The 69,310-nt window shown below is 39.7% G+C and overlaps 8 protein-coding genes across 11 annotated transcripts in view; 2 read left to right on the top strand and 6 right to left on the bottom strand.

Annotated features, from left to right (window-relative positions):
• Positions 1–1,366, top strand: part of LOC111694062 (tigger transposable element-derived protein 6-like) — a 4,153-nt gene extending 2,787 nt beyond the window's left edge. Inside the window, exon 2 of the mRNA XM_023460756.1 lies at positions 1,251–1,366. Coding sequence (XP_023316524.1) covers positions 1,251–1,366 — 116 coding nt within the window. The remainder of the gene's footprint in view (positions 1–1,250) is intronic.
• Positions 1,367–2,349: 983 nt separating this feature from the next.
• LOC106653970 (putative uncharacterized zinc finger protein 814) lies at positions 2,350–4,384 on the top strand. Its single transcript, XM_014373640.2, has 3 exons — positions 2,350–2,433; positions 2,506–2,617; positions 2,699–4,384. Exons 1-3 carry the CDS (start codon positions 2,399–2,401, stop codon positions 4,127–4,129), a joined length of 1,578 nt encoding a protein of 525 aa, XP_014229126.2. The 5' UTR covers positions 2,350–2,398; the 3' UTR covers positions 4,130–4,384.
• Positions 4,385–12,704: 8,320 nt separating this feature from the next.
• Positions 12,705–14,647, bottom strand: LOC106650690. 2 transcript variants are annotated; one of them, XM_023460746.1, is made up of 3 exons: positions 14,468–14,647; positions 14,099–14,231; positions 12,705–14,003 (listed from the first exon to the last, which is right to left on the bottom strand). In XM_023460746.1, exons 2-3 carry the CDS (start codon positions 14,192–14,194, stop codon positions 13,548–13,550), a joined length of 552 nt encoding a protein of 183 aa, XP_023316514.1. In that variant the 5' UTR covers positions 14,195–14,231; positions 14,468–14,647; the 3' UTR covers positions 12,705–13,547. The 2 variants fall into 2 exon arrangements, with proteins under 2 accessions (XP_023316514.1, XP_014224336.1); XM_014368850.2 differs by having other exon boundaries at positions 12,706–14,003; positions 14,464–14,647.
• Positions 14,648–14,963: 316 nt separating this feature from the next.
• LOC111694061 (zinc finger and BTB domain-containing protein 49-like) lies at positions 14,964–17,688 on the bottom strand. The gene is made up of 4 exons (XM_023460755.1): positions 17,551–17,688; positions 17,363–17,474; positions 16,773–17,282; positions 14,964–14,999 (listed from the first exon to the last, which is right to left on the bottom strand). Exons 1-4 carry the CDS (start codon positions 17,583–17,585, stop codon positions 14,964–14,966), a joined length of 693 nt encoding a protein of 230 aa, XP_023316523.1. The 5' UTR covers positions 17,586–17,688.
• Positions 17,689–24,081: 6,393 nt separating this feature from the next.
• LOC111694060 (zinc finger protein 540-like) lies at positions 24,082–28,688 on the bottom strand. The gene is made up of 4 exons (XM_023460754.1): positions 28,603–28,688; positions 28,415–28,529; positions 27,137–28,333; positions 24,082–24,096 (listed from the first exon to the last, which is right to left on the bottom strand). The coding sequence occupies exons 1-4, from the start codon at positions 28,635–28,637 to the stop codon at positions 24,082–24,084; spliced, it is 1,362 nt and encodes a 453-aa protein (XP_023316522.1). The 5' UTR covers positions 28,638–28,688.
• Positions 28,689–34,047: 5,359 nt separating this feature from the next.
• Positions 34,048–40,332, bottom strand: LOC106650674 (gastrula zinc finger protein XlCGF57.1-like). Of its 2 annotated transcripts, XM_023460734.1 has the most exons (5): positions 40,243–40,332; positions 40,092–40,169; positions 39,903–40,017; positions 38,646–39,835; positions 34,048–34,385 (listed from the first exon to the last, which is right to left on the bottom strand). In XM_023460734.1, the coding sequence occupies exons 1-5, from the start codon at positions 40,275–40,277 to the stop codon at positions 34,253–34,255; spliced, it is 1,551 nt and encodes a 516-aa protein (XP_023316502.1). In that variant the 5' UTR covers positions 40,278–40,332; the 3' UTR covers positions 34,048–34,252. The 2 variants fall into 2 exon arrangements, with proteins under 2 accessions (XP_023316502.1, XP_014224308.2); XM_014368822.2 differs by lacking the exon at positions 34,048–34,385 and having other exon boundaries at positions 38,360–39,835.
• Positions 40,333–51,419: 11,087 nt separating this feature from the next.
• LOC106650677 (neurogenin-2) lies at positions 51,420–54,382 on the bottom strand. Its single transcript, XM_014368832.2, has 3 exons — positions 53,873–54,382; positions 53,095–53,415; positions 51,420–52,825 (listed from the first exon to the last, which is right to left on the bottom strand). The coding sequence occupies exons 2-3, from the start codon at positions 53,344–53,346 to the stop codon at positions 52,079–52,081; spliced, it is 999 nt and encodes a 332-aa protein (XP_014224318.1). The 5' UTR covers positions 53,347–53,415; positions 53,873–54,382; the 3' UTR covers positions 51,420–52,078.
• Positions 54,383–65,983: 11,601 nt separating this feature from the next.
• On the bottom strand, positions 65,984–68,017 carry LOC106650683 (gastrula zinc finger protein XlCGF57.1-like). 2 transcript variants are annotated; one of them, XM_023460735.1, is made up of 4 exons: positions 67,931–68,017; positions 67,743–67,857; positions 66,805–67,675; positions 65,984–66,468 (listed from the first exon to the last, which is right to left on the bottom strand). In XM_023460735.1, exons 1-4 carry the CDS (start codon positions 67,963–67,965, stop codon positions 66,278–66,280), a joined length of 1,212 nt encoding a protein of 403 aa, XP_023316503.1. In that variant the 5' UTR covers positions 67,966–68,017; the 3' UTR covers positions 65,984–66,277. The 2 variants fall into 2 exon arrangements, with proteins under 2 accessions (XP_023316503.1, XP_014224328.2); XM_014368842.2 differs by having other exon boundaries at positions 65,984–67,675.
• Between the last annotated feature and the right edge of the window lie 1,293 nt (positions 68,018–69,310).

Below are 69,310 nucleotides of genomic sequence, written 5' to 3'. Positions count from 1 at the left end.
CACCGAATGCGCGTATTATAAGGGACGCTCGTCGCACTTTTCTCTCTCTCTCTCTCTCTCTACTCTCTGTCATTGTTCGCGCGCGTCCATCCGCAAGTGGTCCCGGAATCTCCTTTTCTCCGCGCGCCGTTGGCTCTCCAGGGGTGATTTTATACCGTACGCGCGCATATAAAACTGCGCCCTGCACGCAGAGACACATTTGCAGCCCGAGCTAGTTATATAATGCCTGTGTGCGCCCATTAAACGTTTTGCAGGTATACCGAAGGGTAGAGATCTAGGCGCACGGGGCATAGAAAGAAAAAAAAAGATACATGACGTACGTGCACCAGTTGCAGAGGGTTGCTCCGCGCATCGAGTTTCGATGCATCGCTCTCTCTCCTTGCTCCGCCTCGAATGTGTACTCTACGTATATGTACCAGAGTGGGTGGACGAAGAAAATCGTTTTTTCCGCTCCTACTCGTGTGTAGTGTGCATATGTATAGGAGAACTCGCGCGCATGCGGCCACGACCATTGTATGTATATAGGATGTCACCGCGTAGGTGGAGCTTAAGTGAATACAGTAGATGTGGGTGTGCGCGGGTGGGGGGATACATACACGTATATAGGCAGGGAAATACCAACGATGTCGCCCGCGTGTACGGGAATATCATTCTTCGAAGAAAATGGATGGCTCACGGTTTTTCCGAGAAAATCCGATCAGTAAGTGTGGGAGAAAGAGAAAGAAATTATTGCCATAAGGCGGTGTGAGTGGGTGTTCGTTTAGTGGAGATTTATGTATTTGAAACGAGCCACTCAGGTCTGTTTGCCTGTGTATATGCGTCTTTGTGTGTGTGAGAGAGTAAGATTGAGTCGACACCATCTTTAACGAGATGTCGTTGATTGTAAGGTGAATCGGTGGGCTTCGCGGTATAAATACGTATAGCTGCAACCCTCCACGAGACTATAACGTTGACGACTGGGAGCCACTCGAGGCACTTTTTCGAGAGATAAATTACATATCGTTTACGTCGTTTGAATATATATCTTTCGATATTACACAATTGTAATTGGGGTCCTCATTCGTGCGAGTCAAAACATTTTAATCGATCTTCGAAGCTGTGAATAATTAAGAAATACGTAATATTTTAAAATAAACTCAACGATGGTATCGGATTTGTGATAAGCCAAAATCGTTGTAACAAAAACTATACGTTTTTAAAATCTACAATCTACAATGAAAGGGTGCCACTCTCGACACTATTTTTTTCAGAAAACAAGAATTTGTTGTTTAACATGGAGATAGCGAAGATCGACATTAATGAATCAGTATTTTGTGGCTGTAGCGTTTCACATACTGTAAATGACAAATCTTGCTGTCTGCCATGAATTCTCAATTAACGCAGTGCTATTTTGGTTTACAATTATTTATTTAAATTATATGTTGTTATGTTACGGTTAAATAAATAATAATAACGGCTAGAATTAAGAGAGGAGAATACTCTATTTGAAGGAAATATGTAGAGAAGTTATTTGTACAGTATGCAGCTCTTACACGTTATACAGCACAGAGCGATCTTTCCTCGGTCTCGCCTGAGCTGCTTACTACACCAGCTGTATGACAAGCTCATTGCTGCTGTCGTGCATTTATGTATTATTATTATTACAGCAATACATTTTAGACGAAAAATATTAGTTAAGCATACAGTTATTAGACTTATGTATAAGTATTTTTGATTTTCCCCTTGCAGATTTACGAATAAGGTTACTCGCCATCTAGCGGCGAAGACTTAAAGTTTCATCGTATTTATAACGCTTGAAAGCTGGTCTAAATTTTTGAAAATGACTAAATTGTCATTTCCAGGGAATTTAAAATGAGTTTAATATTTAAAAAAAAACCCTTCGTTTACACGCCAAAGGCAAACTACTCAAAAATTAAATACAAATTGACATTGATTCAAATCGAGGGCCCTGTAATGGCAAAAAAAACGTCGATTTTCTTCACGTGTAAGCAAAGGAACATTTTTTAAAAATTGTTTGCTTTGCATGCAATGCTTGCATTGGTTCATTGAAGAGTAGCTTCTTCAATTAGTTTTTTTAGACATTTTAATCTATTGCCCTATGATGAATGAAAGTATAACTAGGACACATCATAAGCTTGATTCATGAAGTGTTCAATAATTTATAATTTCTTTGTAATAAGATACAATCCAAATAAAATTGCTAATTGTTTATTATGCCGGAGATCAGTAGTATAATTTCTCCAATAATAAATAGTCAGTTTAGAGTGTCTCTGTTGACATAAATTTTCTCAAACTTTCATTTTACAATTTGTAAATATTATTACACTTATGTTACCTAGTTTGATGTGTAACATCATTACGGAACAATTAGTCGTTGATCAAGTTCCGAGTGATAAACATGGACTTCAGTGATGTATATAACTCTGATGTCAGGTAATTTTTTTTTCGTGAGAATGAAATTTAAAAGAAATGGTATAATGCTTTATATTATTGGGAATATTGCAGAGTGAAGAAGGAACCAAATGATGTTTCCCCAATTGAAAATGATGATTATCAGATAATTGACAATGCTCACGATGCGAACACTGAAGAATCCTTGCGATGTCGAGAAAATTTTGTAAGTGTTCATATAGCACTGCTTATAGCTGATATTTTCAACAACAATTTTCCCTAATCTTAAATTCAAATTAATTTCTAGACTCGTGGCCCTGACGATGTCGAAGTAGAATTCGAATGTAAGGACGAGAAGTTCGGCATTAACTTATTAGTAGTCAAGAAAATCGAGGACGATTATCCAGATCATTTACAGCATATGAAAAATAGTTGCGATTATCAGACTCAAAAGAAAATGAAAGAAGAAATTGTCGATGAAATAAAAGAAGAATTGAATTTGGATGGTGAACTCAGTGATGCATTTGATGCAAATGAAAAAACATTTGCTCAGAATAGTCAATGCAAAACCCAAACTGATAAGGCACGCAATCGTGCCAAACATCCATGTAATATATGTGGTCAAAAATTTACACAAAAAAGTAGTCTCAAGGTCCACACCGATGGAGTACATAATGGTGTTAAACATGCGTGTAGTATATGTGAAAAGACATTCACACAAAAAGGACATCTCAAAATTCACATCAATGCGATGCATAATGGTATGGCACCTACTTGCGAAATATGCGGAAAGAAATTTCAAACGAAGGATAAACTCAAGATCCATATCGATGGAGTGCATAATGGTGTTAAACATGCGTGTGGTATGTGTGAAAAGACATTCACACGAAAAGGATATCTCAAGGTCCACATCGATGCAGTTCATAATGATGTTAAACATGCGTGTGGTATGTGTGAAAAGACATTCACACGAAAAGGATATCTCAAGGTCCACATCGATGCAGTTCATAATGATGTTAAACATGCGTGTGGTGTATGTGGAAAGACATTCACTCAAAAAGGAGATCTCAAAATTCACATCGATGCAATTCATAATGGTATTAAACATGAGTGTGGTATATGTGGAAAGACATTCACTCAAAAAGGAGATCTCAAAATTCACATCGATGCAATTCATAATGGTATTAAACATGAGTGTGGTATATGTGGAAAGACATTCACACATAAATGTACTCTCAAAATCCACATCGATGCGATGCATAATGGTATGGCACCTAAATGCAAAATATGTGAAAAGACATTCACACGAAAAGAAGATCTCAAGAGGCATATCGATGGAGTGCATAATGGTGTTAAACATACGTGTGGTATATGTGCAAAGATATTCGCACATAAAAGAAATCTCAAAATGCACATCGATGCGATGCATAAAGGTATGCAACCAACATGCGAAATATGCAGAAAGAAATTTCAAACGAAGAATAAACTTAAGATTCACATCGATTCAGTACATAATGGTGTTAGACATGCGTGTGGTATGTGTGAAAAGACATTCTTACACAAATATACTCTCAAAATGCACATCGATGCGATGCATAAAGGTACGGTACCTACTTGCGATGTGTGCGGAAAGAAATTCTCAACTAAGACTAAACTTAAAATCCACATCGATGCGATGCATAATGGTATGGCACCTACTTGCGAAGTGTGCAGAAAGACTTTTTTCACAAAAGGGTAATCTTAAAAAACACATGAATTTGATGCATAATAAGATAACTTACGCATGTAATACTTGCGGCAAGACATTTACTCTAAAGGACCGTCTTAAAACTCACATTAAAACGCATGAAGTCATTGCATGCGTTGTCTGCGGAGAAAAATTTAAACACAGGAAATATCTATACAGACACGTCAAAAGTGAGCACGAGGGCAATACCCAAGCACGAGATCAATGCAAAAGATCTTAAAACGTACCTATCAATACCGCGCAAAATGATCAAACATCGAGACAAATGAGTGGTTATAAAACTGTCATCGAGATAGCTCATCACTCACGCATTACCACCCAATAAGTGTATAAAATGTACATAGAAATTTTGTAAAAAAACAATTACTATTGTATTTTGGATCACTTCTATATTTTTCATCTCACTGCTTACTAAACGATCCAGTTATGAAAAAATCAATAAATTTTTTATAAAAAAACCATGATGTTTCATTTAAATCAATCTATCTATCATTTTTATCAATCTGTACAGTTTTGTTAAACATACAAATCATGAAATGAAGGTTTTTGCAGAAGATGTATCTTGCATAAAATATCAAGTTAATTATTTATAATCGCTAGTTTTTTTTAATAATAAATGAAGTATAACGCTGAGCACTCAAACACACACAGACACAGACACACACCTTACCAGTCCCATATAAATTCATATATGTTATATACTTAACTCTGTCCTAAAAAGCAAAAAGCTTCGTCCACCCCTCTCGCGAGCGCCGAGTTATTATTATACAACGGCGTGATATTGATTATTTTTAAAACATCGGCAGCGACGATCTATACGTACTATACGTCCCAAAGAGCAGGTATATACAATGTATGTATACATTAGGGTGGTCCACTTTTTCAAAATTTTTTTGTATCTCGGGGGATCCATCGGAATCAGAAAGTTTGAGGTTTAAAATGAATTTTCCCGTAAACTAGAACTCAAAAAAATGATTTTAGATGGTGTCGATGGATTTTTGAAGTTTAAAAACGAGCTCCAAAAAAGAAGCAAAATCGGGCTATCATTCGATTTATTTCAAACTCTGTTTAGAGTGTAAAAATAATCTTGACAATACATTTTCTTATGTGTTTTTGTCTGCAGAATCGAATGCCGTAGTCAGTTTTGACCTAGGAGCACAATTTCATTCAAAAAAATACACTTTTTCGATCGTTCTTTTTCGCAAATTCCGCAAAGTTCATTTTCGAGCGAGTGGCAAATGAACAGAAAAAATCTAGAAAATTTTTTGACACCACCAAAATTTAGGATTTTTTATGACGAATCCAATGGTATAAATTAGTATACACTTTGAAATTATTTTAATGCAGAAAAATACAACTTTATCCCAAAAAACGACATTACGAAAAATTGAAAAATCGAAAAGTGTATTAGTTTCTTCCAGGAAATGGCTAAGTAGAATCAACTATGGAAAAAATTGCATGAAACTATCTGATAGGTTTTTTTCTCACCTTTCCAACGCCGGTTTCAGAAGTTAAAAATTCGCAAGATTCGCTGAGATACAGCTATTTTTGTACGATGCATTTTTTAGCTTAAATTCTGCTTCGCTGGTTTTTTAATGAATAGAGCTAGCTCAGAATTATTGAATTTTAAGCCTAAAAAATGCATCGTACAAAAATAGCTGTATCTCAGCGAATCTTGCGAATTTTTAACTTCTGAAACCGGCGTTGGAAAGGTGAGAAAAAAACCTATCAGATAGTTTCATGCAATTTTTTCCATAGTTGATTCTACTTAGCCATTTCCTGGAAGAAACTAATACACTTTTCGATTTTTCAATTTTTCGTAATGTCGTTTTTTGGGATAAAGTTGTATTTTTCTGCATTAAAATAATTTCAAAGTGTATACTAATTTATACCATTGGATTCGTCATAAAAAATCCTACATTTTGGTGGTGTCAAAAAATTTTCTAGATTTTTTCTGTTCATTTGCCACTCGCTCGAAAATGAACTTTGCGGAATTTACGAAAAAGAACGATCGAAAAAGTGTATTTTTTTGAATGAAATTGTGCTCCTAGGTTAAAACTGACTACGGCATTCGATTCTGCAGACAAAAACACATAAGAAAATGTATTGTCAAGATTATTTTTACACTCTAAACAGAGTTTGAAATAAATCGAATAATAGCCCGATTTTGCTTCTTTTTTGGAGCACGTTTTTAAACTTCAAAAATCCATCGACACCATCTAAAATCATTTTTTTCAGTTCTAGTTTACGGGAAAATTCATTTTAAACCTCAAACTTTCTGATTCCGATGGATCCCCCGAGATACAAAAATTTTTTGAAAAAGTGGACCACCCTAGTATACATACATGTATACTCTTTTCTATTTATTACACTATTTATTACACTAGTGGCAACCATAGTTGCAAAATGCTGAGCGACTCAATGTTAAATAACAAAATAGCATATAACATCAGTGTAATATTTGTTTCAGCCATATGAAATTAATAATAGTAGCTTCAATGAGTATCACAATAAATCTATATTTCAATAAGTTTTTTGTGCATGAGTTATCGCAGTTAGAGTAAAACATTAAAAATTAGCAATATCGAATGTGTATTACTTTGCTGCGCTCAGCATCAATAAATAATACGTTATACTCACATAATTTTGTATGTTAAATTGTTACATCTTGAATGAATCATGACTCTATGTTTCATGATTATATCACACGATCTTTTAATCTCAGCGATTTAAAATCATTGTAAATGTGTAAATATGTACAAATCAAATAGGATCCGGATAATCGAGTTATTATTGAAAATTCATAAAAATACAATCGCATAAATTATTTTAATGCGAAAATTCTATAAATATTTCAAATTCATCAACGATTCGAATTTGAAAGTTTTTACTGAAAATCGCTATTTTAATTCTGATTCAATTTTTGGGTCGATTGCAATCACAATTAATGCCCAGCATCCACCGCTAGATGGCGAGTACTTTCATTTGTAAATCCGCAAGTGACAAAATAAAAATAAAATTGTATAAGTAATATCAAAGTTTTACGATTCATAATTTGCTCCACACTTTACGAGAGACCACGAGAGTCGATAAGTACCAACTCATGAAGTAAAATCAGTCTTTCGGCGTTCGAGCTAAGCACACGCCTCGATTCGGGCATTAATTATATATCCAACACAATATCCATCGACGTTGCATTAATCGGTGCCCTTTTTTTTGATATTATAATACAAAGTCTTCGCGCAACGAAGCATCATCGTCGTAATTTCGGCGCGCGTATAATACAACGATATTAAAATGCCGTGGTGGGCACTCGTATATGTATGAGATCGACTCGGGCGCGCGCATGTACGACCTTTCATGCGCTATTTCACTCCGACAAAAAAAAAAGCAAACCACTTGGCTTTCATGGCCCGGTATACGCACTGTATGTGTGCGCAGAGGCGCTCTTTGACCACTTGGCAAAAGTAACAATGAGGCTCCCTGAGCGCGCATTTAAAAGTACGCGCGCGCCCCGTACCTATGTGTGTATAATGTTTGTATTCGGCGGTTCTCTACACACACACACACACACTCACACACAGACTCGAACTCTATTGCAGTATAAAATGTATAACGCGTTGATTCTAGTATATATAGTAGTGCCGGCTCAGCGACGCGTGCCACACTCCAACTTTATACAAGTATGCAGTCATACACACACACACACACGTATACGCGTAATCGTTCGCCCACCCCCCTCACGCAGGTTTTTAAGTTTATACATACACATAATGCAGCGGAGTCGAGAATTGTTATTATAATTATTATTATTCAAGACGAGGACGCGACGCGCTTCACTTGACGCTCGAGAGCTGCCGAGATTCTGTTGGCAGTATAGTATAGTACGACCACCAGGTGTAGCAATGGCTTTTTACTATGTCTGTATTAGCCGAGCACATGCCTATATATATATTTATAAGAAGGGCGCGTGCAATCGACGCGATAATAAGAGCGGAATTTGTGCCCGGATAAGTGGCGAGATCGAGAGAGAGGAAAAAAGGAGCTCGAGTGCATATCCACGCGCGCGCATAAGCGCAAGCTGAGATTTTTCTACCGAGTACTTGATTGTTATGAGGAAATTCGGCCCTACTATATACTGTAATATTCAGGAAATCGACACAATTGTATGCTTCGATATTAGGCAGGCTTTGTAACTAAAATCCGTTGGAAATTAATTTCTTTGCTTCACTAACGTTTCGTATACTCATGAAAATATAAATTGATAAAATATCCAATCGATATTTATCAAAACAAAAAAGGCATACGCGTATGTATACATTAAATATGAATACATCGAGCACAGTGTCGCGTGTCAACACTCAACCCAGTCAAAGCCAACAATATACGCTACACACATATATACCGGCGATTACCGACACTTTGATCGCGACGCTCACCATAGGCGCAGCAGCAACAGCAGCAGCAAATATAAATGCGAGTCGTGATCGCATCCCTTTTTGCAGCGGCAGTGAGTCGTCGAATCCCGGTGAAATTTGCGCGCGCGCGCGGCACAACACACGAGAAGAAAAAGATAATGATCGGACTCTCGGGTCGGCTTGAAATGCAATACTTTACTCTCTCTCTCTTTCTCTCTTAGCACGTAGTAGTAGTAGTAGTAGTAGTAGCCAAGTCTCTCCCTCGGGAGATGCGTGTGTGCAACGAAAGAAGAAAAGGAGAGTGAGGTATATAGCACGCGTATATAACGTCGGGCTACAAAGGCCACGATCGACATTGTCGTATATATATATATATGTACGAACCAGCAACAAATCCCCCAACTCCTGTGATTACGTGTATATAAAGATTGGGGTGGAAGAGCTGCGGACTACTACTTCTACTACTACTGCGGAGCTTATAGAGAGAGAGGCACCCCCGAGGGCAACTGCACGCAGGGCTGCTGCTGCTGCTGCTGCACACGTATAAGCATCCACACGCAGTTATATATTATATAGGATAAAAGTGCGTACACAAGGATCGTGTTAGCAGCTCGATGCTGGTTATATATATAGCGCGTAAAATGGAAGAGCCCGAGCGAGAATTGGTTTTAACGGCGCGAGAATCAATGCGCCGACGATTCCCTCTCGTACCCTCTGGATCTCGACTTGATAGAGTAGCAATTGATATTGTAATTTTCAATTATGTCATGTATTTTAACAGCGTCGTAAAATTGAGACATTTACCTCGTTAGTTTGCTATGAAAAAATAAAAGAATGCAAAATGCATACGATAATGATTCGCAGGCAGAATCGAAGGCAAAAAAGTAAGGACCAACAATATGGATATACGCATCCATTAAAATTCAATAATTATTCCGTACATCAGATCTGCACCCTTACATGGACGAGCTTCGATGCACATTACGCGAAAAGAGAGAGACTCCATTTACATCTCTAATGGCCATATTTTGCGTTCGACAATGGCTAATGGGGCCTCGGTATAAGCAGCCACCAATATATACATTTTGAATATATCGTCGCGATAGCGATCGACCGACTCTGCCGCGCGGCTACGATCAGCTTCGTCATTCTTTTCCATTCATTCGTTCATATATTACATATCGTAACTACGCGCTTGAATGATCTCACCTGCTGCTGCTGTTGCTGCTCGTACACCCGAGTGTATATAACGATAATCTAATCGATGCCGCTATATATATAGTACAAAGAGAGCTGAAAATGGAGAGGAGAGCCTTATCGGCCCGCCGCATCGAGATTTTCTCGAAAAAGCAATCGTGATGTCTGCATGAGGGGGGGTTTCGGACTTTCGGGACTCGCGTGCGCGCCGGGTTGACAATACGTAAATGTACCCTTTTTTTTTGTTCTCGTTGTTATGCGTGTGTGTGCTCGGCGCAATCTCTCTCTCTCTCATTTGGCTTATCGGTATGGCGCATCGTCGCCTCACTTGCTCGGCACACGAACACGATGTATGTATGATGTTTGTTATATACGGGCATATATGCTGCATTCGAGTTGGCTTTTGTCCTTTTTTTGTTTTCGTCCTGCGCATTGGCTCGATCCTAGTCTGCACTCGGGCTTGAAGAGTACAGCAATTGCAGCACTATTGTATGTACCCACTGCGTTTTTTTTTATGTTGTATATTATAGAAATAAGATTGCGAGATGATAATTAGATATTATTTGGTACGTATTGTATGCACGCGGCTATTTAAAAGCAAGTAGCGAAGTAAAGTGCACGAACTAAAAGCTAATCTCCCCTTGGCAAAATCCAATTTCCCTCGTTCTTCAACTTTTTTTCTTTCTCTCTTTCATTTATCGGTGCCCAATGGCCATTGAATAATTGATTACGCGCATGTAGAATTAAATTAATGAAGTAGCTGCAAAACTTATGTATATTCGATTTACGAGAGAGAGAGCTCTAGACCCCATGCCTCTGTCAGACTCTCTTTTCTCTTTACACGCGGAGAGGCAGTCAGTCAAAAAATTCATCGGATATCGCTCCAGGCCGTACTTATAACTTACTCACAGAAACCATCTGAATAATTCAGTACCCCGACGACGAGGCCCAGTGGTAGTTCTCAAATGTGCAGCAGCAAAGCCCACACACTTTACAGCTCAAAGATTCACTGGAGAATTTACGTACTACGCGTCCTCGAGTTTTACACGCGCTATGCGACGGTAGGTTCCTTGGTCGGGGCGAAAGTAAAAAAAAAAAAAAAGAAAATCATCGGACGGTACAAGTACCTATGACATGTCTCGTGCGCGCGGGGGTTGATCGAACCCACTGAACAGTATGCTCGAAAAAAAAATCTGATTTAGCTCGAGCCCTATTCTGGTGGCATTCTTTTCGTGCATATCAGTCGGTGATGATCGACTATGGATGAGTTGACCCGTAGTTGCACCGGACGCTATATTCCGATGATTCTCTTTGATCAGCGCGTGATCGCGGACGATGCGCTGCGAGTCATCGGAGCTCCATTAATTTTTGGGTTACGGTGAAGAAATTAATATTTATGAGTTTATTTTGAAGAAGTAAGCGCGTTTGAATAGCCAAATTTATGGTGATATTGAGATTTCATTTCAAATAAGTAATAATAGGATTTATTCTATTTTGATCTTTTATCGTAGCTTTTTATCGATTTAATTTGACATTTTTTTTAAAGATAACACGATTCGCTTCCCTCGTATCAGAAAAATGTTCGAAAAATAATCTCGACTCTTTCGAAAACGCGTCAAAAATTGATCAACATTCATTGTATCCAGTTATCGCACCCAACGTCCACCATTCCCTTTTGCTTTGATTTATATACCCTCACCCACAGCCGTATGTAACCGACAAATCTCGCACAAACGAAATCGTTTCGATCGGTACGACGTAATCCACAACGATTTTAATTACTTGGGCAGACACGTAGACGCGACCGCATTTATATTCGCGCCTCGAGGCGAATCACGTGGTATATATCTGAGCGATTATTTAACGGTAGCCGCGCACCATAACAAAACAAACAAAAAAAAGAAAAGATTACCAACGTCGATGTAATAACCCGCGGCCAATTGCGCCCGTAATACATACATATACGTCCGAGTGTATATAATGCCCGTGTGTGTGTGTGTGTGTGTGTGTGTGTGTGTGTGCGGAGAGCAATAAGTAAACCAAGCCTCGGGAAATATATGTAGGATTGTTATGTATGCTTTATATTATACAGCGGTTGAATAAACCTTTCAAACTCGCGTCATCGTCGTCCACGTCGTGATAAACCTGTATAGTCGTCGTCGACGTCGTCGGATAAATCATTTCTCATTATTATTGCAAAACTCCCTGAAGAAGTGATAAAGAGAGAAAACTTGAAAAATTAATTTAATTTAGATCGAGCTATTGAAATATGTTTTAAAATTTTTAATCGATACTTTTTTTTTAGTTCGAGTCGAATACTTGAAATATTTGCAGGGTACTTTGATTAAATATCTGCCAAGATAATATTTGAAATGATTATAATTATTCGTGCATTGATTTTTTGGACGATTACAAATTTTGATTCTATTTTTATACGATAACAAAAAAATTAATAGCATACGATAAGAGTGTTCATGGTAAAAGAGATAATCCAGGTATTAATTGATTTATGGTAATCGATATGGAAGTCGATATATACATAATTGATCAATTGCAGGTACTCGTCCTCAGCGCCTCTACGTTCATTGGCCAGATTTTGATTGGCGGCGCTTCTTTCCAACAGAAAATCAACCAAATTATCGTGGCCGTTTTTCCTAGCCAAGTCCAGCGGCGTCTAGCCCTTATGGTCTCGAACGTCGACCCGCAAAAACGGCCGATACCTTTGGTCGCAGAGCTCGAACAGCGTCTCCGCCAAGCGACGATCGTCGCCGTATCCACTGCAAATCAGGTGCAGAGTCGTCGATCCCTCCTTGTTGCGGCCAAGTCGGGATTCGCGCCGGCAGCGGAAGAAGCCTGCCCGACTCCTCGTGCCAGCTCCTCGCGTAGTCGTCGTCGCACTTCTTCCGGCAGAGCAAAATAAATTCAAATTTTTATCGTAAACATTTTGACATTATTTATTTCATTTTTTTAATACCGTGTTAGAGCGACGAAGGCTGAAATGTTTCTTTTTACATACATGGTCAACTATCCAGCGAATGATGGTTTCAAAGAGTACAAGGTAAATCACGTATTATAAAAACCACAATAATTTATTTCATTTCTGATGCAGTTGATTTTCACTGACTTTAATGCTCTAATCTCAACAAAGTTTAAGTTATCAATTCAACAATAATTGTTTAATTTACGATCAATTTATGCGTAATTAACATTATTTAAAAACGTATTTAAACGAGATTATTCTAATACGGCTGAAAAAACAGACGCATCCGTAGTACACAGGCGTCGGCACGCGCGTCAAAGTATACATAATCCAATGAAACGAATAGCCGCCGACTCTCGGCAGATCTTCGCAAAAAACGTTTTAACGCCTCGGCCGGCACGCTCTCCTCTTTTCTTTGGGACACGTGTCGTCGCCGCCGTCGTCGTCGATGCAGCGCACGAGCCCACACGTGCCGTAAGCGATCACGCCCGCAACGAGGAGTTGCACTTATATAGGCGAGTATTTACGTTATCCGAGGCCGCATCTCCGAGTGCGGACAAATTAGCTTAAACGATAGGATATTAATGCGCGTGTATTTGATATCTGGTAATTTTGTGGGCGCGACACGTGCCGGTCATCGAGCTCGAGATATATAGACGATGATCGACGCGATTATATATTATAGGTTTGATGTATATGGGTAATCGAGTGCTCGCGAGTGCAGAATAATCGTCGCTTTGTATAGTTTTTATTTACGAAAAAAAAAAAATATTATCATTATTTACAAAAGTGTCGTTTGATATTTTTTTCTCATTTATTTATCGAGATGGTACTGCACGGCGTCCTCGTCCTCGGCCATCTGGCTCTGTATGTACTCGTACTCGTACTCGAGCCTCTGCACGATGGCCTTGAGGGCCAGCGCCACGTCGATGGCCTTGAGCTTCCTCATCGGGTCCTTCGACCTTACGATGCTGTACTGCCTCATGTTGCCGTAGAGCCTCTTGGCCCTGTCGCCGATGGCATTGATGTGAGCCAGCCAGGCCATGCGAAACTCGTCGGCGGTCTCGAGGTAGTTGCGACGCAGCTCGAGCTTGCGGCCCTCGTCGAGCGGCTCCTGGGCGTTCAGCACCCCGAGGTAGAACTTTTTGCGCAGCTGGCGCGCCTCGGCGACGACCCGGTGAAAGTCGTCGGTCGTCTGGGACTGCTGCGCCTCGGCGATCACCCGCTCCGCCGCCTCCATCCAGTTGTGCAGCTTCGATTTCCAGTGGTGCTAAAGATATTATATATGAAAAGAAAAAAAAAAGAAAAGAAGTTTCAGTTTCTGCGACTATTTTTTTGAACAACAACGATGAGATGGTTCAATACCGAGGGTATGGGTAGTAGACTCGGCTCCGTCGTGGTGTCGGCGAGGCCTGCGCACGCTTGACAGATAAGCAGCAGAGCGACGATTGCTACGTACATGTTGACGCTTGTTTTGGACTGTTGACGTTCTTTGTTGCTACGATCAAAGATAATGGGATTCAATAAAATTCATAAAATAAATTTTATAAAAAATGTTCCTCCACCAAGATAATGAGTTCAATATAATATAAAAAAGAGTTCAAAACAATGCTCTTTTATGAACTGATATCAAATGCGCAGCATAGTATTATTAAAATTAAAACATACAACGATCAAGAGTAAAGTAGGTTGCAAGACGAAGTATCATAAATAATATAAATAATAATTACCTACTGCTCTTCTTTGCAGCTCGATCGAAATCGTCCTCCACCTACTCGATTCGTTAAAAAACGAAGCTACTTCACCCGCGATCACGATTCACTCGTCCAATAAATGACACTCTCGAGTCTCTATGCGTACCAAAAAGCTCAACTTCGACTATATAGCACGAATGGCCAAACGAAACTGCGCGACGTTCTGGCGATCGAGTGGCACTCAGTACATTCGGGACGCGCTGCCGCTGCTGGCTTATCGCTGCGCCGCGACCCTGCAGGTCACGCGCGCGTCGTATTTTAGAGAAAAGCAGCGTATTTTGTATGTATACGAATGTTGTATGTATCGCACGGCATGTATCGATCGGCTTCCGGAATCGAGTCTTTAAATCGGAGTTTTAATCAGAGGAGAGCGTCACGGTCCGTTGGTATAATGGGTATAATATATTATAATGTACGCGAGTGTGTATGTATGAGAAAGCTCGATAACCACATGCTACACGAGAATCGTGGCCAAATTATGTCTCGTTTAGGATTGATCGCTGAATTAATCTCTGTCGAAAAATTTCGAGCATTACGATCTTAATTATAACTCACATGCCGAACGATACGACCAAGAAAGCTCGGTTTGTCGGGCGTATTATATGTTTAGGAGCGATTTACAAAGTTCAGTGGCGCGTGCTATGTGTAGGCTCAAAATTACAGACTCAAATTTATATTTCAGAAATATCGGAGGTCTCGAGCTTTGACGATAATTGAATAAATCAAAAAATTTACTTGTCAGTAGGATTAGTTCGGGGGAAATCTCTTTATTATAAAAATATTATATTGACGCGATTGCGAGAACAATGAGGATGCATAAGATTTTACATTTTTGGATCTCGTTTAACAGCGTCGTTTAAAAAATTCAGGAACTAAATAGCGTAAACAGTCGCATAAAAGTATGTCGTGTATTGCTGAATTGCAGAATCAAGGGCCAGCGAAGAGCGCTGAAAAGTGACTAGAATTTAAACTTGTCGGTCAACAATGTGCTTCATTTTTTTTGTCAAATAGTTTATTAGTTTTATCAAATCTTAAACATCGTTTTTACATAATGAGATATAGCATTGGAGTATTAATTAAGTTGTAACACGTGAGTGATGCACCGAAGCAGTGTTGAATTTGAGTTGTTGAGAATTTCTTGACGCATGTCGCTTGCCGAAACGCCATCGTGCATGTCCGACTCGTTTGCGCACCATATATATCCCTGTGGAGTTTGAGACTGCTTTTATATGAGAATGTCTTGTTACACACACGACAAGAGTAAGTGATATGACGATGCGACGCTTCGATGTCTTTTTGAGAGTATCTTCTAGCATAAATTTTTCGCCTTATGTATCACATTCACTAGAGATTTCATTATGCACTGAATCCATGTGGATTTTGAGATTATCCTTTCGTGAAAATGACTTGCCACACATATCACATGCGTGAGTGATCGTATTATGTACCGAATCCATGTGGCTCTTCAGTTTATTCTTTTGTGAAAATATCTTTCCGCAAACTTTTCATTCATGGGTAATATCATTATGAACTGAATCGATGTGAATCTTGAGTTTATCCTTCCTTTGAAATTTCTTTCCGCATATTTTGCATGTAGGTGCCGTACCTTTATGCATCGCATCGATGTGCATTTTGAGATGTCCTTTTTGTGTGAATGTCTTTCCACATATACCACACGCATGCTTAACAACATTATGAACTGCATCGATGTGAATTTTGAGCGTTCCTTTTTGTGTGAATGTCTTTCCACATATAACACACTCATGTTTAACACCATTATGCACTGAATCCATGTGTCTTTTAAGACCACGCTTGAATGCGAATGTATTACCACATACTTTGCATGTATTTGCCATACCATTATGCATCGCATCAATGTGCATTTTGAGATATCCTTTTGAGAATGTCTTTCCACACATACCACACGCATGTTTAACACCATTATGTACTCCATCGATGTGAATTTTGAGTTTAGTTTTCGTTTGAAATTTCTTTCCGCATATTTCGCAAGTATTTGCCATACCATTATGCATCGCATCAATGTGCATTTTGAGATCTCCTTTTTGAGTGAATGTCTTTCCACACACACCACACGCATGTTTAACACCATTATGTACTCCATCGATGTGAATCTTGAGTTTAGTTTTCGTTTGAAATTTCTTTCCGCATATTTCGCAAGTAGGTGCCGTACCATTATGCATCGCTTCGATGTGGATTTTGAGATCTTTTTTTTGTGCGTATGTCTTTCCACATATACTACACACATGTTTAACGCCATTATGTACTGAATCGATGTGAATCTTAAGTTTATTCTTCGTTTGAAATTTCTTTCCGCATATTTCGCATGTTGGTGCCATACCATTATGAATCGCATCAATGTGAATTTTGAGATTTCCTTTTTGTGTGAATTTTTTTCCACATATACCGCATACATGATCGATACCATTATTCACTGAATTGATGTGGATTTTGAGGTTATGGTTGTTTTTAACCTTTTTTGCGATTCTTTTCATGTTATTTTTTTCACTGCGTTCACAATTGTAATTCAAATTCAATTTTTCTGCATCGTTGCCAAAAGTGTCTCTTTCCACTTCCACCGCAGGTTCTATTTTAATCGTGTCTTGAGTTTTATCATTATCACTGTAATTCATATATTGCAAATGATTTTGAGAATAGTCGTCAATTTGTTTAACTATTGACAAATCTATATTGGGCTTTACATCTTCGCATTCAAAAACTATCTTCACTTCGTTGTTCAGTTTACTTTCATGATTTTCGTCACATTTTCGAATGATCTGTCGAAAAGTCAAAGCTGTATTGAAATTTTCATTTAAACAACTATAAATACGAGTAAAGTATGAACAACAATCCTTACCGAATTGTCTTCCAGTAATGGTAACAGTTGGAAATTTTTTAGATCGGGTTTCTCGTCGACCGTGTCCCAATAATTTTCAGTGAACGACATATCGCTAGGCTCCTCCTTGACTCTAAAGTAAGTCCGGTAAACTCGAGTATTAGGTTATGATATTTTAATCATTTAATTCTCAAGAAAATAAAAATTACCTGACGGCACAATCAAGTGTATCACTCGACTCCATATCTATCGCTCGGAACTTCTTCAAACGTTAACACATTTTCTGACGGTATTACTCATCAAACAAAGTAAATACGGAAAAAATTGCTGGAGATGGCTGCGAAGTGCTGGCTGGATCTTGCAAAACTGCGTCTGTGCGAGGGTTATGTGCGACCCAGCTCCGCGGCACAACTTATGCGAATAGCAAGACAATGGCATGAGGCATCTCACCGCGTGCCGGTCGACACACGGAGAGGTCATGCACGACGTAAACAACGGAATGAGCATGGCTTTGCATCTTCGCCAGTTTTTTCGTAAATAACTAAAATTCAATTCACATGAAATTTTGAAATCATCAATAAGTAAATGGAGAAAAATTAGGTCATTAGGTAATTATGACATCGAAGGAAATAGATTGAAATTCTCACGTCTAATAAATGATAAACATTTTTCCATCAAACATATATATCTACCGAAAAGGTAGAAATTAAAAAAAAATGTATTCCTTCTAGTAAACGCTAAGACATCTTTTCGGACACGCGGAAAGTGCAGACAGCATATAGTTATAAGCGTGATCGCACACTGCGCACGCGAATGCAGAAGCGTCACAGTGGGCGCAATTATGTATTATCTGCGCTATTATACCACGTGCGCGTGCCGCATAATACGATATTATAGTACAAGTCTTGGATGTGTGTGTGTGTGTGTGTTATAATCGTCACCGATGTTCGGCGCATCTGTCGCTGCTGCACGACGATCGGTAGATATGTATAAGCGACACCGCAGCCTTAAGAGAAAAGTATAATGTATACATAGGATCGGTCGTGTCTAGTCTCTCTTAGAAATTTTGGTAGCGGTAGCAGAAAAAAATAAGATAAAAAAACAAACGAACGAACGAACGAACGAACGTTGAAAGCTCGAGCGAGAAAGAGAGCCAATGGTCTTTTCTCGCCTGATGTCATTATCATCTCGTTCCTTTTTCTCTATTCTTTTGTCGCGCTTATATTTATATGCTTCTCGCCTCGTGTCTATACACTTGGCCCAAAGTGTGACTGCATCTATATACATCCAGAAGCAGTGGTCGAAGAAAAAGCCGGTGGCTCGCTATAATAGCTTTAGACGCGCGATCGAGGCCCAGACGAATTACACGTATACGTATATAATATTTGCGGGCGTTTGCATTTTGGGTATAGCTAGCCATATTATATACACGACGGCCACGTGTCGGTCACGTGCAGTTGTAACGCATCGCGCGCGCCTCTTTTCACACCTCGTGCATATATAGAGCAACGCGTGCGGAGAATCGGCCTCGACGCTGGTTATATAGTAATAATAATAGGAGCAGTCACCGCAACAAGTACCTATATATATACTAGTCGAGACTGCTGCTGTTATACTATTATATGCTATACTAACCCTTCGCGTGTCTCTGCTGCTGCTGCTGCTGCTGCACTATAGTGTGCGATGTTTTTCCTACGAATTCAGCCCTATACACACGTTGTGCGTAGTGTAGTGTACCTACGCGGTTGAATTCGGCGAATTTTATGGTCCATCGTCGTCGACCGCGACGATCTCGAGTGCCTAGAGAATAGGCGACATTGTATTGTATAGCTATTATTTTGTATGTATAGATGCGCTTCGAGAGAACGATTACGCGGATCGCTGCACGATACGATGCTTCAAGAATTATATTACGACGCGATCATCGCTTATTATACAATGTCGAAGGTGATTTCTCACGATACTCAGCGACCAAGGATCGCTTGTATCAATTCGATAACGATAATAATTATATTACAGTGTAATACGGGAGCTTTATGTGCACAAATATCTCGTAAAGTGTCCAAACAGTCGCACGCGTGCGTGATATTATATACCCACACCCTCGTTGCGGCTCCGATCCGCAAATTAGAAGTGTAAGAAAAAATTAGAAAAAGAAAATTGCCGCGATTCGTCGCGTATGTATTTGTATCGCGCGTCATCTACACCACACGCACAAGCTGTAAATACATAAATTCGTATTACGTACGAGGGGCGCGCGAATCTCTTCTCTCTCTCTGTGTCGCTTCGATAAGTATAGGCAAAAGTGGCGCGACGAATCGATTTATTCACGCTACTTGCTAACCATACATATGAAACACCGGTGGCGTTATAATACACAAAGTCGGCTACTATATATAAAAGCGTTAAATGTCCTCGGGAGAGACCCGCGCTTGCAAGAAACTTTGAGATTTTCTCTATAGCTCCCTCCTTCTTATTTGACACTGACGATATTTTACACTTTTTTCTCCCCTCTTCTTGCTTCATTTTTCTCTCGAAAACGTCGAATAAATATCTTAGGCTCGTTAAACGCCCTTTGCCCTTTAATTTTCAACTCGCGAGGGAGTGGGTAGTAATCCATAACGAGCTATTCGTCGATGTTTACTTCACACCGAGTGTGCGATACGCTCCGCCGAGATCGCGCTTCTCGACTCTCGATCGGCTGTGCCGCACAGATGGGCCGCGCTCTCCGATTTTTTTCGGGCCGTGGGTGTGGAATTTTTTCTCCTCCTTCGCGGAAATTCGTAGGAACATTTTTTTTTTCTTCGCTTCGATCGCGTGAGAAATTCACGGCATCTTCTCACGATGTCTCGTGTGCATTCATTATATAATTCGTTTATAATGCGCGGTAACATTACGCAGACGACAAAACGCCGTGTCTCGTTGTATAAGCGTATTATCACGCGTATAATGTCGCATCCCCTTTAAAGCCGCTCTCATCTCGAGTACACATTGTATAGTGACTTATAAACGAACGCGACCGTATTATAAGCTCACGAATCTTAGCCCTTTCTCTTCTTTATGCTTTCGCACGCAGGCGCCGAATTGATATCCGCGACGCGTGCGAGGAATTATGCATCGTATTGAAAGAAAAAAAATAAAAAAAAAAGAAAAGAAAAGGAAACGATAATGACGTCGGGCTGTCGCTCGTTCGCGTGCCACATCTCTCCTTCTCCTTTTGAATATATACATAACGTAATTTCGGACGTCCACTCGTGCGTCTGTGCCTGTTAATTCATCCGGAGCGCGAGCCGAGCCAAGCGCTCATGAACATCTGGGAGCTCGCAGACGAAGTTTTTGCCGCGAGTATGTATTGTATGCATGGCTCGACGAAAATCTTCGGCTGCATATACGACGGCCGCAAGTATCGAATTAAAGGACACGAGAGAGGAGAGAAAATGAACTGTTATAACAGCATAATTCGTATGATCGGAGGGTATGTATTGGCTTGCTACCGCGCATATGGCATTGAATTGTGGTCGCAGTAAGGGCACGAGTCCTAAAAAAATTTATAAATAAATAAAACTCAAAGGAAGGGATGATAACTATGATAGAATTGTTCCCCACCAGTTGACCGGATTAGGAAAAGTGTCACTCGTGCGAAAATTATCATTGGCTTTTCAGTTGAGGTAGTCAAAAGAAAATACGTAAAGGAAAATTGAAGGATTAGCATGAAATTTTGATGTAGTTAAAAGTACTGAGGAAGAGAATTTATCAAGTACGATAGCTTTTAATAATAGGAAACAGTTATTGGTTTAAATTAGATAAATGATTGTTTCTTACGTTGCTTTTTTCAGTAAAGTATTATTGTTACTACCGATCACGCCATTCTTGGCTGAAATAACCAGTATCCGTCAGCAAAAGCATAGCGTAAGGTTCATTAAAAGTCCAGTATACAGCTGGACGCTTGTCCTCCAATTCATAATTCTAAACACGAAGTATGAAAAATTCTCGGCTCATCGCTGTGAGTCAAAAATGCACGAATACTCGTAATTAGCGATCATCTTTTTGAAAAATAAATAACCAACCGCGATAATAAGTAAATCTGTAATGATAGTTAATATTAAGGTTGGACGAAATCAAATTGACGTAATTTTCATTGAAATTATAGAAAAGCTTGTATTTGAACATTTACATAAGTTACAATTGTAAATTATAAAAAAATCAGCATTTTGTAATATTTTACTGACGAAATACAGTCTATTCTCAGAAGAACTATGACTCAAATGAGTCATGAATGAGTCTGAAATTTTTTCTATAACTTTAAGACTCGATGTCTCTTAACAGATTTCGCTTAATGACTTTCGTGAACAGTCGATTGGTGTCTTACCAGATGGCTTTTTTGTCCATATTTCTTCCTGCATTTGTCGCATGCGTAATCTTTGCAGCCTTCGTGGACTGTCCTTTGGTGTATAAGCAAACTATTTTTATGTCCGAATTTCTTTTCGCATTTGTCGCATGCGAAATCTTTCCGACCTTCATGTACTATCTTTTGATGCTTTAACAAATCTGATTTACTCCTAAATTTTTTTTCGCAATTTTTGCACGCAAAATCTTTGCGACCTTCATGTACCGTGTTTTGGTGAGAAATCATTTGCGATTTCAGTCCAAATTTCTTTTCGCATTTGTCGCATGTAAAATCTTTACGTTTTTCATGTACTGTCATGTAGTGTTTTATCAAGTTGCTTCGAACCCCAAATGTCTTCTCGCACTTGTCGCATTCGTAATCTTTGCGACCTTCGTGGACTGTTTTTTTGTGTAAGAGCAAATGCGGGCTTTGTCCAAATTTCTTTTCGCACTTGTCGCATGCGTAATCTTTGCGACCTTCGTGGATTGTTTTTTGGTGCATTATCAAAGCTGATTTGAATCCAAATTTCTTTTCACACCTGTCACATCCGTAATCTTTGCAACCTTCGTGGATTGATTTTTGGTGCCTCGACAAATCTAATTTACTTCCATATTTCCTTTCGCATTTGTCGCATGCGAAATCTTTGCGATTTTCATGGACTGTTTTTTTGTGTAAGAGCAAATGCGGCTTTTGTCCAAATTTCTTCTCGCACTTGTCGCATGCGTAATCTTTGCGACCTTCGTGGATTGTTTTTTGATGCATTATCAAAGCTGATTTGAATCCAAATTTCTTTTCACACCTGTCACATCCGTAATCTTTGCAACCTTCGTGGACTGATTTTTGGTGCCTCGACAAATCTAATTTACTTCCATATTTCCTTTCGCACTTGTCGCATTCGAAATCTTTGCGACCTTCGTGGATTGTCTTTTGATGATAGAGTAAACTCGGTTTTTGTGTAAATTTCTTCTCGCATTTGTCGCATGCGTAATCTTTGCGACCTTCGTGGATTGTTTTTTGGTGCAAAACTAAACTAGATTTTTGTTCAAATTTCTTTTCGCACCTGTTACATCCGTAGTCTTTGCAAGCTTCGTGGACTGATTTTTGGTGCCTCGACAAATCTAATTTACTTCCATATTTCCTTTCGCACTTGTCACATGCGAAATCTTTGTGGACTCTGTGTTCTGATATTTGGTGCCTACTCAAATGACTTCGGAACTCAAATTTCTTTTCGCACTTGTCGCATGCGAAATCTTTGCGACCTTCGTGGAATGTCTTTTGATGATAGAGTAAACTCGGTTTTTGTGTAAATTTTTTCTCGCATTTGTCGCATGCATAATCTTTGCTACCTTTGTGGACTGATGTAGTAACAAACAAATTTGGTACTTTTCCAAATTCCTTTTCGGACTTGTCGCATGGGAAATATTTGCGACTGGCATGTACCGTCTTTATGTGCAAAAGCAAAATATTTTTAGTATCAAATCTTTTCGCGCACACTTCACATAAGTAATTCTTGAAAACTTCGTGGAATATTTTTTTGTGCTTGAGTAAACTTGATTTATTTTCAAATTTTCTGTCGCACTTGTTGCACGTGAAATCCTCGTGATCTTTGTGTACTAATTTTTGGTGCGTAGACAAACTCGATTTTTTCACAAATTTCTTTTCGCACTGGTCGCATACAAAATCTTTGTGGACTCTGTGTTCTGATATTTGGTGCCTACTCAAATGACTTCGAAACTCGAATTTTTTTTCGCACTTGTCGCATGCAAAAATGTTTCGTTCATTGTGAATGTTGTCTCGATGTGTCATCATGTTTGATTCAAGTGTAAATGCCTCCTGACAAATATCACAAACATATTTTTTGTCGTCTGAAACAACAATGTCATGTTCACTCAAATTATTTTCCGAGAAAACTGTTTTGGTTTTCTTCTCACTTTTATCCATTTTAGGACATAAATTAAACGATGAATCCCTCAATTTAGTGCCACAGAATTTGAATGAGTAAAACTTATCTATTGATGTTATGGCTTGTTTCGTCAAGAAAGGCAACATTCAAACTAATTTGTTTTTACTATAAACACGATCAGTGTTCGAGGGACTACTACAAAATCGTTTATTATCATATTTTGTTTGCAATCAAGGTACCGACTTATCTGATTATACATTATCCTTACGATATTCGAAACAATTCGAAATTCCAATTTGCTGAAGATTTCTTCGAGGATTTGTTTTATGGTTGACTAAAATTAAGTAATTACAAAATATTTCTTGTAATATCCATTTAATCTATCTGTTGCCAGCCCGACACCTTGGCGTGGTTGACTCCAGTCAATTTGCCACTGCTTATCATCAATAATCACCTGATAACAACCTGTAATTATATTCGAAAATATTAAGCGCATTTCAAACAACCCGAAAATGACTATTCAACTGTGTCAAAACAGTCAAGATCAGTTTTCTACCTCTTCAAATACGATGATATCACTTTGAACCTTCACCACTAGATGGCGAGTATCATTATCTGTAAATCTTCAAGTGGTAAAGTAATTGTATTTGTATATATTGTATAAAATAATATTGTACATAGTTTTTTTACTATTTCTGATTGTTGAAAAAGCGAAATAATCGTGGCACATTACAAGGCTATAAAATGTTTAATAAAAATGTTACCTTTTTAGTCAGTAAAAGTCTATATGTAATAGCCCTTTCAAATTCTAGAAACTTTTTCGTACGTCAAAAAACATCCATAAAATTGTGTGCACTTATACGAAAGAAAATTGAAATAATTCTAATCTGAAGATTCGCGGATACGATAGTACGAGAATTTTGAATGACAAATCTGCCCGCGTCAAGCTAATAACACGACATGTTATCTATATAATTAACATCGACCAGGATCGATCGCCCCGAAAAATCTTAATTAATTTGTACAATAATCGATCGCTCCTTATTATTAAGCCATTGACTCGTTATCAATCGCTCAGAGCGCATTATTGGACTGTTGTTTCTTTTTTTCGTCAGCCGGACCGCTCAATACCGACACCAATTACATGGAAAATTGGCCTAAAAGAGTGGCCCACAGAGCGTGTACGCACGCGGCAAACCCAGAGATTAGATTCGACGTATTCGACATCCGACGTCCGCCACGTGCCATCTTCGCTATATTTCTCTCCTCTATAATATAGATATATAAACGCCGCAAACAAGCACACATTACTCGGTGCGATACTTCTCGATGGTCGCTGTAACACCATAGATACACAAAATAACAGCTACGGTCATTATTGCTTTGAGGAAATAACACACAATCTGTCATAGTTTGATAGGAGAAGCGTGCATCAAATTATACAATTATTTTTACTTTACTACATTGCATATTTACATATAACGATACTCGCTATCTAGTGGTGAAGGTTCAAAGTGGTATCATCGTATTTGAAGAGGTATACTATACGCTTCGATCGATTGTTTCGAATGCGCGAGTTTGTTTCTCTCGATTAATTAATTTTTTTTCTTTTCTAGCACCCGATTTATCGTGAGAAAAGTGTCCCCGAATCGAGCGTGTGAACGATCGACATTACTCAATTATGCCGAAAAAATTCCTCAATTCGTACCATATGATCGAAAGAAAAAAAAATTACAAGTTCTTGCTTCTCTCTCGTGCAGCGTGTACCTTTTTTTCACACAAATAAATAAAGCAAAGTCGAATCAGAAGGGGGAGACCAATTAGGCCAACTGTTTGTTTTTATTTACTACGAGTGCAGCGCCGTAAAATACACGCAGGCACGAGCATAATCGTTCGTATATAAAAAAAAAAAGAAGAAGAACGATCGATCAAAATCTCGAGTGCGCGCGCGACAAGTGTCCAGATCGATTCTCGAGAAAGCCGCCGCTGCACGCGCCCACTTATACGAACGTATATATCTATATGTCTATATGTAGGTATATATAGAGGCGAGAGCATAGCTCCACCCACGCGATGCGTTACGCATCATCGAGTGACATACATGTACTTGTATACATCAACAGAGTGACAGGAGCTAACGAGAGGCGCGCGACTTTTTTTTTTTTTGAGAGAGAAATAGCGTCAACCCGCGCGCGAGCAAGCTTATGTCTCGTTATTGATTTCGGTCTGTATACAAGATGCCCAGAATCGATGTATCCTTGCGGTAATCGTGTATTTATAAACACTATGGGAAAAAAATAAGTACGAGACATCTACTTGTGTACATGCTGCATACGGCTCGTAGTTGTGTGCGCCGATGATTATGCCACTCGTTACACCGTATTGTAGTGCATGGATCACAGACGCACGAGATATTACACACAGCACTTATAGCTATAAGGCCCTGTAATAGGCGCTAATCGACGACGAGTCACTTACTTTTTTCTTATCTGTGGGAAAATGCGACGATAGGTATGTTGTGTGTAGAGCATGGGCGACGAGATTGGAACACATTTTCGACGAAGAAGCGCGTGCGAGGGAGAGATCTTGTAATTCTTTTGGATTCACGCGAGGCGGGTCGTGAAAAATTGTGCGACAAATCGTAAAGTCAGCGATGTCGTGACGTCGATTGTGAATAATTAATTTGACATTTTATGAAAGATTCACCTTCTGCGAAAATCTTCGATTCATAATTTGTATGTTTAACAAAATCGTACAGATTGGTAAAAATTATAGATATAGATTGATTCAAATGAAACATCATGTTTTTTTTGTAATAAAAAGTTTATTAATTTATTTAAATTTGATCGTTTCTTAAGCAGTCAGATGGAAAACATAAAAGTGATCCAAAATATAATAGTAATTGTTTTTTACAACATTTCAATATACATTTTATACATTTATTGGGTGATAATGCGTGAGTGATGCGCTATCTCAATGACAGTTTTATAACCACTCATTTGTCTCGATGTTTAATCATTTTGCGCGGTATTGATAGGTATGATTTAGATCTTTTGCATTAATCTCGTGCTTGGGTGTTGCCCTCATGCTCACTTTTGATGTGTCTGTATAGATATTTTCTATGCTTAAATTTTTCTCCGCAGATAACGCATGCAATGTCTTCATGCGTTTTAATGTGAGTTTTAAGACGATCCTTTCGAGTAAATGTCTTGCCACACGTATTACAAACGTAAGTTATCTTATTATGCATCGAATTCATGTGTTTTTTAAGATTACCCTTCCATGTGAATGTCTTTCCACATATTTCGCATGTAGGCTCCATACCGTTATGAATCGCATCGATGTGGATTTTGAGATCTCCTTTTTGTGTGTATGTCTTCCCACATACACTACACACATGTCTAACACCATTATGTACTCCATCGGTGTGAATCTTAAGTTTATACGTCGTTTGAAATTTCTTTCCGCATATTTCGCAAGTAGGTGCCATACCTTTATGCATCGCATCGATGTGAATTTTGAGATGACCTTTTTGTGCGTATGTCTTTCCACATATACCACACTCATGTTTAATACCATTATGTACTGAATCGATGTGAATCTTGAGTTTAGTCTTTGTTTGAAATATCTTTCCGCATATTTCGCAAGTAGGTGTCATACCATTATGCATCGCATCAATGTGCATCTTGAGAGTATGTTTGAGTATGAATGTCTTTCCACATGTAACACACGCATGTTTAACACCATTATGTATTGAATCGATGTGAATTTTGAGATATCTTTTTTGCATGAATGTCTTTCCGCATACATCACACGCGTGTTTAACACCATTATGTACTGAATTGATGTGAATCTTGAGATCTCCTATTCGTGTGAATGTCTTTTCACATATTTCGCATTTAGGTGCCATACCATTATGCATCGCATCGATGTGGATTTTGAGAGTACTTTTGAGTGTAAATGTTTTTCGACATGTAACGCACGTATGCTTGACACCATTATGAACTGCATCGATATGCCTCTTGAGATCTCCTTTTTGTGTGAATGTCTTTTCACATATTTCGCATTTAGGTGCCATACCATTATGCATCGCATCGATGTGGATTTTGAGAGTACTTTTGAGTGTAAATGTTTGTCGACATGTAACGCACGTATGCTTGACACCATTATGAACTGCATCGATATGCCTCTTGAGATCTCTTTTTCGTGTGAATGTCTTTTCACATATTTCGCATTTAGCTGCCATACCATTATGCATCGCATCGATGTGGATTTTGAGAGTTCTTTTGAGTGTGAATGTTTTTCGACATGTAACGCACGTATGCTTGACACCATTATGAACTGCATCGATGTGGATCTTGAGACTACCTTTTCGTGTAAATTTTGTACCGCATACATTACATGGATATTTGGCACGATTGCGTGTCTCATCAGTTTGGGTTTCGCATAAACTTTTTTGAGCAAATGTTTTTTCATTTGCATCAAATGCATCACTTAGTTCACCATCCGAATTCAATTCTTCTTTTATTTCGTCGACAATTTCTTCTTTAATTTTCTTTTGAGTCTGATCATCGCAACTATTTTTCATATGTTGCAACTGATCTGGATAATCATCTTCGATTTTCTTGACTACTAATAAGTTAATGCCGAGCTTCTCGTCCTTACATTCGAATTCTACTTTGACATCGTCAGGGCCACGAGTCTAGAAAATAATTTGAATTTAAGATTAGGGAAAATTGTAGTTGAAAATGTCAGCTACAAGCAGTGCTATATGAACACTTACAAAATTTTCTAGACATCGCAAGGATTGATCATCAGTGTCAGCATCGTGTGCATTGTCAATTATCTGATAATCTTCATTTTCAATTGGGAAAACATCATTTGGTTCCTCCTTCACTCTGCAATATTTCCAATAATATAAAGTATTATGCCATTTTTTTTAAATTTCATTCGCCAGCAAATATAAATTACCTGCCATCAGAGTTGTATACATCACTGAAGTCCATGTTTATCACTCGGAACTTGATCAACGACTAATTGTTCTGTAATGATGTTACACATCGAGCTAGGTAACATAAATGTGACAATATTTACAAATCGTGAAATACAAGTTTGAGAAAATTTATGTCAACAGAGAGACACTCTAAGCTTACTATTTATTATATTGGAGAAATCATACTATAGATCTCCGGTGTAATAAACAATTAGCAATTTTCTCTGAATCTTATTACAAAGAAATTATAAATAGAAAAATACGTTTTCATCACAGCATGCGGGAAAATCTTAAAATCGACTTCATGCACTCGATGATGAAAAATAATATACGTAACTGAGGCGGTTGTCAATCTTGTACTCGTGTCAATGTACCCCTGGCCTCAGTTACGTAATGTTAGGCGCGTGTAGTCTATCTAACTTATAAAAAAGAGATGGACCTAAAAGTGAAGCCAATCTATTCGGCCTCTGATTGGTCGACTGACTTTTGACTCGAGTCGAAACGTATCTAACTTATAAAAAAGAGATGGACCTAAAAGTGAAGCCAATCTATTCGGCCTCTGATTGGTCGACTGACTTTTGACTCGAGTCGAAACGTGTACGCGCGCGAAGCGCGCCTGAAAGTTGCTAACCTCAAAACACAAATAAAAAAATTGATACGCGCGGAGCGCGTCTTAAACGTCTAGTTAAGTAAAGCGGCATATTTGTTGTAGCGATCTCGATTTTTCATTTCCCATTTATCAACGTTTTTAATTCGTTTAAATGATTTTCAGATCAATTTCTGCATGGCTTCGATATCAAATTTCGATATCTTTTTGTAGTAACGTAAGCAATGTACGCCATGAAAGCTGTCAAACTATTAAGTTTTTCTGTTTTCAAAGTTCATTCAGTAGTATCAAAAATGAATTTTCTCTTAGTTTTTTCATTTTCTGCACGCACGATCGTATCTTTTCCAATGGTCAGTTAAGCGCGAAAGTGGATCGCGTTTGCAAATGCCATCGCAATCGTCCAAGGATGAATCCAATATCAGAATGATTAATTGTAAAATAAAAATCGTTTCCAAAAACTATCATGATAAATTCGATAATTCATATTTTAACAATATCAATACACATAGCGATCGATTTTCCACTGAAACAATCGCACGTGTAGGCGAGTGGACGTATCGCGTTGTTACATCGAATTTCAAATTTTTTCTGCGCACTCGTCGATTAATTAACGCTATGTTTACTTCTTCGGTGTGCAATTAATCATGCAACGACGGCTGCGTGACTCGTGTCCAAGTGTGCTCGCATACGTATATAAAACATCGACGCGGCGCTCGCGAAATGTATCAGCATCGAGAGTAACCGAATCGAAATTTCTTCTGCTTTTTATTCATTTTTTCTATCACGATGAAGGTCGCTTTTCTGCCGATTTTTCTGCTTCTCGTCGCGTCGATGTTTTGCGCCACATCGACGATTGCAGCAGCTGTGAACGAGCCCGAGACCGACTTTATTCGTAAGTTTTATTGTAAAAAATATGATAATTTCGTCTAATCCCAATCAGGTGTCTGCGAGTACCCGAAAAAAAAATCGAGTCGTGTATTTGATTTTTTTTTACTGTTACCACTATTTTTGAGTTTTGATTGACATTGTTTGATAAAGTCTTACATTACCAAAGATCGAAAAAAAAGAAAAATTCGCTCACAAAAATGTTTGATGACACTTGATTAACTAATTCAAACCAACTATGTCATATTTCATGTATAAGTATTCACTCAGATGACAAGAGTCGATTTGAAGTTTCGTGTAACATCTCTTCATCTCTCTCTCTCTCTCTTTCTCTCTCTCTCTCGATCTCTTGCGCATGTGTGTTCGTATGTAATAGGTTTCTCGCCATCAAACTATACATAGATACAGTCCAAGTTTCATAATTCGGTTACGATTAGAAATTGTGCAGCGAAGTAGGGGCCGTTGCCTATACCCAGCCGTGTGTTGTTGTTATTATTATCGCGTATCGGTCGGCCCCTACTATACTAGATTTACGATTCCTATACACGTAGTAACTGTACGCAGCGACACACGCCACTCGTATCTCGTATATTGCATCACCGACTTCTTTTTTTAACTTTCTTTTACTCCATAGATCGTACATGTGCGCGTGTCTATATGCCAGTACGCGTTGGCGTTGCCACATGCCGAAGTGTAGGCAGCACAGTAATGATCTCGTAGACTTCTGCCGCGACTGATTTTTTAAAGTAAAAAAAAATTAAATTTCGATTATTAAAAAGTGACTGTGCGTCGTGCGAAAAAAGTGTGCAAGTGACAAACAGATGTCCGACTCGTCCGACAACGAATCAGTCGAATTCGACGAAAGTTTCTGGGACGACAAGATGTTCAGCAGCGCTCGCAGCCGCTCGAAGAATCGCAGCGTCGACGAAGCAGTAGCGAGGTTGATCTCGTTACGAGACGAGATCGATTGGAAGTTCGAAGTGCAGCGGCTACGACTTCACGAGGTATTGAACTTCTTGGTAAGCAGACGGTGGAGGGGCGAGAGTCTCCGTGAAATTTTCACGACCAGACAGATCGAGCTTCTCATCTGGGACTCGGCGGTGCGCATGCTCGACAAAAATTGCGCCCTGGAAACGGCGTTTTATCGAGGTGCCTGTTCTATCGACTTCTTCGTCGACACCGCGCGCTACAGGCACGAGCCCGAGCTCGTCGACGAAGGCGCGGGCAGCAGGCCTACGTCGCGCGGCCTCACGCTGCTGCACCAAATGGCCAGACTGCTCGCGACCAATCAAATTGATCACAAATTCAAGATCGTCGCTCCGTTCTTCCGGCTTTACGACAGATACGACGTGAATTACACGGACGAGGATGGATTGACGCATTTCCATGTGGCCTGCATGGCCGGCCTCGACAACTACGTGAAGAAATTTCTGCCGTACGGGCCGGATCTCGATTGCGTCTGGCGCGAGACTGGAGAGACGCCGCTGCACTTGGCCTTGAGACGCGATCACAGAGAGGTGTCGGAGCTGCTGCTGAGGACAGGCGCCGACCCAAATTTGCCCGACGAGAAAGGAGAGACGGCTCTGCATATCGTTTGTTGGAAGAAGCACATCGACCTGGCGAAGGTATTATTCGAGGTCAGCGCAGAGAAGAATCGACCGGTGCGGCTCGATGCCCGGGACGAAGAGGGCCGCACAGCCCTGGAACTAGCCGTGGCTAATCTCTCGCTGGACCTGGTGGATCTTCTCCTGGATCACGGCGCCGATCTGTCCAGCTTCGTTTTTCCGACCCTGGAAAATTTCAACGAGGCGTTGACGAGGCATTTGACGCCTTTATTGGCACGAGCCGCCGGTATCATGGCGGTCGTCGAGCGTCTCGAGAGCCGAGGACACGAGCTCGACTTGAGCCACGCCATGGTCGTGGTGCAATTTTTCGTCAAGCACGAACTGTTCTCGAGAGGATCGGAATCAACGTGCAACGGCGAGAAGTTCGCGAGCGACGCGAAAAGGTTCACGGTCTTACCGAGGACCAAGTACGGCTCTGGACCGTGGCAGATCAAGAATAACGAGACGAGGACGACTCCGCGTCTGTCGCTCGACGATCTGATCCGGCTGCCACCGGAGGAGGCCGAGCAAGTGGTCAAGTACAAGGACTACGTAGTGCTCTCGCGCTCGGACTTGTTGATTATTTTAAACCAAACCGCGATCGTTGGACGCCACTGGAGGGCTTGCCAAAGGCTTCTATGCGAAAAATTGGCGAGAAAATTTTTCCTGTCTTGGGCACTGTATCCTTTCTGGGAGCTGATACGCTACCGGCTGCCGATCGAGCTCTGTAAATACATAATCGACGAGCTGGAGAACGAGGATTTATGTAATATTTTATTGGCGAATGAGTCGATGAATAATGAGAACAAGATACAGGCAATTTAAATAAAGAAGATTAAAAAAATATGTTTCAATTTTTTTTATTTATATAAGCGCACGATCGTTTGAAGTAAAACCCAGACACCTCACCCAGAACTAATTCGTTTTTTCCGTACATAAATAATATAAATTTGCAAATAAAACATTATTGTAGCGATACTTAAAATTTCCCAAATCGTGGGTACTCGCACACCCCGATCCAAACTCGCGCCATAAATAATAATATCATTCGATATTTTATATTTCATGAGTAAATATATGTGGATGATTTTTCAGCCTTCCGCTGCGACGTCTTTCAATGCAACGTCGAGTGCGTGCACACCACCGGCCGCTTCGGTAGATGCTTGGACGGCCAGTGCCAATGTTACTGAGAGACAAAGTGATTATGCTATTATAATTATGTACCACAATTATGTACTTTGTTTTTTATTACGTTCGAGCATAATATATATTTTGAAATGAATACATTTTATATTACCGCAATACAATCAAGGATTATTAATCAAGGATCACTTCATTTCCTGTGTTGTATTATAACCATATGAGCCAACCCCGTCGTTCGCGCGTGCGGGGGCAACTACATAGCTGGCACAATTCATAATCAAAATCGAATTAGCGCGGCGCGCGAGTCCATTGTGAAAATCCGCGCAGCTGAAAATATACGCAAGCCACTGCACCCGTCACCTTTTTTTCATTCCACCCGCATAATATAGCCACACACAGTAGTTCTATAAGAGAGAGAGAGAGAGTGACTTTTCAATCGGCTAGGCAATACATCGAATACAATGTAATGCGTAAGTATACAAGTATAAACGCGAGGCTAGCGGCAGTCGAGCAGCACTCAAGTCAGCCGAGCGTAACCGATCTGAATGCACGCTCGGCACGAAGCTCAAAAAAGAAAAGTAAAGCACGATCCTTCCTGCCACCCTCGCGCCTGTCATATTGTCACGCCGCGTCGAATGTTGCGTTATAGCCATCATTACGTATGTATATTGTATATACCTGCTCTTTGGGACGTATAGTACGTATAGATATCGATGTTTTAATAATGATCAATATCACGCCGTTATATGACATAAGTCGGTGCTCACTAGGGGTGGACGCAGCTCTTTGCTTTTTAGGCCAGAGTTAAGTATACAACAACAGGTAAGGTGTGCGTCTCTGTGTGTGCATTTGAGTGCTCCGCGTTATACTTCATTTATTATAAAAAAAAGCTGGCGATTATGAAGAATTAATTTGACATTTTATGCAAGATATACCTTCTGCAAAAATTCTCATTTCAAGTGTGTGCTCAACAAAATCGTACGGATTGGTAAAAATTATAGATATAGATTGATTCAAATGAAACATCATGTTTTTTTTGTAATAAAAAGTTTATTAATTTATTTAAAACTGAATCGTTTAGTAAGCAGTGAGATGGAAAATATAGAAGTGATCCAAAATACAATAGTAATTGTTTTTTTACAAAATTTCTATGTAAATTTTATACACTTATTAGGTGGTAATGCGTGAGTGATGCGCTATCTCGATGACAGTTTTACGGCCACTCGCTTGTCTCGATGTTTCATCATTTTGCGCGGTATTGATAGGTACGTTTTAAGATCTTTTGCATTGATCTCGTGCTTGGGTGTTGCCCTTATGCTCACTTTTAATGTGTCTGTATAGATATTTCCTGTGTTTAAATTTTTCTCCGCACATAACGCATGCAATGTCTTAATGTTGCGTTTTAATGTGAGTTTTAAGACGATCCTTTCGAGTAAATGTCTTGCCGCACGTATTACATACGTAAGTTAACTTTTTATGCACTATATCCATGTGGACTTTGAGACTACTCTTGAATGCGAATTTCTTTCCGCACACTTCGCAACTAGGTGTCATACAATTATGAATCGCATCGATGTGTTTCTTGAGATCTCCTTTTTGTGTGTATGTCTTCCCACATACACTACACGCATGTCTAACACCATTATGTACTGAATCGATGTGCATCTTGAGTTGAGTCTTCGTTTGAAATTTCTTTCCGCATATTTCGCAAGTAGGTGCCATACCATTATGCATCGCATCGATGTGCATTTTGAGAGTATATTTGTGTGTGAATGTCTTTCCACACATACCACACGCATGTTTAACACCATTATGTACTGAATTGATGTGAATCGTGAGCTGACCTTTTTGTGCGTATGTCTTTTCACATACACCACACGCATGTTTAACACCATTATGTACTCCATCGGTGTGGACTTTTAGTTTAGTCTTCGTTTGAAATTTCTTTCCGCATATTTCGCAAGTAGGGGCCGTACCATTATGCATCGCATCGATGTGCATTTTGAGAGTATATTTGTGTGTGAATGTCTTTCCACACATACCACACGCATGTTTAACACCATTATGTACTGAATTGATGTGAATCGTGAGCTGACCTTTTTGTGTGAATGTCTTTCCACATACACCACAAACATGTTTAACACCATTATGACCAGTATCGATGTGGACCTTGAGACAACTTTTTCGTGAAAATTTTTTACCGCATATATTACATGGATATTTGGCACGATTGCGTGCCTTATCAGTTTGGGTTTCGCATAGACTTTTTTGAGTAAATGGTTTTTGATTTGCATCAAATGCATCACTGAGTTCACCATCCAAATTTAATTCTTCTTTTACTTCGTCGACAATTTCTTCTTTAATTTTTTTTGGACTTTGATAATCGTGATTATTTTTCATATGCTGCAAATTATCTGGATAATCGTCTTCCATCTTTTTGACTACTAATAAGTTGATGCCGAGCTTCTCGTCCTTACCTTCGAATTCTATTTCCAAATCGTTATTAGGTCCAGAATTTTCATCATGTTCTCGAAGGCCATGAATCTGTAATTTATATAAGTAAAAATACTTGATAAAAATATTGACTAAACAGTCCCACATCAACACTTACTAAATTATCTCGAAAAAAAATCGAGAATTCGTCGGTTTTAGCATCGTGTGCATTGTCACTTATCTTATAATCTTCGTTTTCAATTGGGAAAACATCATTTGGCTTCTCCTTCACGCTGCAATATTCACATCAAAATTAAGTATAATACTAACAGCAAGTATAATACTAACAGTATTATACTTGAAGTATAATACTAACTTTTTATAAAATATTAGTCTCACGAAACAAAAATTACCTGACATCGTGTGCATTGTCCATGATCTTATAATTTTCATTTTTAATTGGAAAAAGATCATTTGGTTCCTCCTTCACTCTGCAATATTCCCAATAATATAAAGTATTGTGCCGATTTTTTTTAATTTTATTCGTCAGCAAATAAAAATTACCTGACATGAGAGTTATATACATCATTGAAGTCCATGTTTCTCATTTGGAGCTTGGTCAACGACTAATTGTTCTGTAATGATGTCACACATCGAAGTAGGTAACTTATACATGTAATCATATTTACAAAACGTGAAATGAAAGTTTGAGAAAATTTATGTCAACAGAGACACTCTAAACTTACTATTTATTATTGGAGAAATTATACTATTGATCTCCGGCGTAATAAACAATTAGCCATTTCATTTGAATTTTATCTAATTATTACAAAGAAATTCACCCACCCAGTGATTGAAAGTATACCAGTAAACGAATGCACTTTTTAAAATAAAAATTATGAATTGATAACAACATTATTCATGAACGACGAATTTTTATGCTATTCTTGGGTATTATTGCTAACTATTCGAATGGTTATCAGGTCTAGAATCAATATAGTTTAAAAATAGGAGTTAATTTACGAACGCATCGTTCGCTGAGCCGTAAAATACGGTCATTTGGTACATAATAGCTGGAAATCGTTAAAATTTGGAAGATCCACTGTATAAGAATGAGTAGCTCAAACCTTTTATAACGGACTAGTTACCTTTAAAACTGTCATTTATATGTTAAACAATTGCATTTTCAGTGAAAAATTAAATTTTCATTAGAAAATTTCACTCTTTTTCAACTTTCATTTACTGGTGTGGCAAATAGTTCACACTTGCTCGGTAAATGAAAGTACAAATATTTAAGCATATTTTGATTGGAGTTTTGAACCAATCCTCATCTATGAGGTCTTAAAATGTTTGTAAAATGGATCTTCTCCACTCAAATGAAACAGATTTTTAAAAAAGATCCTTGAAAAATTACCAAAACTTGTCCTACAATATGAAAAATCATAACATGACCTTGAAATACTTTAATTATGACATTTAACCCATTTGTCCTTATGTTGGTTTGGATGATAAATTTATGTTTTAGTTTCTTATTTAATAAAAACGGTGATATATTACAGTCTATGAGCCATCATGTCCGGACGGCATCGATATCAAAGTTCGATAACGTAAATGACGTTACTCAATCAAAGCTGCGAAACTATTAATTTTCTATGTTTTCCGAGCTGAAGATTAAGTAATATTGAAAAATCATTTTCCTTTAATTTTTTCATTTTCTGCACATACGCATCGCATTTTTCTGAATGATCAGTAGGCGCGAAGGTTTGCGCGCTTCCATCCACCCTCGCTAGAGTTCGAGCTTCCCTATCATATTGTCACGCCGTCAAATGTTGCATTAGCCATAATTACGTATGTATATATACCTGCTTTTTGGGACGTATAGTACGTATAGATCGTCGCTGCCGATGTTTTAATAATAATCAATATCACGTCGTTATATAATAACTCGGCGTTCACGAGGGGGGGTTGGACGAAGCTTTTTGCTTTTCAGGACAGAGTTATAAGTATATAACATACATGAAATTATACGGGACAGCTTAGGTGTGTGTCTGTGTCTGTGCGTGTTTAAGTGCTCCGCGCTATACATCATTCATTACAAAAAAGCTGGCGATTATCCTTAAGTTAGCGATTTCGTAACTTTGATTATGAATAATTAATTTAACATTTTATGCAAGACGCACCTTCTGCAAAAGTCCTAACTTTAATTGTATGCTCAACAGAAACTTAAAGATTTATAAAAATTATAGATAGGGTAAACCGCCCATATTCTAAACAAAGTCCAATAATTGACCGCTTGATCAATAATAATACTTATAAATTGAATACACGAATGTTAATATTATCTATAATAATTTCCCAACATTAAGTAATGTTATTCATATGTTTTCAATTGACTTTCAACCCATATAAATTGTATTAACTATATATTAAAAAATATCGAAATTTTTTTTGCAGTCAATAATTGGACGAAACGTTGATTGTGATACACGACCGATTATTGACCACTTCTTAGTGCTTGCAATAGTATACAGGTCAGGTTCGCTATAAATCTGATGGTACTGATTTTTGCATAAAACTAATTTAAACAGTACTGATCCGACCAGCACTGAATGTAATAACAATGATTCAAGATTAGATTTGATTATACAAACAAAGGGAAGTGTTTAATTTGATAAAACCTTACATGATGTCATATTGGTCATTTATTGGACGAAGCCCGGTCAATTATTGGAGATATTTTTTAGAGATGGTCAATAATAAGTACTTTTGATGTACCTCGTTAAATCATCATTTTTAATAACATTAATGATGCTAAAATAATTTTTCAATACTTTCAATTGATTGAACATGTAATGAGCTATGCGACGAACTATTTAGTTTTCTTTTAGTCGCAATCATTAAATTTTCCTAGATATTCAAAAGTTGAAAAACAACAATTCGGTCAATAAATGGAAGGTTTACCCTAGTTTGATTCAAATGAAACATTATGTTTTTCTTTTGCAAAAAATTTTTTATTAATTTATTATTAATTTATTTAAAACTCTTGTTTTAAATTTGTCTCGATATTTAATCATTTTGCGTGGTATCGATAGTCATGTTTTAAGATCTTTTGCATTGATCTCGTGCTTGGGTATTGACATCATGCGTACATTTGACATGCATATGTAGATATTTCCTATGTTTAAATTTTTCTCCGCAGATAACGCATGCAATGTCTTCGTGCTGCGTATTAATGTGAGTTTTAAGATGAACCTTTCGAGTAAATGTATTGCCGCACGTATTACATACGTAAGTTAACTTTTTATGCACTATATCCATGTGGACTTTGAGACTACTCTTGAATGCGAATTTCTTTCCGCACACTTTACATTCATGGGTAATATCATTATGAACTGAATCGATGTGAATCTTCAAATTATATTTCAGCGTAAATATTTTGCCACATGTATCACATGCGTGAGTTATCTTATTATGCACTGCATCCACATGGAGTTTGAGTTTAGTCTTAGTTGAGAATTTCTTTCCGCATATTTCGCAAGTAGGGCCCATACCTTTATGCATCGCATCGATGTGTTTCTTAAGATTACCTTTCAGCGTAAATATTTTGCCACATGTATCACATGCGTGAGTTATCTTATTATGCACTGCATCCATGTGGAGTTTGAGTGTAGTCTTCGTTTGAAATTTCTTTCCGCACACTTCGCAACTAGGTGCCATACCTTTATGCATAGCATCGATGTGACTTTTGAGAATACTTTTTTGTGCAAATGTCTTTCCACATACACCACAATCATGTTTAACACCATTATGTACTGAATCGATGTGAAGCTTGAGTTTAGTCTTCGTTTGAAATTTCTTTCCGCATATTTCGCAAGTAGGTGCAATACCACTATGCATCACATCGATGTGTTTCTTAAGAGTATCTTTCAGCGTAAATATTTTGCCACATGTATCACATGCATGAGTTATTTTATTATGCACTGCATCCATGTGAAGTTTGAGACCACTCTTCAAAGCGAATTTCTTGCCACAAACTTCGCAAGTAGGTGCCATACCATTATGCATAACATCTATGTGTATTTTGAGATTTATTTTTCGTGTGAATGTCTTTCCACATGTCACACACGTATGCTTGACGTCATTATGAATCGAATCGATGTGAATCTTTAGATGACCTTTTTGTGAAAATTGTTTACCGCATACATTACATGGATATTTGGTACGATTGCGTGACTTATCAGTGCGGGTTTCGCATAGACTTTTTTGAGCAAATGTTTTTTCATTTGCGTCAAGTGCATCACTGAGTTCACCATCCAAATTCAATTCCTTTTTTACTTCGTCGACAATTTCTTCTTTAATTTTCTTTTGAGTCTGATAATCGCAACTATTTTTCATATACTGCAAATGATCTGGATAATCGTCCTCGATCTTTTTGACTACTAATAAGCTAATGCCGAGCTTCTCGTCCTTACATTCGAATTCTATTTCCAAATCGTCATTAGGTCCAGAATTTTCATCATATTCTCGAAGCCCATGAATCTGGAAATGAGATTAGTAAAAATACTCGATAAAAATATTGACTTAACAGTCCCACATCAACACTTACTAAATTTTCTCGACAAAAACTCGAGAATTCGTCGGTTTTAGCATCACGTGCATTGTCAATTATCTTATAATCTTTATTTTCAATTGGGAAAATATCATTTGGTTCCTCCTTCACTCTGCAATATTCCCAATAATATAAAGTATTATATCATTTTTTTTTTAATTTCATTCTTCAGAAAATAAAAATTACCTGACATCGTGCGCATTGCCGATTATCTCATAACGATCATTTTCAATTGGGGAAACATCATTTGGTTCCTCCTTCACTCTGCAATATTCCCAATAATATAAAGTATTATGTCATTTTTGTTTAAATTTCATTCTCACGAAACAAAAATTACCTGACATCAGAGTTATATACATCACTGAAGTCCATGTTTATCACTCGGAACTTGATCAACGACTAATTGTTCTGTAATGATGTTACACATCGAGCTAGGTAACATAAGTGTAATAATATTTACAAATCGTGAAATGAAAGTTTGAGAAAATTTATGTCAACAGAGACACTCTAAACTTACTATTTAATTTTAGAAATTCTACAATTGATCTCCGGCGTAATAACCAATTAGCCATTTTCTTTGAATTGTATCTTATTACAAAGAAATTATAAATTATTGAACACTTCACGAAGCGAGCTGATGATGACCTATGACAGTAAATGGGCAAGGATTGTTAGAAATTTTTATTGATTAAGATGGGACCACGTGCGAAATGTATATTGCCGTGACGCGGGCAATTATCTTCGATGTATTGAGGATACCTACTGATCTGCGAGTTGACGAAACTATAGCGAAGCGTAGCGTGACTATGTTTACCTGTGTCAGGGGCGAGTTAAATAAATCAGCCTATTTTTTATATAGATCTCGAGCAATTTTTCAATTTTCCATTTATCAAAGTTTTTAATATGTTTAATTGATTTTGATCAATTTCTCATTTAATGAACGATTATGTCCGGACGGCATCGATATCAAACTTCGATAACGTAAATGACGTATGCAATCAAAACTGCGAAACTATTAATTCTTTCTGCTTTCTGAGCTGAAGATTCAGTAATATTGAAATATCATTTTCTCGATCGCATTTTTTCTAAATGATCCGTAGGCGCGACGGTTCGCGCGCTTATACCATCCACTCTCGCTCGAGTTCGAGCTCTTCTGTCATATTGTCACGCCGTCAAATATTGCATTAGCCATAATTACGTATGCCTGCTCTTTGGGACATATAATATTTGGGACATATAGATCGTCGCTGCCGATGTTTTAATAATAATCAATATCACGCCGTTATATAATATAAGTCGGTGCTCACCAGGGGTGGACGCAGCTCTTTGCTTTTTAGGCCAGAGTTAAGTATCCAACAACAGGTAAGGTGTGCGTCTGTGTGTGTGTGTGTGCTTGAGTGCTCCGCGTTATACTTCATTTATTATTAAAAAAAAAAAGCTGTCGAGGAAGGAAGGATGGATACGGATGGATACGGATGCATGCGCACCATTAACGTGTGTATATATCTATAATGTACGCGCACGTGGGCAGGTAAGCATGACTAATTCGAGCGATGCGTGACTTTTTGGACTCTGTATACATGTGTGCAGTGTATATGTAATAAAATAAACGCGCGTAACACGCGACGCAGCACGAGTAGAGCATTATCATCATCGATGCGCACTTTGTCCGTGCCTCGAAACTTACTATACGTGCGTGTGATCGACAAGTGCGTGTTTCAGAGAGAGTATCATGGATTTTGCGAGGCGCGCATATGTTGATCGATGCGCTGCACAAAATGCGTATAAATATATAGCCGAAATGGCATTCACCTTTCGAGGCAGCGATGATTATAACGTTGTATATATTATAATATTCCACCGATGCGGCCGAAATCCTTTTAGTCGAATATACACTTAGCCGCACACGCGTGTCCTGCGTTTCGTCGCATCATCCCGACGCTATTCATACGAATATATATCGGCTGCGAAATTTATACGATGAAAAATACTACAAACGCCGTAGCTTTAGGTCTATAATATTTAGCCAGCGCGACGCCGATAAACCCGCATAAAAGTACATTTACGGGCGCCGAAAGAAGTACGCACACACACAGCGCCATGGCATACGAGTCTTATATATATCGGACACGTCCACCCCCTTGTATTCCAGCATCCGAATTAATTATCGCGCGGCTCCAATCTCTCTCTCTTCTAACCCTCCCCCCGCATCGTCGACTCTCTCTATTCCGTACGCACATAATAATAATGACAAAGAGTCCGCAAAATAGAGTATATATAGTTGCATTTCCATTTCTTCTCTCTCTCTGTTAAGCGAGAGCTATATACGTACAGCCGAATTCTCATTTTCCGCCTGCGGCAGCTTAGAACCGCGCGCACATATCTAATGCCTAGTGCTAGTCCTAGTAGGTGCACTGTGCACAGCAGCATCGAATGCCGTACAGATGGCCTCGGCTACGCGCGCGCACCATCGCCACCACCGCCGTCACTGCTGCTACACCCCCGTATATATACGTATATACCGAAACTCGCTGCACACAGGGGGGTATAGAGAGAGAGGCGGTTTTTCTCTTTCTAGCCCCGATAGCTTGCTACGATGTGCCAGTCAGTCAAGTCGACGCGACTCGTACTACTACTACTGCTACTATATATATGTACTAGCTCGATGTAGGGCGACACTTGACTGCCTCTGTACACACATACACGTAGACATTTCCGAAGCAAACGCAAACTTAAATGTATGTGTGCACACGCAATGCCAGAGAGTAAAAAGTATATCGTGCAGCGACGAAGCAAGGGTCGTGTTCTACTGCTGCTGCTGCTGCTGCTGTGTAGCAGCGAGTAGATATATAGCGTGGGCGGTTCGCTGGAGCCCGAGCTATATACATTGGTTGATGCAAGCGCGCACCCGAGTTATAGCTTTTTTCTTCTTTCCTTTTTTTTTTATGCGCTCTGCATGCGTTGATGGATTTCGAAGATTGGGTTACAAGCGATTGTATACGTATGAGTGTGTATGTGCACTGATGACGAGGGACGAGGCTCTCTCTCTCTCTCTCTCTCTCTGTGTCGGCGACAACGAGCTTTTACTTTGTAATCTTTCTCCCTCCCTCTCTCTTTCTCTCTGTAGTTTTTTTTCACTTTTCGCCCGGCCGATGTAACTCGTTATAATGTCGTACGTTTGATCGCTATACGTATATATATCGACGCCCGTTTCGTTGGACCGATATCGAATGTTTCAAGTTTACAAATCGATGTTTGTAATTATCACAAAGCTCCCTGAAAGCTCCTATATTATGCATATGGTGAATTTTATAATTAAATCTAGAGATCCGATCTACTTGCGAGAAAAAAGCTCCCGATTTCATAACGATACATTTTCTCTTCGCATCCAGTCTCGACCGGAATAGGAGCACGCGAAAACTCGTGTTCGCTCTATACATGTATTTATTTATTTCGTTCGCTAATAAGGGCGGCACGTCGCCGAGTGCAAAATCCTTTCCTACATCCACCAGTAGTAATAAGGCGTAAGCAGTCTTGTAATCCGACTGTTATACAGGCCGTAATAAAGCTGCTGCGCGCGCGAGCATACGTGCACGTAAGCCGTCCATTCACGCCGATCTATACTACTCGTCGTGTCGTACCGTTTACGTATGCATATACGCATGTATATAAGGACGACACTGCGAGAGCGACGAATCGAATAATAAAAAGCTCCTGTCACGGGCCCAAGGGTTGTGTGTATATACCGTATACTTCGTCTCTCTCTCTCTCTCTCTTTTAACCGAGTGATTAAGAATCCGTAAACACAAACACACGGATAAAGAGAGAGAGAGAGAGAGAGACGCGCGCATTAGTAACAGCTCCGACGCGCAGTTTATGACGACGAGTATTACAGTAGTGCGATTTAAAAATCCTGCTCCGCAGCGACTTTTAGCTGCAGCAGCAGCAGCAGCCCGATTGTTGTATATAGAATTAGAGCCGCTCTTTAAGCCGGTCGTGTCGTACACACACACACACACACACACACCGAGATGGGATACGGTGAGTTTGTTGTTTTCCTCAGCGCGCGGGCCCCCCGTTTATATATATGCCTTATTACAAGGGATTTATGTACGTGTAAGTTTTTGTCGGGTGTCGAGTTTGAGACTGTAAGGAACGCGACAGGTTGCAGTTGTATACAGTGTGTATATATACCGTTTGCGCCGTTCAGCGTCGTCGTAGACACCTCTTGAAAGCCGGTGCGTATGTATTAAGGTCCGAGATAAGGTTTTAATGGAGGCAACGATAAGATCACCCACGCGCGATATCAATCGCTATTATATACACGATATATAATCGATATATTCACTGCTCAATGACGTTCATCATCGAGCGAATCATCGATATACGTTATAGTATGCGGGCGAGCCCGAATATATGTTGCTTGCCAAATTCATAATATACATAATTTATGCTTTGGGTCCTGGCCTATGAGTATATAGATCCTATAAATGAATGACCATTAATCTACACTCGCATAAATCCATAATCGTTGTACGTATAATGATATTCTCGCTCGATCGCAAAGACGCGCGTAGGGGCCTTTTTCCTCGATTCTGTCCCCGTTCGTACCACCATCATCGTTGCCGGGGTGAAAAAATCGCCGCGCGATCGACCTATTACTATATTAAGCGATGTGTGTATATTTGGAAATCCCTCGCACGCATGATACACACATACACACACACGCGCGAGAAGTCAAATCGCAAAGCTCGACGTAGCGCGCACGTTAACGAGCAACAGAGAAAAGGACCAATTTTTCTCTCTCTCTCTCTCTTTGGCTTTTTCCCCTTGCATAGGTGTATACGCGTCTATTCGCTCGGCGTGCGCGCACCAGAGAGCGAGAGAGAGAGAGAGGTATTCTTCAAGTAAATTATAGTCTTGAATGGTGGTGAACAGCGGGGGGTTGAAGAGAGAGAGCTAGAGTCGGCACGCGCTCGGCTGCACCTGCCCCCGTTCGTTCGTTCGTTCTCTCTCTGCAGCAGCAGCAGCAGCAGCAGCAGTAGCTATAGAGCACATCCATACATCTGCCCTATGGTGTGGCGATCGAGCACGACTACCACTATACTGCTATATACACATAATACGAAGCGGACTTTGACTCGTTTACGCGCGCACACACACACATACATATACAGTCAGATGAGCTTTTGTACATTTATATATGCGAGTCATTATTATTGTCACCGTACTTTTAGCATATATACAGAGCCTCGCGCGCCTCCGTATTTGTTTTAAGCATTATTATAACGATCATCGTCGCATACATTATAATATAATGACAAAGTCGGGGTGTGTAGTACGTCGTAGGCCGCAGCGACGGACGGGGGGAAAGGGGCTTTGTTTCGGAATTTTCGCTCTAATATATATGAATCACGTCGTGCCGCGTACATATTATACTTACTCAAATCTCCGGTGGATTGAAAAGTTTGGATATTTATTATTCTACGTGTTCGAGAATGAACGTGTGTGACGCGGCGCAATTCGAGCCACAGTACAAGCGTAATACATTTAATACATCGCTGCGAGCGCGGCCTTCCTCTGGAGGCGATCGGACGCGCGGCGAACGATCAGTGGTGTCTTATTGCCTCGCCTATGTACGAATCATTTTGTCTATTTAATCGCGACTTTGAGTTTTTTATACATCGAAAATTTTTGACATTCGTCGAAGCGCGCCTGGTCAGTGCGAGATGAACTTGTCGAGACAGGCGATTGCGGATAGAAATTGTGTGCACGAACCCGATCCTCACCCACGCATCCATTCCAATTACACCAATGAAAATAATAATTATAATTCTTAGCTCTCGTTTCGTAGCGATATAGAGTATATACGCGACACATCGGCTTTACGCGTTTCTGTATAAATTCGCTGGAAGCCTTTAGCACACACACACATACAGTAGTATATGGCTATATAGCTGGATCTGCGGCTATTGTCCTGCGGCTGCGATCCTAAAAGCGACGTGGTCGCTCGCGCGCACGTGGTTCACCACAAAAGCCTGCAAATGCCAAGCGCTGTATATATTTCCGTGTACGTGTGTGTCTGTCTGTCTGGGTTGTATACACAGCAGCAAATATCCGTGTGTGTGCATTCGCGCAGTACAATAGCAGAAAAGCGCCGAGGAACCTTTGGCATTGCACCTATTTTATACCCGGGCCCCGATGCACATACGTATAGACGCGCGCGCGCGAAAACAGATGCGGAAATACGATGCCTCGACGACTCGACCGGTGTATGACTGACTGACTCGATCGCCCCCTCCGTGCCACTTATGTACGTGCGTATACTCTTTTTGCTGCGCTCCCTGCGTTTTTTTTCTTCTCCTTTTTTTTTTGTATTTTGTACTTTTTCGAGTTGATGCAGCGATGAAGCGCGGTGCAGTTGCAGTGTATATGTAGAGAGAGAGAGAGAGACGTTGGAAGGTTTGACAAGAGTTGTAGGGGGAGATTGTGAAAAATTATACAATGACGAAACGAAAGTATACGATGTTTTCTATCGAGTCCTTTGGTCTTGAAGTATGCGATAAGCAATTGATAAAATTAGCGAGAATCGATACATTCCAAATGTTTAAAATTATGGACTAAGATTATTTATCAGTGCTCTCGTTCCATCTTTCAGTCTACGTTCAGCCCATAGAGTATCAATGGCAAATTAACAATATGCTACCGCTGGGCTACGATGGAGCGCTAAAGTCGCTCTCGCAAGTAAGAGAGTCAAGTTGAGGAGATATAAGACAACAATACTTCAGATTTATAAAGGTCATGCCTTCATTGTTCCTCTATATATGTAATTTTTTTTCGAATGCTTGAAAATTAGTGACTTTATAAAAGGATGTCCTAAGAATAAGAAAACACTATATTCGCATCAAGATTTCCCGTTTTTTTATTTAGTCTTTCACTGTTAAAGTTCAAGGTATCCAAGGTTTTTTTTAAATAAAATGTTAAATATCTTGAAATCGACCTATCTAAGAGGAAAATGTCATGATACCTTTTCCGCTTAGAACACAATTATTTTACACGTTAATGTATATTTCGAGTATATTTTATAACTCGGTTTTTGTATTTATTCAAGTATCATTTCTAACAATTGTTCTTACACAGTGGCTTATTGAATTAAAAACACGAATTATATTTTTGAAGGAAAATGTCAGGATTAATATTCCAGAATTTGTTTTGAATTGTAACAAGATTCATCGTATTCAAAGGTGTCACGTTCGATTATGAGCTTTTCGATTCGGTCAACAGATGGAGCATCGTAAACTCGCAAGCGGCAAAAACATTTCCAATGACTATATATTGATTGCGAAAAGTTAGAAAAGCTGCATCATGCCGTACTTTCATAAAGACTTAAAAAGGAAATTTAAAACAGTTTGGCGAATTTGACAGAACATTTGTCAGAACTTTTTCTCTAGAAAATCGCGAATTTTCCGAAGTCTGGCAAAATCTACCAGACTCGCACTCTGACTAGTATCCGTAAAAACTTTTAATTTTGTTTATCCTTCGCGAAAATTGAGTCTGGCACTGTCGCAGCGTACTCGACGCGAAAATTCAAGAAAAAAAAAGAGGGAAAGAAGAGAAGAGCCGGTGGACTTTTATCTATCAGCTGTAGCCGCGAGGACGATCGCTCGAGCAAACAATTTCCACCTGCACGATCCCTCTCATCGATAAAACGAATATATTTTCGATTTCACGTGAACAAACATACACATTATTGGCCATACAGATCCAATAAGTACACGCGTCGCGCGGCCGATTATCAATGGTAGCAGCTATAGAGATAGTACTTGTATGTATATATAGCGGCACGCGTTCATCACACGACACTGATATAGAAACAAATTTTTACACGACGTCTAACTGTATAATAATAATAATATATAACGAGCGGCCAGTGGCAGCATTAGATACAGAGCAGATCCAGTATGTATATATACGACGGGCAGCTGCACGGCCACTCGAGAGCCTTGTACATCAAGCAATTTTCCTTTTGTATACTATACACACACACACCGACACTTCGATCGCGCAGCTTATAATATAATTCCAATTAATATACATTTTTTCGTTCTACATAAATGGCCCCGCGCGTTGACTGATCGATCTCCACGCGAGCAGCCGCCACAATCATCGCACGAGGGTCAAATTGGCACCGGCGCATCCTGCGTGTCTATATACACAGGCCGATTCCGAAAGTCCAATGGTCTTAGACCCTATTTACATGTACAAGTGATGTTTTCCTCGAAAGTGTTGCTTGACTACTCGATCAGCCGAATTTCAAGTGCAGCCACACGACGTATATACACGTTTGGCGCGTGTCGCTATTATAACGCGCGACTTCGAGCTAATTTGTCGCTCACTCGTCTATTTGACACTTTTACTCGCGGTGATTATTTTTAGCGACGCGCATAATTATGTATTTCGAATTTCTCTAATTGCAACGGGATTGGAATTATAAGATCGCGTGATATTTATAGCATATATTTATAATGTATGTGCGCGTGTACAAATATAAGGAGTCGCGCGTTTCGATGCGCGTTTCGATGGACAAAAGGCAGCGGCACGCGACACAACATAATACGTATGTACGATTGAGTCTTTGGACACGGCAATTTTCGGGAAAAATTTGCCGAAAATCATGCCTGCGTCTCTCCGTGTATATACGTATTAGCCGCGTCGGATCGGCAATAATAATACGCCTGCATAGGCCGCTGCAAACAAGCTACGTATATATATACATGGTACTGCACAAAATCGGAGACTCGGCGATCTGCGCGCCTGTTTGACTCGACTGTGCCCCGGCTCGCTCTCGGCATCCCCCGCGCTCTATGCGCGCAGGACTCGAAACGCGCCAGGGGGGGTGCCGAAGCAATACTAACTATACGCACGCATACACACACACACACACACACACACATAGTAGCAGTATGTCACTGCACCGTAGTAGTAGCTAGTATGGTACAGTGTATATACAGGCCAGCACCCCGACACAATGGGGGCAACAAAACGCCGGGCGCCGAATGACGATCGATATTTTTATGCGTATTTTTGCCCGTGCGTTATATACGTATACGTACTCGAGAGGAAGCGAGCGAACGACCCGCAGCGCGGCAGCCCCGGCGAAAATCACGCGGGCGCGATGACGACGACGATGATGATGATTTCGGAGACTTGCAGCGACGCATGTGTGGTACGATGACAATCGGGAAAGCGACGAATGACGAGAGACGAAAAAAAAAATCAAATCTCGCTTGCGGCTATTATAATATGTATCTATATAGCTACAGTTCGAGGTGGATGCAGGGCTGGTGGAGCTGAAATATATATAAAACACGGCTGGGCGCGATAGAGGATGATTTCGATTTTTTTTTTCATGGCCAAAAAGAAGGAAGAATCAAGCCATAATCCGCGGTAAATAGTGTCCGATAATCGCACGTGATTTTGGGAAAAGCTTTCCGAATAGCGTACAACGAGCGAGGTGCACAGCTCCCCAATTTTTCTGATTAAAATCCGACACCTAGTCTCAAACGGGAGCAGCAGCATAAAATATATATCTAGAATTTACGCAAAGGGCACGTCAGCGTATGTACACTCGGGCTATATATCGTACTGTGCATTTACAGCAGCGCACGTATATAATATTTGATAAATCGGCGCCTATTCGAGCGCATAATGCCCCGCGCGCGCGTCAACGTCACGAGCTCCCGAATTTTAGCTGCAGCGTAACAATGCAGCAACGACCCGACACGGCTTTTGGGGAGAAAAACAATCGGTTGTACACCGTACGCTTCGTTCTCTACGTTATGTGTTTGCAGGACGGCAACGATTGATAACTGCAACTGTATATTATATAACCGAATGCGTCTCTCGCTCTCGTTAAACGACTATCAAAAAGTTGAAAAAAAAAATCAATCGTCGTCGTCACTGTTGCTTCAACTCGAGAGGCTTCTTATATATACTTGGCTCGAAAATTCATGACTAGCCGAAGAAAAATATTTTCTTTCTCTCTCCAGGCTGTTGACGCAATTCCACCGCGCCCCATCGCAAGCTCCCGTGGTGCAGCTCTTTAACAACGGCTCTCGACGCTACGACGACGACGATCATCCGACTAGTTTCGCGTCAGTAATTTTAATCCACCGACATTGTCGGGATGAGCGCCGTATATTATTTTAAACGCTTTTGAAGTATACGTACGCAACGATAGAAAAATAATAATAGACGAGATAAGTGAAAGGATAACGTCTCGAATCGATCGTCGAGCTTCTCTTTAAAAATGGTATAGTCCCATCAGCGGAATCACGCAGCGGCGGCGGCTACTCGATTCTCGGAGTGTCTGTTTTTATTAATACGATTTTGCAGGTGCGTCCATCCCGATGTAGACCATGCGTATACAGACCGATGTATATATAGCAGCGATAAGTAGCTGCGTCGCGACGCGCGTCCGACACGTGCCACGCGCACAAATATATGTGTACTACTGCGTATTATATATACGTACTCGATAGAGGATTTTCAAAGGCAGCTGCCGACGTCACTGGGCTACGTACATTTATATTGGCACGCGTCGTGGCGCTTACTCGAATTGCAGGCCCAAGAGTCTAAAAGACCACGAAGAGAGAGGATGTGTCTCCAGTATCGATGCGGCCGATTTTTCCACCGAATTAGACTCGTGTTACCGACGCCGCTATTGCTGCTCCGTAAAAAAGCCCGAAAACATTTTCAGGTCATACGATACACGGTCGAATGACGGATACGGTTGAAGGTGCATTAAATGAGATGACTATCAATTTTTTTTTTTTTCATTTTTTTTAATTAAAGATATACTTTATTCATCGTGTATAGTGGTTTTCGTACAAGTACTATCACTGATTTTTTTTTCTTTCATTATTGTTCTTGCTGCTTTCTTCGAAGATTCATTATGATTTACAATCGTAAAATTGTTAAGAGCACTGATAAGAAGGCAAAGGACTGCCGCTGGCCTGTTTTGTACAAGAATTTTTCCACTTTTTTTTACAGAGTTAAAACACGGAAGAAAAAATTTTTCAACGTTTTGCAGCTTTTCTAGCTCGCTAATTTACATTTCATCTGAGATCAAGGAGGATTCGTCGATTCAACATCTTTGACTAGACACAAAATATTGAAACGTAAAATGTATTATTCATAGATAAATTAAAAAAGAAAATGCACTGGGCCGTCTTAATTAAAAATTACAGTTCTCTTTGGGGGGTCTTTGTTTTTTCTCTTATTGATACATTTTCTAAAAAAATATCTTACAAAAGTAGTTAACAAGTATCAAGTAGGAAAATCTTACAATGTATACGCTTAAATATACGTTATAAATTTTCAATAGCAATATGTGCGTTCACTTTTTCATCATACATTTTTTTTAATTTCAACAATTGTATAATTTTTCTTTTTATTTTTTTCATCATTCTCCCAATTTTATCAATTTTTTCCGACGAGTTCTCGATTAAAATTCATCGACATCCGATCCTTTTCTTATTCTTTCTTTTCTTTATTCAAAAAATAGAGTTTTTCATTTTTTTCTCGGCTTAAATCCTACGATAAACTTTGCTCAAAAATGCTTAACTACGAAATTTTCGTATCTGTTGTCTGCGATAGAAGGTGTGCAGCTCCTTCTGATTGAATAGATTATCGACCTGGTTGGCACGAAAAAAAAAAAAAAAAATAGAAGATAAAGGAACAAAAAAATCGATACGTTCGCGAGATACGCGCTCACCCTGCACACACAAACAGACACACACACACACACACAATCTTTGTTTTTTTTACCTGACTCTAAAATATTTTATCAAAAATAGGCCTTACTAATCGATACATCGATGCACGCCGCGAAATATGTACATATACACGGTTTAAGAAAATATTACACTTATCGACGCCTAGCCCGGGCGCCCATCATCCCATACATTTATTGTCTCTCGTCTCTCTCGTTTTTAAAAGGCATCCAGATGTATCTCAATGTTTCAATAAATATACATTTTTGTATAATCTAAAGTTTTACAAACCGATCCTCTCGTAATTATCTATATAATATATACACGGAGGGGAGAATCAGCCGTAAGAAATGATAAAAAAATAATAATTACGCTAGCGATACCGATATCGATAAAGATCTACAGACAGTGAAAAACATCGTCCTGATCGTAATACATCCTCTGGTCGTAGCACTGACCCTCGGGGCTGTAAGCCAACTGATTCGTCGGCGGAGCCTGCTGCATCTGCGTCATAAGATGTAGCTGCTGCTGCTGCTGGACCATTGGGGGACTCATTTGTTGCTGCTGGACCATTGGGGGACTCATCTGCTGCTGCTGGACCATCGGGGGACTCATCTGCTGCTGCTGTTGAAACTGATGAGTCTGTGGCTGTTGCTGCAGTGGCATGTGCGGACTGACGCTCTGGTCACTGGCGTAGCAGTCGTACTCGGTCTGCCGCTGCCTCTGCTGCTGCTGAGGCGGCTGAGGCCAATCGATCTGCTGGGTGACCGGCAGCGTCGGCAAGTATATACCACCCGTGCCGATGGGGGCCGCGGTCGGCGACGCTCCCATTCGCTTCTGCAGCGCCTGCTGGCAGCTGCCCACGCTCGAGGTGATCATGTTGCCGGCCTCGCCGATGCTCACCGTCATCTCGCCCACGCTCAGGGTGATCTCCTCGCCGGGCGGCGCCTGGCCCGACAGCGTGTTCTGCAGCGCCCAGATGTAGCTGTGCGCGAAGCGCAGCGTCTCGATCTTCGTGAGCTTGGTGTCCTGCGGGAAGGTGGGCAGGGTCAGCCTGAGACGCTCCAGGGCGTCGTTCAGAGTGTGCATGCGATGGCGCTCGCGGTCGTTCGCCTTCATGCGACGGGTGCGCTTGATGCGTTGCAACTGTAATAACAGGCAGAGGTGAAGAAGAGCGAAAAAAAAAGAAAAATTATAACAATGGTTGGAGATGGGCTATGGGAATATTTTCGAGAGCGGATATATATTGCACACATGCGTGTCGGACGCATCGACCGTCGGAAGTAAGAGCGTGAGAGAGAGAGAGTGAGTGAGTGAGGATACGAATGAATGGACCGTCTACACGCGCGCATAGGTATGGAAGGGATGTAGAGTGTGTATAAATGTAGTTTGTTGCTTTGCGCGCAGCTAATTACCTGGGTCGGACTCTTGCAGCGGGCGTTGCGTGTCTTTTTGCCGTTGCCGCGCTTTTCCTCCTTGATCGTGAACACCAGCTCGTGATTGTTGTTGTTGTTGTTGTTATTGTTGTTGTTGTTGTTGTTGTTGATGATGTTCTTCTCGTAGCTGTGATCGAAGCCCGAGTCCGAGGAGCTCTCCATCTCGTCGAATCCGCCCTCGCTGTTGCAGTACGTGCTGTACCGCTCGGCGTTCTGCAGGTGGTGCAGCATGTCGATGCGACAGAGATAGGTGACGATAGAACGGGGAAAGTTTACCGGCTCTGTCTGCTTTTCTTTTTTCTGCGGGAACATAGAGAGAGCGAAGAGGACGTTTTTTTTATTAATTTTTCTTCGTATCTTTATAATAAAGTTAGTTGAGTGATGAGTTAAAATTTTTTTTTGTTTCGTTACTGATATTTTTAATTTGCGTTGAAGCATTTATCTTAACGTAAATTAATTAAAATTATCGATGTATTTCTGAAATCATGCGCCAAACGGTTTAAGTGCAAATAATTGCAAAACATTGCCAAAAGAAAAACTTTCATTAAATTTATGCAAAATAAATAAAATGAAATAACGAAAATTATCGTAATATCGCGATGGGAAAGAAATATATTATTTTTTTTATTGAAATATTAAATTTTTCGTTCGTTAAAATGATCACTAGACTGTGTCGAACAAAATAAAAATATTTTGTTTTAACGTCAATTTTGCTTCAATTTCAAACAAGTTATCCGATCTAGCGCAATGAACCCACCTTGAAAAATAAAGCGACGAAGCTGAGCGTATCACCGAGTCTTCGATCGGTGCCAAAATTGCGCAAAATCAAAATTCGCTATATCACTTCACCAACACACACACGTGAGAGAGAGAGAGAGTCGATGTGCAATTTTTTTTTTCACCTTCAACGGAATAGCAGCAGCAGCGAAAATAACACCAATACGATACCAAAAATCGAAGCACCGAGTATATTTTATAATTCTCACTGTGCGTAGTGCAATAAATAATACAATATATTCGCGACTCTCGTGTATTTCACTGTCGGCCAACTTCGGCCGTGCGTTACTGAACTAACTACTGTGGCGATCGGCAAAAATATCAACACATATTTCTGGCTCGTGTATCGTACTGTAACGCGACGAATGTGTGTATATGCGGTGTTGTGTTTGTGAGTACGTGTACCCTCGACGGCAACTAAAACCAAACTAAACCGTCCGAGCCACCGCTGGGCCTAGTTATAAGTTCACGAGGGTTGATCGTTATCCCCTCCACTTCGTGCGGATAAAAGCAACTACCCTGCTTGCCGCCGTGGCGTGCGCGCGCGCGTCGAGCTTTTTTCAGACCGAACCCGCCCTCTCTCTTTCCAAGGGGCTCCTATTTCGTCGAGTGTATACACGAGTAAATCCCCTTCTCTTACTCTCTTGAAAGAGAGAAAGAGAGAGAGATATTATATTTCGTGTAGCCAGTGATGGTGATGGTGGGGCTGGGGACGCGCGTGTCCTGTCTGCGCAGTCGGGCAGAAAAGACGATAGGCCACGACGATGCTGTGTGATATATATTTTCGTCCGAACTTCTTATACACACAGGCACGAGATTAGAGGTTTTGCCGGATTATTAGCCGTTGTTGTTACACACGCGATACGCATGTGCTGTCATGCTCTCGATGTATCGCTCGCTCGTGTGTGTTTGTGTTTAGGTGTCTGTCGCGTGCGCCGGTAATGATAATTACAGCGAGCTGAGATGCCCTTTTTTTCTGGCACACACGGCATCGATACACGTATACTCATCCTCGATTCTTTTTTTTTTCACCTTTGCTTTCGTTCGAATCGTGCATCGCACTGAATTTTATATACAATAATACAATCGGACGAAAGAGAAACGAACGAGATTCATAATTTCGGGGGTACGCCTTTATCGAGGTAATAGCGATGATTATAAAATAAAAAAAAAAAAATACATATCGCTCTCGTTTTCATTTGTAAGACACGCATTGCACTCTATGAAATTCTTGATTTTCTGATCCGATATAAAATCGCCGCTCGCAATCAAATAAGAGCGTAGCGGAATTTTCTTATCGCGCATCATCTAGCGGCGATTTGTGTAACTATAAGTTAATGGAGAAATTAAATTGATGAATATGAGCTTAGAATTTAGAAGCTGAAAGTGATTGACTCCTCGAATCTTACAATATAAATGTTAAACTCATTCTAATACAAACTACTATTCACATACCTTCCGTTCACCTTCCCTTTCACTCGGACACCATTGAACTTGACACTATCCTCAAACTCACATGAATATAAATGACCGAAATCTTTTTTTTTGTACATGACATTTACATGAATGCCTTTTTCTACTTTATTGTATCGGCTTATTGTACTTTTGATGTATAATTTGATACGAAATCCAGTTACACATCCTTTATCTTTTATTTATGAGAGAGTTATAATATTGTCTCATAACTAAACCAACTAAACCAACTTAATAATCAAATCGATTAACGTTGGTTACCGATAATCCGACCCGCAATTTCTTCACGAAAGAAATCCCAATTTCCGTAACACGATCGAGATGCATCTTTTCCTGAACCTTCAAGCATGCACCGACTTTCAAGCGTCTATGATAAAATTTGACACTTGACGCGTCTTGAATGGCCGATATCATTTTACAATTACCCGACGGTTCTGATGCGATGAATTCTCTTTCATCCCGTCGACCGATCGGTGCCATCTCTCAAAAGAATCGAATGATCTCATGGTGATTTTATAATTTAAATAATATAAATTGCTCCCACCCAACTCTTTCAATTTTTTTTTATCGAGCCTCTGATTTTGTGCGAGATTTACATATTTACGAGCGTTTGGATTTTCAATCGTGATACGCATTAGCTTCTATTTCACCCCCGCTTCCTACAGTCCGATTCCTCGTTTACACTTGTCCTTACTGCACTTGTCGTAATTGCATTGATCCGTTTCACTGAGCTATGAACTAATCTCGAAACGTGACCGCACTCTGCATCTATATATATACGCGTGTGTCTGTGTGCGCGCATACGGATCGTGAATTATGCATGCGATCGCACATAAGCATTAGTTACAATGCGGTCGAAATACATTTCTGGCCCTAAAGTTCCTTTTTCGTGCCACTGGGCTTTTGTGTCCTGCACAACGGTAAGTAAGCAAGTAGTACACACGAGGGACGAATCTCCGCGCGTTGTAAGCCCCATATACAGAGTGTATATATGCGCGCCTGCACAGACAGTTACACGTTGTACACAAAACGTCGGCGCGATAATCCTATATATATATAAGGCATCCGCAGAGCCGCCGACTATAGACGTTGTATCGGGGCCGCCATATGTCGCCGCTGTAAAATTGTTATATCGATGGGTTAAAGTTGCTAATCAACTGATAAAAGCTCCCCCTGCGTACCGCGCGTGGGTGGATCTGACGTCTATAGTTGACGCCATGTAGGCCTTGCGATGTCACGTTGTGTACGCACGATTGAAAAAAAATGAATTCAATACCAGCCCATTAGTAAAATTATGAGCGCGATTTATTCAGACGATTCGAGGTTTTGAATAAATCTGAGGCGTTTATAAGGCGTGCGGGGAGGTTCGACAGTGATTAGTACGATTTTTTAGACAAATATTGGTTCGAAAAATAAAATAAGAGAGAGCAAATTAGTCATCGTTCGACAGATTGAGCGTAAAAATTTTGTACCGATGTAATACATATAACCAGTAGATGTATAGAGAAAATTTTACGCACCAGCGAATCTCCGATGTGTAAGTACGTAACAAGCGTATCGCCATTTACACTATGATTTTTTTTCTCTCTCTCTCTGTCTTTACTCCTTTCGATATCGAAATCGTCTCGCTGGTGCACGCAAAAATCGATACCTACCTCATAGCACGTGTCCCCTCTATGCAAGTAAAGTAATCGACGAAAATTCATGGCTTTGAAAAATCTACCGAGTAGTCGCGTCGTCGGTAAGTGTATAAATAAGTGCAACCGAAAAAAAAACCCTTTCCACCTCTCTCTCTCTCTCTCTCACCGGCTTCGATTCCGATAAAAGCTTAGGCGTGAAATCGATATTGAACGGGTCGCGCTCCCATTTCTCTCCTCGATGTATAAAAAGGAGCTGCGCGGCGTCGATGCGAATCGCTCGTGCCTGCGTCGTTTATTCATTGTTGACATACACACACAAGTAACGCCGAACTCGGCCCGATAAAAACGGGGAAAAACACATTCGTACAAATCGCGAATTACACGAGAGATTAGCTTTTGCTGACGCGATCGAGAAAGAGAGAGAGAGAGAGAGAGAGGTGTGAAAAATCGGTATCGAAAGAAAGAAAGGGGTATAATCGTATGCGCGCGTGATATATATTTATAGTATTTGCCTGTGATTTTCGCGCCGTTTTGTCGTGTACTTATTTAGTACATGTTGCCACTATAAAAGCGTGAAATCAAATTCTATCGATTGTATCGAGGCAATTCTTGCGTATTATCTTTTGTTCCTTCCTACTTGTTCGTATTTTCGTAAAAAAATGTAAGAATTAATATTGTAAAATTCGTTTTGGATTATGACAATTATTCATTGAAAGCAGAAGTATTAAGCTGTAGATTGTGAGCTTTTTGATTCCGTCAACAGATGTAGTATTGAAAATCCGCAAGTAGAAAACCTTTCCGACGGGTATATATTTCAAAGCTTTTGCATTTGAATGCTGAAACTTCTAGTTCGGTCTTTGCTTTGGGATGGGTGAAACAAAAATTTAAGAAATGACTACGATCAATAGAGGAGATGTGCCAAAAAAAAATATTCGTAGTCAAGTATCCGATCAGCCAGACGCGTGTTCATGCGATGGTACCTGTTTATTTGCGTGTCTAAGTCATATAACTTTCGCGCGTTTGTAATAGTAAAAAAAAAATAAGATCTTGAAAGCCGACGCATTTCCATAAGAATACGTCTATTTATTTCGACGTCGATCTTTCCTAATTTTTGCCATTATTGCAAGCAGGACCGACGCTCGCAGCTAAGGTAAATTTCGAACACTATAATGCGGAGCGATCTAGTGTTGATAGATACACAACTAAAGTGTCACACACACACTAAAGTGTCGATGGATACACAATTGGAATATATGGATCGTTCAATTTCGAAGCGGCAGCTTTTATTCTCCTATTCACTCGTCCTGTATACAAGTATCCCATCGTCTCGCTCGCAAATATACCCGCGAGCTTTGAAATATAGAAAAAATAAACTTCGCGACTTGTCGACGCGCTCGGTAAATATCTCTATTCTCTCATGTCTCTTCCTCTGATTCTCTATTTGTTCCTAATGCAAAGCTAGAAAAGTAGCGGCTCGCGTGCTTAATAAATCGCTGGAATTCACGAATATATTACGAATACTCTGCCGGGCACGCGGAACGCGAAACATAAGTATGTCTTGCCCCACTGTACGTATACAGATATATTTCGTACGTCGAGCTGGCGATGAAGCTCGCGGCGAGGCGCACCTATAATTGCAATGTGAGCGTGTGTGCCTGTAGCCATCCGCAAGCCGGTATATATACACACACACACACACATACATTCGCTGCTGCAAAAGTAAGCGTCGTGCACTCGTGCGCGCGGGGCCTTCTCTTTAACTGTACCTGCGGCGGCGGCGGCGGCGTCGGGATTTGCACTATATGCTCGATGCAACACGGCTCGGCGGCGGCTTCTTCTCTTCTCTATATAGATATATTTTCTTGCACGCACGCTTACACACACACCCATATACACGCATGTGGTATCGCAAGTGTGCTCGCCTGTCCTTTACTCTGAAAAACCTACTTACCTCTAGCCGCTTGTGCGCCATTTACCATATAGCCAGAGTGCTGAGAGTTCGTTGCGGTACAGAAAAAAAAAATAAAGAACCGCGTCCCATATTGTATTAGATCTAACACATTTATTGGTAGATAATGCTCAAATTGATGACTACAAGTTTTTGACTGTTCTTAAGCTGTTTTGATCGTAATTTTATCTTACAATTCAGATGTATTTTTTATTTATACATTTATTAATTGACGAGCCTTCTATTGACTTATACAATTATTTATACCTTGAATTATACAATTATTTTTACTTTGCTACTAGCAGATTTACAGATAAAGGTACTCGCCATCTAGCGGTGGAAGAGCGATGTAGTATTATTGTATTGAGAGTGGTTTAAATAACTGGTTTAAATTTTTGGACACAATTTTATTCTCAGGTGATGTTAAACGCGCTTAATATTTTTAACGTAATTGTAATAAAAAATCGCCGTATAAATGAGCTAATTAATGGTTGTGTATTTTAAAAACTTTTTTTGCTGTTGTTTTCGCATCATTAGATAATTATTATCATTTAAAATTTCTAAAAAAGAATGTTTATAATTAATTCCTTTTATTATTATGTTTTTATTTTTTAAAGCTTGGATAATTGTTGAAAATTACAGTTTTACGAGTTAAAATCGAGCTCGCCGTTGTCGTGCTCAAGCGACTTTTGCTCGGAGTTAACGAGGAGAAAGACCCATTATCGAAAGCAATTTCGGAAAAAAAAATTTTGTTTTTCCTAACGTCACAGTCGAAAAAAATACCGGAAGCTAAATAGCTGACTAATAATTGTCTTTTTTTTACGAAAAAAAACTCAATCGTCGCCGACAGCGCACTGATTATGATCAGCAAAGTGTATTAAGATCTCGCATTACGATCGAATTGCATCCATAATATTAAAATGGGAACGATGTCAAGTCGGCACAGAGACGAGATTCTACGGAAATCTATAGTTTTAAGTTACAATAATAGTCCATTATATTGGATCGTAAACAATGCGACCGGTATCGGTTGAGCTTAAAAAATAATATTAATTGAACTTAATAAGCCCGCGCACGCGCACGCAGTCGAACATCGAATAAGACACTTGTGAAATCGAGGGATAAAGTTTCATCGCCCTCGAGTTTTTGACTCGATTTCGACATTTCTACAAAGAGATTCTCCACCGAACGATTTATATTTGATGAAAGGCTCGAGTTACCCAAAGCGGCCGCGTCTACCATTATAATTATCATCGTTGTAAATACCGAGAGCCGATTACGTCGAAAAAGTGAAAAAAAGTGAAAAACGTCAAGTAAATGAAAAAAAAACTTTCATTGAAAAGACAACAATCGGGCGCGCATAATGTGTGCATGCGCAAAATTTTCGCATGATTATCCTTTGTATATCATAATAGGCAGGTATACGGCGCCATGGATGTATCTGCTTTGAATGCGCACTCTCACTACTGCATATATATCTTGTTCTGCACTCGCGAGGCTCGATACACAATGATGCAGTACGATATTTTATTGCTACAATATATATCTATTAAGATCCTAACCCGCGTCGTTAATGCGCGCATATGAAAAAGCTCAGCGCGAAATATTTTCAACGACATTATGCGCACGTGTATGCGATACTTTGATGCACGTGCGGGCTCGCAACCTTTTAACCTTTCTCGCGCGCACGATTGTGCAGGTAATGCAGTCGCCGAGTCGTCGGTTTGTGTTAATACCGATCTCTTTCTCCTCTCTCTCTTTCTCGCCCGCGCGTTGAAACAATCACGATCGGCGCTCCAAAGTCTTGTATACTCTATACCTGCTTCGAACTCCGCTCCGGAGAACGGAGTCACGAAAGAAGGGCTTGTGTATACTGCCGTGTATATATATTCGCTCCTCTCTCTCTCTGTCTCGGGCTTTGGTTTTCTTCTCCTCCTCCTCCCACTGTCTTTCTCTCCTTTTACCTGTACGTCAGTTGTGTGTGTGTGTATTATACAGTGTGTACAGTACATATACGCGAGTAGAAGAGAGAGGAGCGCCTAGAGGCAGTTCTCTCTCTCTCTCTCTTTTGCCCAGGTAAGAGGCTACATTTTGTGCTCGCATACCTTCAGACGTGCATCGGTCGTTACAAACGACGGCGGTGGGCTTAAGGCAGCGGCTGCGGCGCCGATCTACCGCACCACGACGACCTGCACCAGAAGCACAAGAGGAATCGACCGCTCGTTTTCCGTATATATATCACGCACACGTATATAAACACGATCGAGTGTCACTCTCATTTTTTTGTTTGTTTGTTTGTTTCGCTGCTCGCCACTGACATCGTGTCTTCCTCTCACGTGTGTGTGCGTGTGTGAGTGTGTGTGTGTATACTCGGAGTGATACGTGCCAGCATATTATATACCGCCGCATCGCGTATATAGTGCGCGCGGGCAATGCCGCGGAGTGCGGACAGTGCAGCGGCGAGACGGGTCGCGGCCAAAAGCACGACTGCACGTTGAAGATGAAATTTTCGTGATTTTGCGGCTTGTGTGTGTTGTGTGCGTCGATTTAATTGGCATCGATGTGGCTGGATCACGTGTGCTCGTGTGCCATGCTTTAAAAAAATAAGTGCAATCAAATGTGAGGTGTAGCGAGTGCATACATAAGAAAAGAGTTATGAAGTGACCCAAAGTCATCGCTGCAGAAAAAGAGGGCCAAGAGAGAGAGAGAAGACAAAAAAGAGAAGACTAAAATTTCTTTTTTATATTTTTAACGAGGTGAGTCTACGCGTTAAATAATAATTGCGCTTTTATAAAATGTACAGATGAAAATACAAAACAATAAGGCGCGAATCGTCGTGCGCGCACACCTCGTTCTCGAGGTACAAAAGTCTCCTGTACATGTACGTGTATGTATAACGTGCGCGCCTGTCTCTATACGTACGTATATATGTAGTATATTGTAACGGATTTTCCACTACACGTATACGTAGCATATATAGAAGGCACGCGGGGAGTACCAATAGACGATTAAAAGTGTCTAGGCGCGAGTAAACGCGCGCGCACACATACACACACGTAAATGTCTATGTGTGTATGCGCACCAACACACACGCGCTTACAAGAAGGCAGAGCAGCAGCAGCAGCATCAGGCTTACTCAGGTTGAACAGTTATTTTCTGTACATATAGATATGTCTCGCCTCCTTTTCTCTCTCTCTCTCTCTTTCTCTTTGGCGAGGAGCAAGCTACATGTATACACTCTGGCACCTTTTTCCCCGTCACAAACTCTCTCGTTCCTTTTCCACACTCACTGCTGCTGCTGCTGCTGCTGCTTCTCGTTCGTCTTCTCGCTTCGTCTTCTTTCGAGCGAAGCAGGTATTATATCGTCGTCCGCTGGTCAACCGGATCGTCCTCGTTATGGAATTTCTGCGTGTGTCTGTGTAACACACTTGACGGAATTTAAAACTAGCCGCAAATTTGCGAAAGACAAAATTTTTGCCTTAAAAATTAAGAACAATATTACGAGCTACAGTGCGCACAGCGATCGCGAAATCTCGGCTCACATGCCAAACGTCAAATCGTGCGCAGACGCGGAGCGCGAGCCTCTGCAGTTTATGTACACGTAAAACGGAGAAATGAACACGCGCCGATGCAAAAGGGAGCCGAGCTATACACATATATACTGTACTATATGTGTGTAGGTTCTGGCTGCGGCTCGCGCTCCGATGTTTTCATCACGGACAGTATATAGTACGCGTGTTAAAGGATACATCCTATATATAATACCAGTATATATAAATGCAGGCTGTATTATATATATGTGCCACGGCGTGCGCGCATGTTACATGTATAAGTATTTTAGAATATTATTATAAAGCTGCCGATTTGCAGCTCCAAAAAGTCGAGCCTACATATAAGTACCGATCCTTGTATATGTAACTCTGAGTCTTGACCTCGCAGATAGTACATAATATAATAATAGCCATGTCCGTATACGCAGCGCTGCTGGTGATTTCAATGCCCGGCCTTTTAAAACCGAGTGCGTGGATCATATACATCTATATACTCGAGCGAGAGTTGCTTATACATGCAACACGAGCGATATAATACACGCCCACGCAACTATCTCGGCGAGAGAGACTTTTACCTCGTGTATATTTTGCGTGCGCGCGAATGCGAATGCGACCGGTACGCTGCGTTATGTGTATTATCGAAGCAATCGCGAGTAGAAATGTGTCGCTGATTTATGGCAGCGATGATACGTTTTTATATATCGTATCGTGTAGGCAGTGTGTACGAGCGTAATACGTGATCGAGCTTTGAGACAAGGCAGGATTCGACGTCGACTATAAAGGTGGATGTCGTGAATTTAAATATATACGCAAAATCGTTTTCTTGGACGTCGCGTGATTCGTTATATAGCGTTACGGTAAATACATCCCGAAAGATTCGCGCGCATTGGAATTTTACATTTAATCTATCGGCGTCTCCGGAGTTATGTATTATATGCGCGACGACGTGTATGCTTTATAATATAGATAGATACTGTATTTACGTTGGGATCTGCGGTCGCTGCAAAGACGACGACGACGACGACGACGAAGATCGTCAGAAAATCGACAATTACGATGTGCGCCTCGCTAGCGCGAAGATTTCTTTCTTTTTTCTTTAATGCCAGAGCCTCGAGCTTTAATCCCGGCAATCATGCAGCTGTATAATTCATGGTACGCAGAGACGTTTTGCCGAGAGAGAAAGATAGCTGCTATACGTACATGATAATCGCTCAGCCGATCGTACAAATAATTCTATCTTTCTCTTTCTCTCTTAAAAAAAGTCACGATGCTAGATTGCAGTAACCTCATCGACTGCCCTGAATAAATACTTGCAGTATAACTGTTATCAATGTCGATTTTACACCGTGTTTTATTTGTCTCCCATTGATTTCTCCGAGGGCGAGGAATCGGAATCCCCTCGCTCTCGCATTGAAAATTTGTTTTCATCGCATTGGCCTGGGACTTATCTTTTATTTGTATACTGACTTGTGAATTTTGCCGAACTTTCTACGTCTGATCGTTGCAAATTTCCGATATCTATTGTTATCCAAAGTTATCCGATTGAAATCCAATTATACTACGTAGGATTCTCTTTCTTGCCAGCGCTCATCGTGTCAAACCTTCGGAATGTTTGCATTGCGGGACTCGTAGCTTTCTGGGTTGTTCCGTCCAAGAAGATGTGTGGTCCTCGAATAGTTGATTGAGGCTTGGAGACCAGGGAGGTCAAAAATGAACTCGGTTTGGGTTTAGCTCCGAATCGACTGATTTCTTAGATATATTATTATATCTTCTTCTATTTATTAACAGAATAAAAACTGTTTTCTCAAGATACAAAAACAGACGAGCATTCAAATCCGCTGGCTCTAGAATTACCACCCTCAAGACTAAAGAGATGGCAACTTGAGAAACAATTTACATGAAAAAAAAAAATTTAGTGTATTAATCCTATGTTAAAGTTAAATTTCGTGTGGGATGAACACTGGTTCAGAATGCTTTTATACATCATGATATCTCTACTTGCTTATTGTCTTATGTATACTTGACAGATTGCAAATAAAACGTGGGTAAAAAAAAAATTAATATTCATAACAGATGATAATTTCGAACTGCTTTGACTTATACAATTATTTCGACTTTGTCACTTGCAGATTTACTGTTAAAGCTACTCGCCATCTAGTGTCGAAGTTTTTAATAATGAAGGTTTTATTCATGAATTCGCAAAAATGTACTCAAATGAAACATTAATTTTAATCTTTGATACGAGCTAAGATAATGCGGCGAAATCTCATTTTTACCGAAAAAACACTGAAAATATAAACTTGCTGATCAATCAAGTCGAGCTTTACAGATGTCAAATGCTATCCAACATGTGTTCTTGACCACGCAACCTCATCATCGATGACTTCTGATGCGCGCACATACCCGCGCTCGCTAAAGAAAGACAATCATAAAAAATGAACCACAATAATCAAATAAATATAAATAATAGAAGCGTGTTCGTATAAAGTATACAAAATAAATCATATATGAATAATAATTGTTGATGCTGAGCGCAGCAAAGTTGTACACATTCCATATTGCTAATTTTCGATGTTTTACTCCAACTGCGATAACTCATGCAGGGATAAATCAATCGATCTGAAAATTTTACATAGCATTCTTAAGGTGTTAACGGAGTGCTGTATATTTTTTAGCAACATCTGTGTATCCTAATAAGGCAAAAAATGCATTTTTATGCAATTTTGAGTTTTGCACCAATATTCGTGTGTAAATTTTGTATATATATATTTTTTTGCGTTATTTTTGGGTTATTTTTTGCGAACACATTCGATATTGCTAATTTTTGATGTTTTACTCTAACTGCAATAACTCATGCACAAAAAACTCATTGAAATATAGATTTATTGTGATACTCATTGAAGCTACTATTATTAATTTCATAAGGCTGAAACAAATATTACACTAATGTCATATGCTATTTTGTTATTTAACATTGAGTCGCTCAGCATTTTGCAACTATGGTTGCCACTAGTGTAATAAATAGTGTAATAAATACAAAAAAGTATACATGTATGTATACATACATTGTATATAACTGCTCTTTGGGACGTATAGTACATATAGATCGTCGCTGCCGATGTTTTAATAATAATCAATATCACGCCGTTATATAATAACTCGGCGTTCACGAGGGAGGTTGGACGAAGCTTTTTGCTTTGTATATAACATACATGAATTCATACGGGACAGGTAAGGTGTGTGTCTGTGTGTGTTTGAGTGTTCAGCGTTATACTTCATTTATTATTAAAAAAACTGGCCATTATAAATAATTAACTTGACATTTTATACAAAATACATCTTCTGCAAAAATCCTCATTTCATGATTTGTATGATTAACAAAACTGTACAGATTGATAAAAATGATAGATAGATTGATTGAAATGAAACATGTTTTTTTTTGTAATAAAAAGTTTATTAATTTATTTAAAACTCGATCGTTTAGTAAGCAGTGAGATGGAAAACACAGGAGTAATCCAAAATATAATAGTAATTGTTTTTTACAAAATTTAAATGTACATTTTATACATTTATTAGGTGGTAATGCGTGAGTGATGCGCTATCTCAATGAAAGTTTTATAACCACTCATTTGTCTCGATGTTAAATCATTTTGCGCGGTATTGATAGGTACGTTTTGAGATCTTTTGCATTGATCTCGTGGTTGGGTATTGACATCATGCATACATTTGACGTGCATATGTAGATATCTCCTATGTGTAACTTTTTTTCTGCATTAAACACTTGCGTGATCAATGTCTCCATGTTGTGTTCTAATGTGAATTATAAGACTATCCTTTTGTGAAAATGTCTTGCCACACGTATTACAAACATAAGTTATCTTATTATGCATCAAATTCATGTGTCTTTTAAGATTACCCTTTAGTGAGAATGTCTTTCCGCACACTTCGCAAGTAGGTGCCATACCTTTATGCATCGCATCGATGTGTTTCTTAAGATTATATTTCAGCGTAAATATTTTGCTACATGTATCACATGCGTGAGTTATCTTATTATGCACTGCATCCATGTGGAGTTTGAGTTTAGTCTTAGTTGAGAATTTCTTTCCGCACACTTCGCAAGTAGGTACCGTACCTTTATGCATAGAATCGATGTGAATTTTGAGATGTCCTTTTTGAGTGAATGTCTTTTCACATACACCACACGCATGTTTAACACCATTATGTACTCCATCGATATGGACCTTGAGTTTAGTCTTCGTTTGAAATTTCTTTCCGCATATTTCGCAAGTAGGGGCCATACCTTTATGCATCGCATCGATGTGAATTTTGAGATTATTTTTGTGTGTGAATGTCTTTTCACATGTAACACACGTATGTTTGACTCCATTATGAACTGCATCGATGTGGATATTGAGTGAAGTCTTAGTTAAAAATTTCTTTCCGCACACTTCGCAAGTAGGTGCCATACCTTTATGCATCGCATCGATGTGACTTTTGAGAGTATCTTTGTGTTTGAATGTCATTCCACAGATACCACAAGCATGTTTAACACCATTATGAACTGCATCGATGTGAACCTTGAGATGTCCTTTTTGTGTGAATGTCTTTCCACATACATCACACGCATGTTTAACACCATTATGTACTCCATCGATATGGATCTTGAGTACAGCTTCAGTTAAGAATTTCTTCCCGCATACTTCGCAAGTTGGTGCCATATCATTATGAATCGCATCGATGTGAATTTTGAGATATGCTTCTTGTTTGAATGTCTTTCCACATGTAACACATGTATGCTTGGCGTCATTATGAACTGCAGCGATGTGGACCTTGAGATTACCTTTTTGTGAAAATTTTTGACCGCATACATTACATGGATATTTGGTATGATTGCGTGCCTTATCAGTTTGGGTTTTGCATAGACTATTTGCATCAAGTTCACCATCCAAATTTAATTCTTCTTTTACTTCGTCGACAATTTCTTCTTTAACTTTCTTTTGAGTCTGATAATCGCAACTATTTTTCATATACTGCAAATGATCTGGATAATCGTCCTCGATTTTCTTAACTACTAATAAGTTAATGCCGAGCTTCTCATCCTTACATTCGAATTCTATTTCCAAATCGTCGTTAGGTGCAGAATTTTCATCATATTCTCTAAGCCCATGAATCTGGAAATGAAATTAGTAAAACTACTTGATAAAAATATTGACTAAACAATCCCACATCAACACTTACTAAATTTTCTCGACAAAAACTCGAGAATTCGTTGTTTTTAGCATCGCATGCATTGTCAATTATTTTATAATCTTCATTTTCAATTGGGGAAACATCATTTGGTTCCTCCTTCACTCTGCAATATTTCCAATAATATAAAGTATTATGCCATTTTTTTTTAAATTTTATTTTCACGAAACATAAATTACCTGACATCAGAGTTATATACATCACTGAAGTCCATGTTTATCACTCGGAACTTGATCAACGACTAATTGTTCTGTAATGATGTTACACCTCGAACTAGGTAACTTGTAAATGTAATAATATTTACAAATCGTAAAATGAAAGTGTGAGAAAATTTATGTCAACAGAGACACTCTAAGCTTATCATTTATTATTGGAGAAATTATAGTATTGATTTCCGGTGTAATAAACAATTAGTCATTTTCTTTGAATTGTATCTTATTACAAAGAAATTATAAATTATTGATCACTTTATTGAATCGAGCTTATGATTTGTCCTAGTTCTAGTGTACTTTTACATAAAAACAGCATTAACACAAAAAATGTATGCGCAAAACAATTTTTGTACATCAGTGATTGAGTCCTTTTTTGGTGCACGCGCGTGTTCATAAATACCGTGACGCGATCGACGAATTCTCCACCCTTTTGCGCATTCGGATAATACGTAATTTTTCAAAAAAAAAGGGGTCCGAATTTCGCGTGCTGCTTTGAATGCTGTACGAACGATTTCGACGTGACTGCAGCGCGTTCAAAGAGCCGCACGTAAAACATCGTATTACTCCCGATCAGTTACACTGCATATACGTAAGCTTAGGCTCGAAAATTGATTTCTTTTCTGCTCCGTATAAATCTTTTTCTCGCTGCAATTATACGAATGGCTTTTGAGCGTGCGGAATCGAGTCGCGCATTTATGTATACAATGTTGCGCACTAATAAAAAGCGTACATTACGGATACCTAAAAGAGAGCAAAAGACGTAATTTAAAAGTGAATTTGCTCGACGTAAACATAGTACATCGCGTATATTATATGCGGATGCTTCAATGATGACCACGCGACACGCAGCTCTATACCTAATGCAACACGCGCGTGGCCAGCTCGAATTCTTACAGATATCATACAAAGTAGGTAATGTGTATAATTTAGCCGCGTGGCGCAGTGATATATACACCAATACAGATTCGATCGTTTTTTTTTCGAGTATCGTATGATTTACGTCTTAGCTTATAAGAAATACGGTATCGCAAGCATCCACGCACGGGAGAGAGACAGACAGGCACTCGAGTCGTCGAATAATTGCACGCACGCGTAAATAAATACACGTATAGTATGCACCATACGCAGCTATACAGCTTGGATCTCGTGAGTCGACCCGCGCGACAAAAATATGCAGGAAGAGCAGAAATTAATACGCACCTGCTAATTATAATTATCGCTTTGCACGCATAAAGACATGCACAGTACGCGCGATACGTTCAAAGTTCATTGACACGACTACGCCCGCGTAAAAAGTATGTTTTCGTATTACGCTACACACATGACTCCGATATTTTTGCACGATGT

This window comes from Trichogramma pretiosum, unplaced genomic scaffold (genome assembly GCF_000599845.2).
Source record: "Trichogramma pretiosum strain Unisexual culture from Peru unplaced genomic scaffold, Tpre_2.0 scaffold38, whole genome shotgun sequence".
Classification (NCBI taxonomy): Eukaryota; Metazoa; Arthropoda; class Insecta; order Hymenoptera; family Trichogrammatidae; genus Trichogramma; species Trichogramma pretiosum.
Note: the sequence above shows the minus strand (reverse complement) of the source record. Positions and strands in the feature narration are given on the sequence as shown.

Bases quoted from the DNA above. Each gene is read 5' to 3' on its own strand.
- LOC106653970 (XM_014373640.2), top strand. From the start codon at position 2,399: ATGGACTTCAGTGATGTATATAACTCTGATGTCAG. The intron at 2,434-2,505 runs GTAATTTTTTTT...GGAATATTGCAG, and splicing joins GTATATAACTCTGATGTCAG to AGTGAAGAAGGAACCAAATG. The intron at 2,618-2,698 runs GTAAGTGTTCAT...ATTAATTTCTAG, and splicing joins TGCGATGTCGAGAAAATTTT to ACTCGTGGCCCTGACGATGT.
- LOC106650677 (XM_014368832.2), bottom strand. From the start codon at position 53,346: ATGCTGCACCACCTGCAGAACGCCGAGCGGTACAGCACGTACTGCAAC. The intron at 52,826-53,094 runs GTAATTAGCTGC...CTGTTATTACAG, and splicing joins GCTGCAAGAGTCCGACCCAG to TTGCAACGCATCAAGCGCAC.
- LOC106650690 (XM_023460746.1), bottom strand. From the start codon at position 14,194: ATGTACGTAGCAATCGTCGCTCTGCTGCTTATCTGTCAAGCGTGCGCA. The intron at 14,004-14,098 runs GTATTGAACCAT...TAATATCTTTAG, and splicing joins GTCTACTACCCATACCCTCG to CACCACTGGAAATCGAAGCT.
- LOC106650674 (XM_014368822.2), bottom strand. From the start codon at position 40,277: ATGGACTTCAGTGATGTATATAACTCTGATGTCAG. The intron at 40,170-40,242 runs GTAATTTTTGTT...GGAATATTGCAG, and splicing joins GTATATAACTCTGATGTCAG to AGTGAAGGAGGAACCAAATG. The intron at 40,018-40,091 runs GTAATTTTTATT...GGAATATTGCAG, and splicing joins GGCAATGCGCACGATGTCAG to AGTGAAGGAGGAACCAAATG.
- LOC111694060 (XM_023460754.1), bottom strand. From the start codon at position 28,637: ATGGACTTCAGTGATGTATACAACTCTGATGGCAG. The intron at 28,530-28,602 runs GTAATTTATATT...GAAATATTGCAG, and splicing joins GTATACAACTCTGATGGCAG to AGTGAAGGAGGAACCAAATG. The intron at 28,334-28,414 runs GTAAGTGTTCAT...ATTATTTTCTAG, and splicing joins TGCGATGTCTAGAAAATTTT to ACTCGTGGCCCTGACGATGT.
- LOC111694061 (XM_023460755.1), bottom strand. From the start codon at position 17,585: ATGGAGTCGAGTGATACACTTGATTGTGCCGTCAG. The intron at 17,475-17,550 runs GTAATTTTTATT...GACTTACTTTAG, and splicing joins ACACTTGATTGTGCCGTCAG to AGTCAAGGAGGAGCCTAGCG. The intron at 17,283-17,362 runs GTAAGGATTGTT...ACTTTTCGACAG, and splicing joins CATTACTGGAAGACAATTCG to ATCATTCGAAAATGTGACGA.
- LOC106650683 (XM_014368842.2), bottom strand. From the start codon at position 67,965: ATGGACTTCAGTGATGTATATAACTCTGATGTCAG. The intron at 67,858-67,930 runs GTAATTTATGTT...GAAATATTGCAG, and splicing joins GTATATAACTCTGATGTCAG to AGTGAAGGAGGAACCAAATG. The intron at 67,676-67,742 runs GTAAGTGTTGAT...TTTCATTTCCAG, and splicing joins GTTTTTGTCGAGAAAATTTA to ATTCATGGGCTTAGAGAATA.